This window comes from Lissotriton vulgaris, chromosome 7 (assembly GCF_964263255.1).
Source record: "Lissotriton vulgaris chromosome 7, aLisVul1.2, whole genome shotgun sequence".
In the NCBI taxonomy this organism is placed as follows: Eukaryota; Metazoa; Chordata; class Amphibia; order Caudata; family Salamandridae; genus Lissotriton; species Lissotriton vulgaris.
In genome coordinates this window covers 1481004566-1481076654 of record NC_141695.1, presented here as the reverse complement: position 1 = coordinate 1481076654, position 72089 = coordinate 1481004566, and positions in this window count along the sequence as shown.

Below are 72089 nucleotides of genomic sequence, written 5' to 3'. Positions count from 1 at the left end.
CGTGTGTGGCTACGCCCAGTATGTCGGTTAATGGGAACCAGATCCGCGCAGGTGGCAAGTAGAATCTTGAAACCTGACACCTCAAAACCTGTGGTCATTGGTGTAGCCAAATTTGTCAGTTGGGCCTGAATACTTCGGATCCGGAAAATCAGTTCCTAATCTCATGGTGTATATGACACTGCTGGGGTTATAGTAATAGTGTGTAATACCTAAGGGTATAGGAGCTGAAATGATGGTTTTATTGATTATATTCAGTCGCTGAGTCTTTTGGAATTTGTATATTTTATCCTTTTTTAACACTGTTTTTAGCATCTTTTATATATATTTATATGTTTTATTCACGGGTAATTATTTTACCATGTACGTATTGTATATTGTATAGTATGTCTTTTATGATGAAAAATCGAAATAATAACTTTTTGATTGACTAACTGGCTGATATTGTACTCATATATGTGGCACATTCAACTAATGCATGTATTAATAACCAAAAATGACAACTGGTCACAATTTATAAATAAAGCATTAAACACATATATTATTTATACTCACTAATCCCTGGCAAATGCACTGCTTTAAGTGCATTTTAGTCCGCTACCTTACAATCTGAAGGTATAGAAGAATAATATCAGCAATCCTGATATCTCTGAAAAAGGAAAAAACATTAATATGCACACAAAAATATATGCAAAACCCACAATAAAATCACCTTCTATGCCTTTAGTGCACCATATCTCATTGTATTATTGCATCACACAAGTACATAAGCCAAAGGCAAATATATGCATGGCTTAGCCAAACGTAAAAGGATGGAGCCAAAATGTTGCTACTCTATTATCAACAGAAAAAAGGATACAGGAGGTATCAAAGCTTTAAAAAAAAGTCACAAAATGTTAATTATGGAAAAATCAAAGAGAAAGCCCCTCAATCCTCTAAACCAAAGACACATAACTGCGGTGAATAGGTTCTGATTCCATGTTACAGATTCTGGCTTTTCATGTAGAATGATTGATTGCTTGATTGATTGATTTCACATATAGTAAATTCAAATGCGTTTCTAGTCAGGAGTTGCTGATAAAATCTAATATGCTTCTGGCCCAGTGCTAAACAAATACTTGAGGCCAGATCTAGTACCCCCTTGAAGTTGCCACAAACAAGGGGAAATGGATTTGCTACAGTGAGAGCAATTATTGCAAATAAACATGCACTAGTGCCCAAATTTGGTGACTGTCTCTTTAAGAAAATTCTAATCCATATTTTACAGTGACAACATATTTTCTTAAGCATGTAGAAATCATCTTTACACTTTTTGCACAAGTAATTCACAAAACAGGGAGGCGAGAGGATGAAGATTAAAAAGCAAGCCAACGAAACCCACAGTGATATGAATGAACAATGTAATAACCCTTCATGAGAGCACACACCAACTCAATGTATGCAACGCATGAGAAAACTCATCTTACTTACAAGTCCTTCAATTTTCTGTGCATCACTGTAATGAGAGCATCTCATGTTGTGATGATTGCAATGTTGGACAGCTTTTCAGTTGAACTGAATTAAAAAGTCCTTATGCTTTAAATCTATGATACAGGTCTGGTCTAATAATGAGAATTAAACTTAACCTAATGTGATGTGTCAAGAAACACAACAAACTGCCACCAAAAGTAGCTAACAATCTGGACTCCGTTACCAAGTCTAATCTTAAAAAAGTGAATTTGTTTCATTTATGTATCCCAATACAAGTCTTCTTCATTATAGGCTTATTAATTTGAGGCTGATTCGACCCAAGAGGCTGGGAATACCTTTTATTTTACAGCAAAACCTCCTAGAATTCATAGCTAGGACCTAGTCACTTTTGTACTTTTTCCGCTAATGTAGGTCATGCCCCTCTTAACCTTCTTAACCATAAATCTCCATACTAATGAAAACAGGATGTGAACTTCATCAAGCTCCTGATGGCAGCAAACAGGGAATTTAAGTACAAACCTTAAGAATAAACATAGAAATGTGGCAAAACTCTGTTGGAACAACTACTGAAATAGTTGCCTTCACGTCTTAGCCAGTAGTATTTTACAAAAGTGTAGCACTTTTCCCAAATAGCTGACCCTGTTTACCAGTGCTAAGGAAATCATTTTGCTTTTTCCCAAGAAGTAGCCTTAGCTCTTGCAGAATTACTTAGTATCCTCATGAGCCTCTTGACCCAAACAACTATAAGCACTTGAAATGTTCTGGTCTCCTTACCCATTGCCTAACAGTAGAAGTGAATGATTTCCCATCTTTCCCACTAGCCAAAAACATGACTAGCAAGTAAAAACAAGAATAAAAGAAATCTAATAAATCAAGATGAATGATTGTTTGTCTCTTAACATCCAAATGGTCCATTCATTTCTTTTCTGGTGTAGCAGGGATATGAATAAACAAGCAAATCAATGTTTTGAAACGGATAACATTTGGAACCGGTCTTAGGGTTAAATCCTGGAGCAGGTCTAAAAAAGACACAGGCTAGTTAAATATCGATGTGGTGGATCAATCATCAAAGCCCCGAGTTCACCAATAGATCTGGGTGAGGGGCTAGCCAAAAGGAAACAGAGCTTAAATCTTAAAAATGTAATGCAAATTCAATCTAATGATTCATAGAGAACCACTGAAGACCGATTAGAACTCTAAATAAATCCTAAGATTGATCAGGGAATGACTCAGTACTCGTGCTCACATCTCCTTAAATGTCTGCATGTGGAGTGAATGGGATATCCGGTTCCCTAAACACATGTCAATCAGCCCACTGAAACCTGAGAATTGCTTCAATAAATCCTTAAGGAACCCCTTCATAACAAAATCAATCATCAAGAGTTAATCATCAACAGCTTGTTACCAGCCAAAAAGGCACCATTGTGAAAAATTTCACAAATGACGAACAAATGTTGCTCTACTAGATGCTCTACAGCTGAGTCCAATATAGGAAGCCTTCCCCCTCACAGATCCCAGACTTTGAAGCGCTAACATTCAACATCGGATAGTTCAGACATGGGAGTATTGCAGTAGGCAGAGGACAGTCCAGCCACACAAGGGCAGATTTAAGCCACAGAAGGTAGTTTGAAGGTCTGAGAGATACTATAACCCATTAAAAGGTGTACTCATAAGAAACAAACCATCAATCCATTCTGCCCAGGAGTTCTTATCAATCCTACCCTTTATGTACTTCCTCAAATAGAAATCAGGAAATCCTTCTGGGTAGAATAAAATGCAAATGCAGCCCAAGTAGTAGTATGAAAGCAAACATTTGAAGTCGAATATCCCTCTGTAGTCCTTCATCTACTTTCTTGTCCACAAGATCTGTAGGAAGTCCATCCTCAGTAGCCAAAGATGAAGACATACTATTCCAATGGGTAATGGCGATTCAGAAATATTTGCAACCCATTCCTCTCAATGTCCTTCCACTACTTGACTAGGGTATCTTTCACTATATAATAAAGTGGCAAGGCTTCGGGAGGGCAATGGCAACAAGAATTAAAGAAGCCATATGGACCTGCACAAGAACCAGGGATGAGTAATCCATAAAATACTGACTATGCATTGCTGCTTCAGATAACTGAGCCCTTTGTACACGTTTGCTTTTTTTTCCTTTAACATTTGCTGTGGATGCAAATATTAAGATGTCTTGTGTACCAGGGTCTTAATCCATCCATCGACTCACTCTTGCGCTCACCCTCTGAAACAACTGCAATAAAACATACACAAACTGAACACAGTGCAAGATCATTTGAAAGAATACATGTAGCAAAAAGAAAACATGCTGCCATCTAAACAAGACAATTAATACTAACAGGTGGCCCTGTGTTCTGCAGAACCTGTGGAATTTACTAGTATATAACAATAATTGGTTCTGAAGGGAGGCGCACAATGTCTTTCAAGTTAGAACATGTATATTCTGATTAACTAGGAAATACCAATGAATGGAGTGACGCATATATATTGACTAACAATATATGAATTTTCATATATCGTGGAGAGACACAAATGTTACATATCAAAAACACAGGACTGTTATGTAACATAAATTGGTGCCATACAAAGTGTGCTTCACATATAACATAATACAAAACACATGACAGTATATAGAAAACTCAAAAATATTCAGTTGGTTGTCCGTTTACAACTCTTCAGTATACTCAAACATATTTCCTCACTTTTGATGGTAGATATGTGAGACAATAGTAAGGAGCACCTATTCATATAATAGACGTTTCGACCCCTTTAACAAGGTGTGTTTATAAAAGCTTCACAATGGAACTTCTTCAGGATTTGAGAGAGTAAATACAGCCTATGTGTTGAAGGATAATGTGTGTCAGAAAAGCTACTGAATACATTTTAATAGTTGAGAAAGGGGGGCATATTTACAGTGAAAACTCACCTGGTCAAGGTAGTAGCATCAATGTGCTTGATGCTCTGCTGGTACTTTGTCAATAGGAAATCGTTCCACATGGGATTTCTGAAGGAATTAACACCCACATGCATCATTCTAAGATTTTGCGATTCTTTATTTGCGAAAAATACCGAATCACAAATAAAGAATCGCAAAATGCTATGCATCATTTTTTTTGAAATTTTATTGGGATTTGGTAAAAATTGCAATTTTTAACAAAATCGCAAGAAAAAAGCGATTTTTTAAGTGCGAATTCGCAATTTGCTATTTCGCAATTGGCGAATTCGCAATTTGATGCATATCAATGAGGACACACCCAGGAAGCCAGGAGACTGATTACAAACACCTGAAGCCTAGTTCAAACTACAGGAGTGGCTTTTGGCAGTTGGAGCTCTGCTTGCAGCAAGAGGAGGAGTGCTTTTGGTGTGCTCTTGAAGGGGAAATGGCTACTGAAAGTGCTGTGGAAGACCTGCATGCCAGAAAAAGGAAAATAAAGTTTAGTGACCAGGAGCTGGAGATTTTAATAGAAGAGGTCACTTTGAGGCATGATCAGCTTTTTGGCAAAGATTCCCTTAAGGTCCCTGAAGGAGTGAAGAGAAGACTGGGGCTGGCTATACAATCAAAAGTTAATGCTGTGGGGGTTGCCCGCCGAGACATCACCAATCTTCAAAAACGCTGGTATTATATACGCAGCCGTGCCAAGGAAAAAATTGCTAGCAGGATTAAAAGTTCCAAAAAAACTGGTGGTGGTCCCCCAAAGGATAAACCAAATACCCCACTGGAGGACATGGTTGAGGGGACCCTGGTCACCGAAGCAGTCATTGGAGTGATTGACATAGACACCTCTGAGCATGTTGGCACATCGCAAGGTAAGTGTGTAATTGTCATCATTTCTCTTTTAAATATGTGTCAGAGTGTAGCTGCCTTTTTAATCTTCATTGAAGGATTTACGTAATCCCCAGCATGTAACCTTAAGAGCATACAAAGAGGGTGGACAAATAGTCATTATAAAGCAATGAAGCAATGCATTATGGGAGATGTCGTTTTTTCTCCATATGAAAAGTTACATTCTGATGAATATGATTTCCCAATGCAAAGTTAATCATCACATCTGTCAGTATACGTTTGCAAGCAAAATGGATGTTTATTTTAAAACACAAATGCATACTTTCACAATAGACTCAAATTTACAGAAAATTTGAAAGTAAAGATTACATACATTTTTTATTCATAGATAAAGAAAATGAGGTTGAAACAATTGATCTGGGCAACACTATCAATACTGAATTTGAGAACACACCAGCACAAAATGAAATGACTTCATCACCCACTGTTTCAAAGAAAAAAACAAGGAAAAGAGTGCAGCAACTGCAAGACTCAGACACTGAAGAAGAGCCCAATGCACATGCACATACGCAGCAAACTGTTGAAATGAATGCAATTCAAAAGACACAGATAAGTTGTCGTAGTAGACTGCAACAATTTTATAGAAAAAGGGCAGGTTCAGAAAACCAGAGATCATCCTCACAAGATGAGTGCCAGGCCAGTGTAGTAGAAAAAAAGCTCCTCAAAGTCCAAAGGCTGCAAGGGAAAGTTATAAGGGTAATGAAGGGCAAACTCAATCATATCAGTCAAGACATCAGTACCATGAGTGACAGTGTAATTAAATTGACAAATGTGATTGAAAGTGCACATATGGCGTCAAATAATAAACTGGACCGCATGACAACAGCCATGGAAACCATGTGTGAAGCAATACAGGCACAGAACATTGCCAATTGCAATAGGCACTTGAGATTAATGTCTAGCATGCACACTTACACCAGAGCAATAAATCGCTTGTGCAATAGCAATGCTAAAATAATGAAACATACAGTGTGCATGCAAAAGGAATTAAGTAAATGTTGTACTAAGGTTTCTGAAGGGATGATGTCCCACAAAAATACCAAGGATGTCATGCAAGCAGACATACGTCTGCTTCAGTCAGTACAAGGGGGCAATAATGATGAGAGTGCTAAACCCAGTTGTACTTCAAAACCTACTCCAGTTGTTGAACGCCGCAGCTCAAGACATCTTGAACAAAAAAGTAACACATCTACAGATCAGAGCAATGCAAAAAGCAAAGCTTTTGGTGTGAGAGGAAGAAAATAAAGCTTTTGGAAATGAATGGACTGCCTTCTGAAGGATTGACAAAATGAAAATACTGCCCAGAGACTGCTGAAAGTCAAAGCAACATGTTTCTATCATTTAAACTTGTCATGCATTAATGTGACCTTTGTTTCTCATTACTTCATTTTATGTTTCAAAATAAATTTGACTCAGATTTACTGAAAATTTACATGCTTCTTACCTCTTTTAAAAATAATGTTCAGTGATTTCTGCCCTCCTTCTCCTTCCTTCTGCTGCATCTGGTCCATGAAGTCTTGCATGTGGTTGTTGTGACTGGTTGTCAATGTCTGCTAGCATATCCTCTAAATCCAGTTCCAAGCCTCTCCTTGTGGCTATGTTGTGCAGCATGGCACATGTTGCGACTATTTTACAGCACACCTCAGGACGATATTGCAGTGCTCCACCAGTTTTGTGCAGTATCCAAAACCTAGACTTCATGACACCAAAGGTCCTCTCTATAACATTGCGGGTGGATATATGGGCATGGTTGTAGTGCTGTTCTTTGCGGGTTGCTGGAGTAAGGTATGGTGTGAGTATATATGATCTCACAGCATATGCACTATCACCTATGGGGTGGGAAAATGGTAGACATGCAGTTAACATATCATGCCACTACATGGTACAAAATGAAGTTTTGGAAAAAGAACAGTATTTACCAAGCAAATATCCATCTCCAAATTCTCCTGACAGCAGTCGAGCATGGATGGCACTATGTTTCAAAATGTTGGAGTCATGGGCCCTCCCAGGGTAACTTGCAACTAAGTCTGTGATGAGTGATTTTGAATTACAAATGACTTGGATGTTTAAAGAATCATAACTCTTTCTGTTGCGAAAAATGTACTCATTTACAGATGGGGGACAAATGGGAACATGTGTGCCATCTATGTAGCCGATGACATGGGGAAAATTAGCCATGTTATAGAAGTCTAACTTTGTTTCCATCAATTCCTGCTGTGTTCTTGGGAAATAAATGTGATGATGTATCCTTTGCAGCATTGCATTTAGGAAATCATTGAAAAATCTAGATAGTGCACTCTGTGAGACCCCCCCAGCAACAGCTATAACTCCCTGGATGGACCCCGAGGCTAGAAGGTGTAGAGAACATAACACCTGCACATGGGTGGGTATGGCTAGGGTCCTACGAGTTTCTCTACGCAAAATAGGGTCTAATTCAGCAATGAGATCTAAAATGGAGTCAGCATTAAGCCTCTACTTATCATATATTTCAGCCTGTGTCTGGCCAAACAAAGTGATGCGCAATCTAAATATTCTTTCACTAAGCATCCTCCTTCTCCTTCCTGCTGCTCTCAACCTCCACCTACGTGCCAGGACAAAACACCGGCCTCAGGGAAAGCCCTTAACTCTGTCCCAGGGGATGGTGTGAAGCGGCCGACGACCAGTGAACTCACCCATGTAGCCCAGGTACATGGTACTCCGTCCCCAGCAGTAACGGCACTTGTGCCGAATCCTGCCCAAAAGATCTCACAGAAGAAAGGGACTGACCCAAGTGCCCACTCGGTAATGGCTGCGTCCGTTAAAACCAACGGAGCGGCACCTACCGCTAGGGCTACTAAACCAACCTCTCCTCCCAAAAATCGGCCTCAGTCTAAAACCCCCTCCTTGCCAAAAAATCTTCCCCCAGTGGCCCCCGAGCATATCCCGCCACGCAAGTGCCCTCCGGTAAATCTCCCACCAGAATATCACCCTTATGTTGTTGTTCTCACCAAAGTCCCCCTCCTAAAAGAAACACAACAGGAAACACACCAGGCGCTGAAAAACAAAGTCATCCACTGGATGAAAACTAACAGACCTCTTCCAGTGGGTGTAGACGGCCTGATCCTTGGGGTGCGTAGGGTGAGTTGGATTGGCCACGGGAAAAAACTTTTTGAGGGCGATTGCGTGGTGGTTAATTTTCAAGATATAAGAGCTGCCCACGCGATATGCTCCCAAGGTCGCACGGTTGGAATGGGGGTCGATGTTGTTGACCTATCCTTCTTTTACCCAAGAACGATCCCGACCACTCCACTATGCCCTGTCGGGCACCCTCCTTTAAACATCGCCCACGGCCTCCCTTCCCCGGGAGTCTTCGCACAGCAGCTCTACCCAGCGCCAGCGATGCAGAACTGGGGCTTTTGGGGCTGCTGACTCCTTGACGTCCCCGGGGCTGTTCTTGAGGTCCCAAGTCCTGCTGTTGAGCCTATCCCCTCCCCTAATACCTGTTGCCTCTCGATTGGATTCCAAAGCCAGGTTACCGCCAAGTATGTTTCTGAGCAAGGGGAAATCAGGGATCCTCCCGGGTCACCGGCCGGTCTCCCTGTTGTGGGGGCTGTGGCGACGTTGCCCTCCGTCGAGAACCGTAGCATTGCAGCTGTGACGGACCCCTTGTTTAGGGTTTTCAGCTGGAATGTGGCGGGCCTCGAGAGGAAGTTAGCACTCCCAGACTGGAACTCGCTGGTGGAGCAATACTCCATATGCCTGTTCCAGGAAACCTGGAGCGTGGTGCCCTTGCATAAGGCAGGTTACTCCACCCACCTTCTGCCAGCAGCCCCTAGTGCAACCGGCAGGGGGCGCCCTTCGGGTGGCCTCCTAATCTGGGTGGCCTCAGAACTCAACTGCACGGTGGTGGAGCGGGACACCAAATGCCCGGATCTCCTGAACATAGTGTTAAAAAACTCCCAAGGCCGAGTTATTTTAAACATTTTTAACATTTACGCCCGAGGCACAAAGGGGGGCAGAGAATCCCCAGTACTATCTTGTTTAGAAGCCCAGCTGCGCTTATCACCCCATAGGTCCTGCACCCTGGTGGGGGGCGATCTTAACTGCACTTTCGAGCCCTTGGACCTTGAAATTTTATCTGATCAAGAGGTACTCGATGCCAGGTGGGGGATCCCGTCCCTCGAACTGAATCCCATTAAGAAGTGGACTGAAGTGGTCCTCCAGATTAACTCGATAGCCATGGAGTTTGGCCTGAGGGCTGCCAACGGCAGAACCAGGTCGGACAAAGCTGGGGTCCACACTTATAATAGGCCAGGGCACACGTCACGGATTGACTATTTCCTCCTCGACATACACCTGTGGAGCATGGTGGAGGACATGGTGATTATACCATCTGTCGAGAGTGATCACAATCTTCTCTCTCTCACCTTGTCCCACAGGTGGATATTAAGTCCTGTGACTAGAATTTCCTGTAACCCCCCCTCGGACCTGTCAGTAGTCGCCAACTGTGGCCGGCGGCTCAAGTGGGCAAAGCTAGCACTTTCTGAGGAGAAAACCGCTGCCATTAGGCAGCTTCTTGATACAGCCCTAACCAACCTTGACCACCAGGTGGAAGGGCTGGCGGAGGTGGCCTCGAGGTTCTGTATATTAACCCAGGCTATTAGCGATCTCTTCGTAGTCCCAGCCAACACGAATAGAAGGAAACCCAGCCCACGAGGCAGACTGGGCTGGTTCAATCAGAAGTGTAGGGAGGCGAAGTCACTTCTCATTGAAGCAGTAAAGTCCAAAGTACCATTTAGGACTAGGGTAGCCAGGAGGCACTACGCACTCTGCCAAAAAAACGCCAAGATGGAGTGGGAGGATAACTTCTGGCAGGACCTTCTGACTGCTAGTCGAGGGAAAAACGCAAAACGTTTTTGGGATTTGGTGGGTATCAGGAACCGTCCTGACGATACCTCGAGGCCCTGTTCCATCAACGCCCAAACTTGGTTCTCCCACTTCCAAAAACTCTATTCTGCCATCGAAGGTTCACTTAATGACCCCTTTGACCCCCCGCCCTTTAGTCTGGCCCAAGACCTGGAATCCTTTTCTGTTCTGGAAGTTACAAACCAGATCAAAACCCTGGTCCCTCTTAAAGCAGCCGGCCCGGACGGCCTCCCAGGCGATATTCTCCGAGCATACCCGGAAGAGTGGGGCACAATAATTTCTGCACTCCTCAATGCAATTGCCGCGGGTGGCACAGTGCCAGACTCCTGGAGAGGTGCTGAGGTGGTCCCCATTTATAAGAAGGGCAGTAGGGACCTACCTGGGAACTACAGGCCTATAAGCCTAATAGATTCGTCCCAGAAATTGGCGGGGAAAGTGATATTGGGGAGGATCTCGCAATGGGTGGACGAAAACCACATCCTGTCCGACATGCAAGCCGGGTTCCGTTCAGGCACCGGTACCATTGAACAGGTATTTAGGCTCCTGCTAATACATTGGAAGGTGGTGGAGCTAGGCAAAGGCAGTCTTTACTTGGCCTTTATTGACCTAAAGACTGCCTTTGACCTGGTTCCAAGGGAGGAACTCTGGAGGGTGCTACATGATCTAGGGATGCCCCCGTATCTATTAAACCTCCTCATCAAACTGCACAAAAACACCTATGCACAGGTTAGATGGGGGTTGAACGGGGAAAAGACCGATAAGATCAGGGTCGAGAGGGGAGTAAGGCAGGGATGTGTTCTGGCCCCCACCTTATTTTCCCTCTATATCAATGGGGTGGTAGACCATCTACTCGGCGAAGCAGCAGACGCTCCCACCCTGGGAGGCGTAAAAATTCCAACCTTGCTGTTCGCCGACGACACCCTCCTCATCTCTAAAACCCCCCAAGGTCTCCAGACATTATTAAATCGCTTCCAGGACTTCTGCACCTCCAGGGGCCTTGTCATCAATGTGGAAAAGACCAAGTACCTAGTTCTGCACCCGCCCCGCAAACTTGGTCGCCCCCCTATTTTGAATTCTATACCCCTAGAAAGAGTGGCAGAATTCGATTACTTGGGAATCCGACTCAACGACGCGATGAACTGGACCACCCATATCAACAAAATGGTACTGACCCACAAAAGGGTGGGGGGGGCTATCCTCAAAGAGTTTAACAACTCAACAAAACACTGTGTTGCCCCCCTACTTGATATTTATAAAGCTCGTGCGGTCCCTGGGTCACTATATGGAGCAGAATTGTGGGGTTTGGACAAAGTGGACCTACTGTGCAAGGCGGAAAACAAATTCATCAAAGATCTCCTTGCCATACCATTGAGTAGTCCGACTATCCCAGTGCTCATGGATGCTGGCTGCAAAGCAATAGGGGAACAGGCTCGCCTGCGACCCCTCTTGCTTTGGGCCCGTCTGTGGAGGGTACCGGAGCTAAAACCCTATGCTGACGGCCTTGCTGAGGTGATGCACGCCGACGGTTGGCACAGAATCAAATGGCTGAAGAACATCAAACACCTTTTAGGGGACCTAGGCCTGGACTCTTGTTGGCATAGTCACTCCGCCCCCCCCGAAGGAGACCCTAAAAAAACTGTTCTGGGAGAGGGTCCGCGTGAAGCGCATCAGTAATCAGCAGCACTGCAAAACCACCGCAACTTTTCTGCTGCTAAAAGATGTCGCTGCCTACGAGCCATACATGGATCTAATAACAATTGCCATGGACCGGTCCCTGTACATCAAATTCCGGCTGGGGCTGTTACCCTTGGCCGACCTTTGTTCCAGGTGGAATAAATCCCAGCCCTCTTCACGATACTGTGCTCTCTGTCCCGATAAACCAGAGACTGTGCCACATTTTCTCTTTGAATGCCCAGATTACGGCCGTCCGAGATCACGTTGGCTTGGACCTATCTGCAGAGAATTGGGTACTCGTCAGCACTCTGTCGCCCTTAGGATTTTATTAACTAATACAGCCCCCCCGATTGTTTGTGCCGTTGCCAAGTCTTTAAAATGGGCTTGGTTGATTAGACTCAGAAGACTGTCCATATCAATTTAATCTCTTTTTAACTAATTTATGATGTTTTAATGTGTTTTAATGTTTTCTACTACTGTACAGTCACACTTTTTTCGACATGCTGTTTTAATCCTGTGTATCGCTTTTATGATATATTGCATATCGAAATAAAGCAATCAACCAACCATATATTTCAGCCTGTGTCTGGCCAAACAAAGTGATGCGCAATCTAAATATTCTTTCACTAAGCATCCTCCTTCTCCTTCCTGCTGCTCTCAACCTCCACCTACGTGCCAGGACAATGACTGCTGCCATCCTCAAAGAGGTCTTGCTCAACTGTGGAACTCCTTAAGTACCCTCCAAATTGGTTTCACATGTTTTCCCCCCCAAAAAAATTTACCACCTGCTCTCAGTACTTCTAAATTTTAGAATTCTTAAATGCGATTCCTTAGAAAATCGCAATTTGCGAATTTTGATGCATACACTTTTTTGGTAAAATTTTGCGATTCCTTAAAATAGCGATTTTTTAAGGAATCGCAAATCCAATTGCGATATCTAAAATTGCGAAAATTGCATTTTCACATGATGCATCTCAAAAAAGGAAATTGCATTCGCAAACGGCCGAATTTTGCGATTCGCACCGTTTGCAAATGCAATTCTGCTTGATGCATGTGGGTGAAAATCCATACAATAAGGTGCTACAAATGTTAGGCCTTGAGCAGAGGTTTCACCAATACCTCGGAGATCCACAAAGGATTCTCTGTAACAATGCGAAAATCTGTATCTTTAAAACACTGCAGTCAATACAACAAGAACTAAAAAGAGGGGAAGGGTGGAAAGGGTAAGATGACTTGGCACCCGCCGAGCAGCTCACCATATCAATTTGGGCCAAGAGATGGAAAGAATCCGACCTCTGGCAGTCCACACTACTGAATGGCAAAGCTGTGCCAAAATAAGTAGAGCTGCCGCTATGTAAGCGTGCATGCTGAGAATGCAGCCATGTCATTCTGTGAATTTCCTCTACTTTCACCAGCTTTACAATTGACAGCTGGTGAAGAGAGAGTGACGCATGAGTCTGTGTCACTGTTACAGGCAAAGTTTCAGATGCCTTGTAACCCTGGCATCCCCTCTTTTTTGCAACCTTATAGAACGGTGAAATTTGTGAAATGCAATAGAAGTACATTGAAAAGTGTATTCATTAGTAAAACCCTGGCAATCCATCCGACTTGGTTTCACATAAAAAGTAAAGAAATAAAAATACAAATCGGCAGTCATAATGGAATTGGAGAGTGTTACTGTCAAGGCTATGGAGTGATTCAACTGTTAAATGTATTAGCTGAATACTACCAAATTTGAAGATTATTTACAGCCTTGGAGATTGGTGAAATGTGTTAATTGCAATAGAAGTACAAGTGAAAAGAGTACACATTAGTAAAAAAGAAATGAAAAATTTCAATAGAAGTACAATCACTTGAGTAGATGTATAAAACTGGCAGCATTTTCACGATAATCCATATAACAAACTTAACAGACATGTTATGACTGTTTTTCTCAAATCTAGGTTAATATCAATAGCGGAATGTCATATTGGTTACAAAAACACAGTAATGAAACATGACTGCGAAGCAGCTCATAGTGACAGTTTACCCACATCCCTGCGATATACTTAATGAAACAACATGTTACACTGTAGACACTGGAATTACCCCATTAAACATAATGTACACCTTAGAGAAATACAGAGGTCCAAGGTAATCCTAATTCATGTTGAGAAGGACCACTTGTCTGGATATTTCCTCTGATTCATTTAGACCCTGGTCGACCGTATTGTGCACATGTATCGACTCATACTCTCATGTTGAGGATCTCCTCCCCTAGGGTTATGAATAACTCAATTAGGGGACGCCTAATCATTTGTTGCTGTAATTACCTGTGAACACTGCCATCGCCACATATTGCTGCCGCTGCCCGGGGGGTTTAGAATTGGGATAACACGCCAGCCTTGACTGCCACGACTCACAGACTGACGGCTGCCTGGACTGCATCATCCAGAGGGCAGCGCGGTCTCGCGAGTGGTGAGGCAGGAAGCCTACTAAAGACGCCGGGAGCTCATGCGGCGCAAAACGCCTAATCCTTTGTTGCTGTAATTACCTGTGAACGCTGGCATCGCCACATATTGTAGCCGCTGCCCGGGGGGGCTTGGAATTGGGACCACACGCCAGCCATAACTGCCTCGACTTGCGGACCGACGCCTGCCTGGACTGCATCATCCAGAGGGCTGCGCGTTCTTGCGAGAGGTGAGGCAGGAAGCCTACTAATGACGCCGGCAGGTCACGCGGCGCCGGACGCGCGCGGGCTCGCCCGAGCCAAGCGGGGGCCCGTTTGTACCCGTCAGGGCCAGGAAGAGGCAGGGCAGGGCCACCTCCCTTGGTTGCATTTTTCCTGGGCCCCATGTAATTTCGAACTGTGAGTAAGAACTTCATCGACTTCTCAAACTCTATTGACTCATATAAGAACGTCCGGCTTTCTTATCTATATGCAAAGTGTGTTTTTTTAAGTTCCCATATTCCTGATATTTAAGGGAGTATTTTGAGCTGTACAAAGTTGTCATATCTTTCTTTGCAGTCGATCACAGGGAATTTAAGTATAATCAAATTGTTAACACATTTTGACTACCCCCTATTGGATTTGGTCTGACTCACCCAAATAGGAGACATTTAAGGGAATATTACATTAAGCATTGTGCATGTTTTCAGATCTCTGGTTCCAATAATCATACTCTGATCGAAAGTTTATTTGTTCCATATCAACTTAAGTATTTCAGATCATTTATTGAGTGTTCGTTACTTGGTGGGAACTATTTCAAATCAACAATATGGAGAAACGTAAGAGCACAGCAGGCACTTTAGATGCCTTTCTGATCAGAGCTGAGTCGCTCTTAACCCAAAAGGTCCAGCTAACAGAACGACGGCTCTCACTTGAACCGACCCTGTTCCCACTGACTATTTAAAGAAGGATCTAATATTCCCCTAACACCCCAAATCATCATTCATTCTAAAGAGACTAACCCTTCGATGGGTAAACAACCTTCACACTCAATAAATCAACCGAGGGATACAGGTAGCAGCTCACCACCAGGGACAAAACCACAAACCCGGAAAAAAAAACAGTTAAAGGGGAACACAGCTAAAACCAGCAAGAAAGGTGCAAAGGGGGGTAAAGACACTTGTCCTAGCAGAAACACAAACTGACGCAACTGTAAAAAATATGGGTACCCAGGTAGAAGTTACTATTCCTAACCTAATAGACTCTCCCTTAGGTACCCAGGAAGCCCTTGAAGCCCTTGAAGACATGGTCAGAGGACTCTTAGATTCCAAGATTAGTTCAATGATGCTACAGCTAAGCACTCTTATGGAAGAAAGATTCGGGCGCTTGGAGGAAAAAAATCGAGCAGCTGACAGGAGTTGTAGGTTTAATTGGAAATAGTCTAGGAAAGGTTGTTCCTCGCTCTGGCCCAAAGGGATCCAATCTCCATCATAAGGAGGGACCAAGGACCCCCACTCAGGAAAAAATCAGTGGTAGACCAAGAGAACCACAAATAGCCACCTCACCATTAAGTATGGCTGAGAACACCGAATCTAAGAACCCCAACAGGGAGGGAGGTGGGACCACAATGGGTCAGGACAGACGAAATATCCCTCAAAAAACTTCAGAGTACTCGAGTCTAAGAATATTAGCTCTACCACCCGCTTCTTGTCCGCATGTAATAATACTAACCGGGGTCCCGGAACTAAAACAGGGGCAGAAGGAATCTTGGACGACTCTACGCAATAAAGCAGTGGACTGGTTGATTAAATTTAAGAACTTTAGTCCCCACCACATCAATTAAATCTTGATGGTCCGAAGAGTGTGATGGGTTGGTGCCTCTGCAAAAAAAATTCTGGTGATTGTATTGTCATAAATTTTCGACGTCCCAGAATGGTTCGATCTTTATTGACACATAAGGAGGAATTCTCCCATCAAAGCTCAAACAAACATTATGGTCCTCCCTTTGGGTTTCTTTTATAAATCTACCCTTCGGCCCAGAGGAGTAGGGGCTGTTTCCATTCTTACGCCAAATATGTTTGAGGCTTTATCCCCTTTAAATGCAGTGAACTGACAATCAACTGACCCCACTAGAAAGGTGTATTGCCTGGAGAAAAGATCTAGCGATCCCCCTTAGAATATCCTATTAGCCCGCCACAAATGGGGGAGGAGTGGGTTTGCATTGTACCAATAACTACCCCGAACTCCGAAACGGTCCTGGTTGAGATGGAGCTTGTATCTTCTCCATTTATTTCAGACACTAGATCTGTGGCAATGATTGTAGGGTCTACACATAATATTTCTTTAAATCCGGTTTCTAGTGCAGATTTTATTCCTGTAGCCCACACAGGAGATCCTGCCATATCTATCCCCCAAGAAGAAAACACCTGGAGAGGGCCACCATTTAGGTTTCTTTTTTAGAATATATCTGGCCTACGATCCAAGGTCAACTACGATGAGTGGTTGACCTTTTTGCGGACCTATTCTATTCTTTCCTTTGAAGAAACGTGGGCGGTATCACTCATTCATCTAAATGGTTATAAAACTTACCATTCACCCGCTACTCTATCCTCATCTTGACAAGCAAAAGGAGGTCTGTCGACTTAATTACAGCACGGGAAATCATTGCTTTAAAACTTGAGGTTAACTTTCAAATAATTATTCTTGATATTAATAAATTTGACATCTTTATTATAGATAACTTTTATAATAATCTATCACAATCCCAGCTAATTAATACTCTTAAAGAGATACGCAACACCCTCCTGGAACTTAAAAATAAATACCAAAATAAAATACATATCATTATTTGGGGGTGTGACTTTAATCTTTCCCTGTGTGCCCACAATGATAATATAATTTGCAGTTTACAAAAAGAGGAAAATGATCATTTGACTCATTTTATACAGAACCAGAGTGGGGCATGTTTAAATGAGACCTTAATTATTCTTCAATTGACCTTGGCAAATGAACTAACGACACCTATAGTCCCTCTTATTCCTACTTTTAATGGCAGAGGTCTCTCTAGTTGTATAGACTTTATCTCATTGTCCAGTACAGCAGCACCTCTTATTCTGAATTTTAAAACACATGATTGTGTTTTTAGCGACCAATTTCCGAATTCTGTTACTTTTTCTCGACCGATGGGGAGGGATAAGATATGCCAACTGAGATCACATGGTGAGGAAAATCTGGTTCTGCATAGATTAAACGGTTACTCACTTAAGTGGGAACATGCTGACCCAGTTAAGATTACGGAGAAGGTTGTTGTGAATTCTCAGCATGTCATTAATACTTGTTTAGATGAGGGTGCTACTCCTCAGGAGATTTTAAACAACTTTATGGTTGTGACCAAATTTGTAAGGGAAGCCCTATTTGTCAAACCTGCAGGCAACAAGACAAACAAGGTAGGCTGGTTTAATAATGCATGCACCAAAGCATACTTGAACCTGAAAATTGCTCTCTATAACCCAGTTAGAAATAAGCAGGAAATAATTAATCTTCGAAAAACGTATTATTCTGCAATTCGATTCAGGAAAAATGAATTGAAACAGGAATTATGGGCTGAACTACATAAGAGTTGTTCAATGAAAGACAGCACTGCCTTCTGGAAAGTAATTAACACCCCATTTCTTTCAGGAGCCGCAGACTCTACTGAAATTGAAATGGCAATTGATGAGACATCTTGGGTGGAATACTTTTAACAGATTTTTGGACAAAATGTTAGTGCGTCGACAGCCAAGAACCAAGTAGGAACAAATGTGTGTGAACATTAAATCTCCTTTTGTTCCTTTGGTTTTAGATTTCACCCAGGCAGAAGTTGAATTAGCCCTAATGGCTAGTAGCGGGGGAAAGGCGCCAGGTCCAGATGGTGTCCCAGTCGACCTCTATAAATTTATTAAGGACCTTTGGGCACCGATCCTGCTTAAAGTTCTGGAGGCAACGTGTAAAGTTGGACTGTTAGACTCATGGTCACTCTCCATCCTTGTACCTATTTTCAAAAAGGGAGATCGACAGAGCCCATCTTGTTACCGCCCTATTTCGTTATTAGACTCTCTGGGAAAGGTTGTTGGGCGCATTTTATTAGAACGCCTCCAACACTGGGCGGATGACAATAACATTTTATCGGATCTCCAATACGGATTCAGGGATGGCATGGGCACCATTGAGCAAGTCCTGAACTTAACTTTAATCATGGGTAAATATGTAAACGCAAAAGGTGGGAAGCTCCATATGGCTTACGTAGATTTAACATCTGCCTTTGACTGCGTAAGCCATTCAAAACTGTGGGGCACTTTAACAGAAATGGGGGTTGACTTTCCTTTAATTAACTTTCTTCGTGAAATGTATTCCAACGCAACTGCTAGAGTGAGATTTGGAACAGGAGGAGAGCTCACAGCGCCGTTTAGGGTCGAGCGGGGTTTCAGGCAGGGTTGCGTCCTGGCCCTCTTTCTTTTCATGTTGAATATGACAGAGAGAGACCCCCTGCACCAGGGGAATAGGGTACTTTTCAACAGTAAAATTAAAACATTTCCCTTGGCAAGATTGCTAGTAAATCAAGCCCAAATGTTAACATTGGACATTACTATTAGACAAGTTTGACAAAACATATATGTAAGAAAATTATATAAAATGTATTTGTATATTAAAACCATTCACAATAAAAACAAATTAACATTTCATTAGCATATTGCACTAAAATTGTCACATATCTAAATCAGCTAAAAATTGTGAGAAAAGGAACAGAATTTGTGTCAACCTAAATCAAACAGTACCATACAATTGTCAATTACAGAAACATGTAAAAGGGGGAGAGACGAACACAAGACAATATAGTTTGTCATCAAAACTTGCACATCAAGTATCAAAAATTCAAAAACCCAATCCTGGACACATTTAATTCTTGCAATACACAGGATAGGCTTATTTACTTGATTGTGCAATTAGTTCGGCGTCGACGCGTTTCAATGGCTTATCTTTGAATATTATACCATCTTTCTCAAGACTGAATATAGGATCTCTCCTAATGAAGGACAACCACCCAGTGCCGTTCATTAGGAGAGTTCCTATATTCAGTCTTGAGAAAGATGGTATAATATTCAAAGATAAGCTTTTCTGTGAATTCTATGTTGAACCTAGAACACGCTGGTTAGTTCCAATTTTAAAAACTCTAGGTTTACGCCAATGTCGGCCCACCTTAATAGTTCTCCGCTCATGGAATCTTATTGTATGGCACTGAATATTGTAAAATGTTTAAAATTTTGTATTCATCACAATCTTTAACTGATGTACTTTTAATTCTGACCTGTCGATTATTTGCCTTAGGCTTTTTTAGAACAAAATTAGTATTTTATGTCATTTAAAAATCCTAGTATGAAATAATTTTTATATTATGTATTAACTGTCACAAATGTAATGAATTCATATGCATGTACTTTTATGTTTTTCTCCTAACTGAAACCGAATAAAGTAATTTTTGATTTTATTTGATTTGAATAACTCTCTCTGGGACCCACCACCTCAAGTTCTCTGTTGTGTGCTGCATTTAATCAAATTGAACAACTAGTGGGGTCCCTTGCGTCTTACAACAAATCCTAGAGCAATGTTGCAAAATTCTAACTTTGACCTTCTGTTGCGTCTGACCCACATTAAGCATATAAAATTGGCATATGATTACATAGATCACTTCCACTGAGCTACAGTTTGTGTGATATTTGAGTGTGTATTGATGCTGTAGATGTGTAAAGTTTTTCCTTTCCATGGCATGGTCACAAGACTTACAGTGTCCGCATTTAAATTGGCCCAGTAGTGGCGGTAACATCAACTGACTATTTCAGTCTGGAGAGTCTGCAACGTCTTTATAAATGAACTGACCACAAAATCACTTATATTTCAGCCCCTTTTGAACGAATATAAAGGCTTACCTTCTGTATCAAGTTCATCTGAAATCAAGGCCCAATGTTGGGTGATGATCTTCTGGATCTCATTACTTCTGATGCTGAATTTGGTAACGCACACTAATCTGTTATCAGCGACATTTTCTTTACTATGCACCTGCAAAAGGGTATCTCATGGACAATACCATGATCTTTTTCTAGCTCTCTTAAGTAAAACAGGATATAAATGTTCTAACTTGAACAAAATTGTGCACCTCCCTACAGAACCAATTGTTTTTATATACATTTAAACAAGACAGGCACATGCCTGTAATAACACAAAACAAAGCATTGGGTGTCTGTCTTGCAATGGTATTTTTTATAGTCTATGTTGTTTTAAAGTGCAAGCATTGGCGCCACATTAAGAACCAATATGTTGGCCATCTTTGAATTTTAACGCAATGATACTCTATGGACAACAGCATTCCATAATTGTCTCCTGATTTTGAGGAAGTTGCCTTATGGGATGTGGTCCACTGCAGATGAAATAAATGGCAACCATGTGACATCTTGAGCACTACCTAGGGAGCTGCAGTTCCCCTTTAGAAATATTAATATAAAAAAGAGGAGACACAAAAAAGTGAAAATGGGAACTATACAAGGAGAACATTTACAACTAAAGGACTTTACAACCAGTCCTATAAACTCATTTTCAGGTGGATCTGCAGATGTAATAAGAAAATACCAGAATTCACAGTAAAAGTAAGCCAGTGACTGATGTGAACTGCACTGTTACCCCATTCAGTTCACTGTCATGGATAGAAGCAGAGTGTAATTGACAGTCTTACAGACCAACGGTATAACAGAGCTGACCTAAAGGCTCCCTATGTATATGGATATATATTTTTATATGGATGGATGTATTATTCATTTATTTTTTATGTGAAGGTCATGGAAGATAGCTATGAAGAGATTCTAGCAAGAATTATGACAGTGCAAATCTTCTACCAATATATCATGCCTAGTGCTTTTATCATTCCTTTTCATAATAAACAGATCATCCCTGAAATTTCCCTTTAGCCAGCACCTTTAATTTGGACTGTTGAGCAATGAATGCCTGGGCCCCCTGTGCTTTGAATAGCAATAAGAATTTCACAAAATCTTTACGCCTCTGCTCCAACCCTCCTGAGCAGCTGCTGAGGGGGTTACTGAGGAGGGTAGTTTAGTTGACGAAGAACCCTGTGTCACAGAGGGCTGAATGCCCTTTTTGTGCTCCCAATCGCTCCATTAATCGGCCCCTCAGTAAGAGTGCTGGATGTAGGGGCAGAAGATCCTTGTTTTTGTGGGGGTAATAGCTCTTGTCGAGGAAGATTTACCAGGTGTCCATCCTCTTCTCTGGAGCTCTCTGAGTTGTAACTTGATTTGTAGAGACGGGAGTTTTTGTGACTGAAGATGCCCCTTTCGTTTGCCTAAGGCGCTTTTTTGCTTTCATTCCTGTCACCGCCTCTACCCTGGCTACAGCATTAGCCTGCTTTAGATGTCTCACCATTTTAAAGTTAATTGCTCAGTTTGCCAGCCTTGTTACTGCACTGAACTTCCAACGTGACAAAGCAATCCCAATTCTTTTTATCTTGATGTGACCCTTAGGTACCCTTAGAATCCTTAAGCACCCTTAGATCCCACCAGTTCCAGGGACTCTTTAAACCAAAATCAGCTGTTTCTTAATGTTCTTTTGTATTTAACTGTAGCTTTAACTGCGGCTTAAACTGTCATTGTCGGGCTACAGGGCCTACTCAAGGAGTAGAAGAAGCTCAGGAATTTTTTAAAAAGATTACTGTTACAAAATGAATCTGTTTTAAACTGCTGTGCCTTGTGGAGTTCTCTATATAGGTGTGTATTGTTTTAAGAGGATAATGTTTTCAACTATTGTCCATTGTTGAGAAGTCTATAGCGATCTGGGTGGGGCCGGTCACTGAGGGTGCAGGGTCAAGGCACACCGTTAGAGATAAGGGGGAAATGAGAGATTTGAGAAGACCACATTAGGGAGGAGGGGAGGGTGGGTGGGGGGTAAAAGCATTTGTAAAAAGAGCAGTAGCAGGATTTGGAATGAAAATAGGGCCAGGAGAATGCACAATATCAACGTAATTAGTAAGGCTGTTGATATAGGACTATAGATGTCAAGTAAGTGTAGTATTTTTTCACTCAATGTGAATGGGATCTTGAATAAGCAAAAATACGGAGCTCTGATTAGATGCTTAGCTTCCTTTTCTCCCCAAGTACTATTTCTGCAGTAGACACATTTAAAAACGAATTCTCCTCGAATATTCATCCCAAGATGGTACTCGCATGCCTTTTTGCTTCTGCAGGATTGGCTAAAAGAGGAGTTGCGATATATTTCTGCAGGGGTCTCCCATGAGAGTTTGGCCAAGTGAAGAGAAATCCCCAGGATAGATGGATTTGGGTTGAGGCTAAATTAAATGGCACGATATTGCATTTTGTCAACTACTAAGGCCCCATTGTTGATGATACCACAGCCCTATGTAGAACCAGTGAACCGTTAAGGGGGTCCCCTTTAAAATAAATATGGGAGGGGATTTTTATTTTATTCACGATTTAAAGAAAGACACATCGAATAAAAATAAAAAAGAGCTTAAACCCAAAACTAAACAGGTGATTGAGGTATTAAAACAGGAGTATATTTTTCATGGATCCCTGTCTTGTTGCTAACCCATCGAAACTTGAATTTTCTTGTTTTTCAAATCAATTCCACACGGCTTTCTGAATAGTTTTTTTTTTAATATCACAAACCCTGGGTCGTACTACCTCCAAAATCGACATTAATCCTTTCTCCGACCACTCTCTTATCAAACTCAATGTAGAAATAGGTGTAAGCAGCGGGCCACGATCCAGGTGGCAGATGGATCGACTCCTTCTGCAGGACCAGCAATGGGTGGTTGACACTAAAGAGTGGATTGTGGATTTTTTTCAGATAAATGACAATACGGCAGAAATGTTCTCAGTCTGAGGAGGGTTTAAGGCCGCCCTTCACGGGCGTATGATTGCACTATACACATCTCAAGTTATACTGAGGAAAGAGAAAATTCTGTAACTCCAGCAGGCTGTAGTAGACGCATCAAAATTCAGATATGTACAGTTTGCTGGGATGGGAGATGCCAAAGCAAAGTTTGATAGGGCCAAATATGAGTTAAAGGAGTTTTTTATTTTGGAAGAAATTGCTAGCTCCAGAACTTATCTACAGCGAGTTTATGAGGAAAGTCAGATGGTTGGCAAGATGCTTGCCGGGAGCACCAAAACCAAACAGGAGGCAGCCACCATTACGGAATTATTGACCCTAAAATAAGATTGACTTTACCAGGAAAAGAGGAGATAGCTCAAGTTTTTCTTGACCATTATTCTCAGCCATATATACCACCAGATATGAAGTTGGAGCAACTCGAATCAACAAATATTTTGATGGGGTCGAGCTCCCCACTCTTTAAGGGCCCATGGCCAAACAGCTTCTGCTAGACATATCTGAGGAGGAAATAGTGAAAGTAATAAAATCTATTTTAGGAGCAAAAGTGTGCGGAGCAGACAGTTTTCCAATCAAATTTCATAAGATCTTTTGCAAAGAGCTGACCCCTTTTTTGCAAAAACTTTTTAATAATATTACTCAGGGAGGCTGCATCCCCCCTAGTTTTAAGGAATCAATTTTGGTAAGTTTTGTCAAAAAGGGGAAAAATGGTAAAGATATTAATGCATACAGGCCTCTCAGTCTTCTTAATGCGGATTTTAAAATATTATTGAAAATTTGGGCACATCGTTTTTCTCCCATCGCCCAGGAGCTAATTCACTGCAATCAAACTGGGTTCGTAGCGGGAAGGTCCATGTCCTCTAACACCAGGTTTTTAATTCAAGCCCTTGATTGTGTGACAAACAATAAAATACCTACTTTTATTACCATGGTCGATGCTGAGAAAGCATTCAACCTGGTAAACTGGGATGCACAGTTTTGCAGTTTAGGCAAATTCGGCATCCCTGCGCAAGTCTTAAACATGCTAAAAAATATTTATCAAGGTGCTCGAGTGATAGTTAATGGAGATTCAATAGGGACTGTGGATATAAACTGTGGTACTAGACAAGGGTGTCCGATGTCTCCCCTACTCTTTACTTTTTTTCCTCTAAACCTTAGCTGTGAGAATCAGTGGAAATCCCCTGATTAAAGCTCCATGCGAAGGATGTCCAAGTTAAACTATTCGCGAAAGACATAATTCTGTATCTTGACCCGGTTAAACAGATCGTAGAAGAGGCTCTTTTAAAATTTGGTGAATTTAAACAAATAGGGAGTTATAAAATTAACCAAAACAAAACGGAGATTTTAGTGCCTAATACAGACTGCAATTTTTTACCCACGATTTTAAGAACTCAGGCCCTGAAAGGAAAGCCCATTAGATATTTGGGTATTTGTCAAATAGATCAAATATTTGACTTAAATTACCTAGCGGTGCGACATAAAATTAAAACGCTATTGGACAAGTGGTCCCTTTTACCACTGACTCTGATTGGCTAGATAGCACTCTTAAAAATATCAATTCTCCCACTTTTATTATTCTTGTTTGTTAACGTACCCTTAAAAATCAATGCTAAATATTTTAAGGAAATTGATTTTATGTTTAGGGAATTTGTTTGGAACAAAAAGGCGTCAAGGGTGAAATTGTCCACACTACACCTAGAGACTAATAAAGGGGATCTAGCCTCACCAAACATCCGTACCTACTATGAGGCAGCGTTATTAGATCTCACATCACGCTCACTGGAACCCAATGACCAGATGGACACATATTTTTTTGAAAGAATGATCAACGAGTCCAGCACACAAATTCCAGTGTTTTTAAAGACATCCAAACTATCTAAAAAGTCCCGTTATAAGACTGCTTGTGACTCCCGTCCTTTTTTAAACAAGCAAACTCATCTGGGTTTGCTTTTTTAAAAAATTGGAGGAATGTAGGGGGTTTGGCCTGCAAATTCACTCCAGTCGTCTTAGGAGATGGAAGGATAGTGGCTTTCAAAATGTGGGCCATTTTTAAAGGGCAAATACAGTGATTTCCTGGGAAGGAGTACTAGCTAGAGCAGGAAATCGAATTAAGCCAGGGTTTTTGGAATATATGCAGATTGTTAACTTTATTAATAAACATAATCTCCTGGTAAGCGGGGTTCCAATTGCCCTGTTGAATGCTTTATATAAAGTAAAATTAAAGGGAGTAGGAAACTTAATTATGAAACAAAAGGTCCTCCCCCGGTTGGCGAATTTTGGGGGAAAATAACTCTGGAGACGACTTGTTCCTTCACTCTTCAGGAATAGCAGGCTATAGCCCGTGTAGGAAATAAGGCCCTGAGAGCAGCTAACTTCAAAAGGATGGCCTTCTTATCATGGTGGCTGCCCTATTATACTCCGAAAAAGTTAAACAAATGTCATGCGGAAGTGGAGAATAAATGCTTCCAATGTTGTGTACATGGTGGGGGAGACTGGCTGCATATGTTTTTTACTTGCCCGAAGCTTGAAGTCTTCTGGAGAAATATTTCTTTGGCAATGAGCCAGTCTATTAAAAAAAATATTGACCCCGAGATTGAAGTGGCTCTCTTCGGGCTCTCCAAAGTTGGGCCAGATTTGACAAAAGCTGAAGAGATGTTCATTTCAATTTGTTCTATAGTAGCACGCTCATTAATGCTCCAAAATTGGAGGACGGAAGAGATTTCATCTTACCTGAAATGGATAAATAAAATGGCAAGAATAAGGAGATTTGAGGAAGTTTATGCTAAATGGGTTGGTGCAATAAAAAAGTTTTTGGTGGTTTGGAAGGTCTTTGGAATCTTAGCACTATAGCACATTGCACTTAAGTTTCAAGTTTCAAGTTTAAGTTTATTATGATATCGGAACTCATTACGAGGTCCACATAAAAGACATAAAATACATACAAAGAAAGCTTAAACATAAAATGTCAGGAGGGTACAAAGAATAAAAATACACGACAATCTAAAATTACCAAATTAATACAGATCTAGAAAACATTTGAAAAATGTGTATAGTTTGAAACAAAACATTTCATTAGGAGGGTTAATCATAGCCGCACTAAAAGAAGGGGCAGACAAAATGTTCAGTTGAAGGCAGATTGGTCTTAACCATCTTCGCCTGAAAGACATCAGGGCTGGACAAACAAAAATGACATGAGACAAATCTTGATCATTCATCTGGCAGAAATCACAGACCGCTGAGTGGCCATGCCATCTGGATAAGAGAGATTTCAAAGGGAGCAAATCCTGTCTTACCAAAAACAGTAGGCGTCTAACGCCATGAGGAATGTTCCATTGAATATATGGTTGAGCTTTCCTCAATAGGCTGGAATCGATAACTGGGGTGATGCCCTTTTTCAAAATCCGGAGATCTCTATCCAGTCTAAACCCTAGTTCCCACGAGGAGGACTTCAAAAGGGTTTTTAACTGATAAGATGACAGAGAGAATAAAACATCTTTATCCAGTTGTAATTGACCCACAGCATATCTAAACATTTTTACGATCAATGAATAGTCATTAAAGTTTCCCAACAACTAATTTTTTATAAGATGTCTTAGGGTACTAGGCTCGCTCCTTGCAAGGCTAACAACCCAGCGTACGATTCCCGCTAGACCTTGGACCCAGCTACTACGTAAGCCGAGTTCCTGTCTTAAGACAGCAGTTGAACTAGCTGTGTTGACAGATATTAGGCTGCGTAAAATGTTTCCTTCCGAGGAATTTAAGAAGCTCCACTTTTTTATATCGATTAACTCTATTCCGTAGAGTAGGGAGGCAGGAACTTTTGCTCGAAATACATCCAATAGTATCGAAAAATGCCTTCTACCTGTAACCTTATACAAGGATACCAAACTCTTTCCCTGAGTAATGGCTTTCCGGGAATTGTTGGCTATATGAGCTTTCTCACTTAAATTACTCATAACAATTTTACCAAGGAAGGAGTAAGCTTTCACTGTTTCCAATTTTTGACCCCCTACTACCCAAGGAAAGTTCGAATATTTAGGTTTCTTCCTACCGGACATACACATCACTTTGCTTTTTGCAGTATTTATCAACAAAAAATGGTTTCCAGCATATTCATATAGAGCCTGCAGGCGATTATTCAGGCCCTTAGGAGTCAGATCGAGAATCAAAATATCATCAGCATACATGAGGCATACAATTGGAGAGCCCCCCAGAATCGGGGCAATACCTGAACATGCTGAGAGAGCCAGAGGTAAATCAACTGTATAAAGAGAAAATAGTAGGGGAGCCAATAGGCAGCCCTGTTTTAACCCATTGGATGTGGGAATTATTCTAGATAAACCTCTTTCACCGCCAAGCAGCACTCTGCACCAGGTGTCTGAGTATAGGGCACAAACTAATTTAATAAGAAAGGGAGGCATCCCTAAATCGAATAGCTTTCTCCACAGCAATGCTCTGTCCACTTTATCGAATGCTGTGGAGAAGTCGATGAACGCGCCATAAACATGCCCTCCACGGACTTTCACATATTTTTCCGTTATAACCTGAAGTGCAGTCAAGTTATCTAACGTTCCATGCTTTTGCCTAAAACCTGTTTGTTCAAAAGGCAAAATTTTGGACTCAGTTACCCAATTGTTGATTAAGGTGAGAATACATTTTGCAAAAACCTTGCCGATGGCGTCAAGCAAAGCAATTTGACGATAATTTTGTGGAAGGTCTCTTGCCCCTTTTTTATATAAAGGGACAAGGATACTCCCTTTCCAGGATGGGGGGACTATTCCGCTAGCAAAGCAAGATTTAAACACAGGATAAAGAATTTTGCTCCATAATTCGCTCTGTTGTTTTAGCACAGAGATGGGAACCTCGTCAGGACCCATCGCACTGGAAGAGCGCATACTCTTAATAGCAAATTCAATTTCCTTTTCGGTCGGGGAATCGTACACGCAAGAGTCAACATAAGTTACATCGTTTTTTAGTTGCAGATTATTATTACTGTACAGATTCTCAATATAATGAACCCAGATCTGCTCATCAATGGCAATTGGCGTGGGACTAACTCTAGTGCCGCAGCCTTTGCCAATTAATGACCAAAATGTCTTAGCTTGGCCGTTATATGAGGCTTCCCGGAGTTGAATCCATACGGAATCCTCCTTATTTCTTTTTGCACTTAAGGAAACTTAGCACTTTAGGACATTGCACTTTAAGCCCCCAATCGGGTGGAAAGACAAGGAAAGAGAGGAAGGAAGGAAAAAAAAAGTACTGTATTAATGCCAGATTTTGCACATGAAAATGTGATAGATGGTACTGTATTAATGCCAGATTTTGCACATTAAAATGTGGTAGATAATTCTACCGATTTTTTTTTTGTCATTCTCGTAATGATTATTTGGCACAAGAAAATGTATGGTTCTTTAGTATGGGGAGTGTGCAATTGCGCGTTTTATGACCATGTTAATTTGATATGGTGGACTCTTTTGTTAAGTTTTAATTGAGGATGTGTCCATTTCTGCTATAAGGGTTTTAGATGTCATTTTTATATATTGTGCATTGCGCCAAGTTGGATCGTTGTTGGTTGTTGTTTTTTTTTATTCTCCTGACGATTAATGATTTGCTATTTGTTCTTTCTGCTCTGCTCAGCAAAAATAAAAAAATAAAAAAATAAAGATCCCTAACAGAAATATTGTTTTCCGAGTGAGCCAGTCAGGCCAGTAGCTGTTATCATTGGCATATCACCATAGCCAACAAAGGCCCCTGTACTGAGCAGAAGCTTTCCCACAAAGCAACCACGAGTTATACATTAATAGAATGACATAGTATACAAAACTACAATTCGCTTAGCAAAATATTATCTCTCCTAGGAGGGCCTAACAAGGATTCTGATAGTACAAATCTTCAATCCCCATGGTTTGTTAGAGGGCCTACCAGCACCCTTACATACTATGGCAATTTGTGAGATTCTATGTAACAAATCTTTAGACTTTAATGCAGAGTAATACTAATCTACCCTTAAATGTCAATTGGCTTTAACATATGCTTTTCTCAATGAATGTCAGGCCAACTGCCTTTATCAGAACTTTTCATTATACACAATCAGGCCTATGAACTTTATCAATGGTGCCATAATCAACTCAAACCCATTATACTGAGCGTAAACTTTCCACAAGGCAACCATGCAGCATACAGTCATCAAATTAGAAATGCATACAAAATTACAGTTGACAGAGCAAAGGAAAACCTAACAAGGATTATTGTAGTGGATATGACTGTAGAAATTAACTTTGAATTAGCAAATCTAGGGCCAGATGTAGGAGCCAAAATACCGGTCGGTAACGGCCGATTTCGGCCGTTACCGACCGGTATTCAGTATTTGGCATGTAGGGGCCCTATTTTACCGATTCGGTAAATTTACCGAATCGGTAAAATACTGATTCGGTAATTTTCAGATGTAGGTGGGACTCTTCTGAGTCCCACAGGCCTTACCGAATCGGTATTTTACCACCCAATCCAATTGGGTGGTAAAATACCGATTCCAGGTGTGCATGCACATGTGTGCATGCACACCTATGCCATGTGACAGACAGACATGCCCTTAGGGCATGTCTGTGTGCCACATGTCACACCTGCCTGAATCCAGAGTGCCAGAGGGTGTCAAAGTGACACCCCCTGCACCCTTGCAACATTCAGTATTTACCAAATCGGTAAATACCAATTTGGTAAGGCCCATTGATTCCTATGGGCTTCAATGCCCATAGGAATCAATGGGCATTACCGAATCGGTATTTACCGATTCGGCAAATATTCAATTACCGATTCTACCTAAATCTCCCTCGTTCTATTTTACCGATTCATAAATACCGAATCGGTAAAATTCGGTATTTATGAATCGGTAAAATATACTTACCTACATCTGGCCCTAAGTGTTTAATTAAATTCACTGAGTCACAAATAGTGTATAATGTATTGTATTTGACATAAAGAAGCTTTTAAAGTTGATAGAATTAAGCCTCAAAACTGTTTGCATGTGGTGTACCATGCACAATTAAAATGTGGTTTAGTTTCTCTGTCATGCAGCTAGAGTCAAATATGTCATTCAGAGTTTTGTAATACATATTCCTAATTCAGACAGAGTACGGCCCGGTTCAGTAGTAATGGAACACAAGTTAAATTGTACTCTTTACTGTTCTTGCAGGAAGGAACTCTGCTCAACTGTATCTTTACAAGGTAATTTACTTGGCTAGTGGAGGTTATGAATGTAGCCTTAATAGCGCCTTTCTTTTCTCTTCTAGGACATAACGCAGGATTATTCATTAGTAATAGAGGAAAAGTCATTTTTCACGTGATGTGTTTCATGTTTTACTATTGGGTGTTTTAATGTATCATCGGGGAAGTGAGCCAAGTCTTTTTTGGAATCCCTTAGAGAGCAGACTCCGCATTAGTTTGTTTATTTACTCTGTACTGAGGGTCTTCCCTTGCTCTATTTGAAAGCGTACTCCATGTTGGTCATCTTATTAAATTTATATTTTCAGATTTATGCCTTTCCTGAGAATCCTATATTATGCACGTTCTTTATGACGAACTCCTCCTTAATTTTATACTTAGATATTGTTCATGATACATACTTGCCTTTAAAATGGAGCAGTCACCATGAAAATGTGCTTGTCGAATGCCTATTTGCTGTGTACTAGACTGTATTTAGTTCTGACTCCTAACTAGGATAGGGCTCAGGGTGTGTTGCCCATGCAAACGCTCATTTATTTGCATTATGAGCACTTTGAATTGAATTGACTCACCATTTGCCTTTTTGCTTTCTATAATAATTTCAAAATTTTAAATAAACCTTCAATGTTTGTATTAGAAGCTCGTCCTGTGAGGATTTTCCTGGGTGGAATTTCCTATATGGGTTTTCTGGGCTTCCAGTAATTTAATGCATCGAGCCTTCATTCTTTGTGACCCCAATCACCCCTTTAGTTGTAAAAATTGCCAACATCATCTATCCACATAGTTTGGTTAGGGATCACCAAAACCTTTGCCTACTAAGGTAATCTGTGAAATTCCATATGAAAAAATATCTGCATGCAGTCTTTAACACACTGTAATAACAACACATCCTTAAAAATCTATTCTGTTTGTCATATGCTTTTCAAAGTAAGTAAGTCATGCCTACTGCCTATGTATGTTTCCCAATAAACAGACCAAACCTATAAACTTTGGCATGATTTTTCCCAAGTAACCTGTTACCCTTAAACATTGGCTTTACACTTGACCCAACACCAGCCTATTCAAGTGCACATAAACCTGCAACCATCATGCATACAGCTAAAACATTAAAAATATGTAAAAAAAATAGCTTGCAAAACACCATACAACTCTTATCACTAGATCCTAACAAGAATCATCACAGTGAAAAGCCCCAGGGTTTGTTAGAGTGGGTAACCAACACCAAAACTCTTACCTACTATGGTAATCTGTAAGATTACATGTAACAAAATGCCTGTCTCTAGCGTGAAACATAATGTGATAACAACCAACTGTTAAAGGCTTACTATTTTTAACATATGCTTTTCACAATAAATAAAATAGACCAACTGCCTTTGTTATAATGTTTCATAATAAGCAGGGCAGATCTATGGCATCGGACATAATGTTTTGAGTGGACTAAACAGGCATATGACTTGTCACCATAACCAACTCAGGACTGCAGTTTTGAGCCCAAGCTTTTGAACAAGTCAATCATCAGTCACAAGGTCATAAAATTAGAAATTAATGCAAAATTACAGTTGACTAAACAAAATACTATCCCTCCTAAGATGGTCTAACAAGGACTCTCATACAGCAAATATTGTATATTCATAGCATTTCACACTGGGTGACCAACACCAAAACTACTGCCAACCAAGCTAATTGGCCAAACCCCAAGACACTGGAATGATGTTGCAACTGCATCTTTTTTCTTTTAATTATGGATGTTCCTTATTTGCTACATTTTCCATCATCTGCTGTGTATTAGAATATATGACGTTACACCGCGGTCTTCACACCGCGATATGTTTTCAACGCAGGCATTACAACGCAAGTCGTTACGACTTGCACTGGAGGGCGCTGGACTTAGGAATAGTATGATTTACTATTCCAACTCCAGCCTGTGTAACAGTAGGGAAGGTGTTGGAATAGTAAATCATACTATTCTCAGCATATAGCGCCATCCAGCACAAGTTGTTGTAACGACTTGCGTTGTAATGCCCGCGATGTAAACGTATCGCGGTGCAAAGAACGCGTTGTACCGGATGTCTCCCAATGTAATCTACGGATTAAAAAAAGTTCTAGCTCAAACGAAGTAAAGGTTAATAACACAGCAGCAGGTGTTGCTGGGGAGTGGAAGGGCCTTCACAAAAGTTGACTGGTCAGCTTTCTATTATTTATTGCTATATTTAGTTGTCAGACTGGTACTAATGAGATGAAAATTAGGCTTGGATAGTGCATACTTTGAACTAACTCCAGACTCCTACAATAGGTCATGATTTACAGCTTTGTAGCTGAGGTTGAATGCACTGTGAGTTTCTCACAGTTCCGGTCAGTAAATTAAATAGGTGTTCATATACATGGTCATTGATATAAATGGGGGTCTCTAGTTGGCAGTAGTATGCACCCTGTTCAAGTAGGGGACCTTCCTTCTAGTCATGGTAACGGAGTTACAGACCCTGGTAAACCCAATTCACCCCCTTGGTAGCTTGGCATAAGCAGTCAGGCTTATCTCAGAGGCAATATGGAAAGTATTTGTACATAGCACACACAGCAACACAGTCTAAGAACTATAATTAGACACCACACCAGTTTAAAAAAAATAAAGAATCTTTATCAAAACCAAACACAACCAAAACAACAACATACACAACTCAAAATATGACTTTTAAAAGTTTTCAGGCACATTTGTCAATAGAACTCTATGGATGCGGTGATATTACACAAAGTACCTTAGATGCGTCAAAATCCACAAGGCAAAACAGCTGCAGAGGAGAAAAGTGTAGAAAACACAAGAATGCAACAGTTCCTGAGCCTATTGGAGAGATGATGCATCAGCTCAGCTGCACGCAGAAGAAGTATTGTGTTGAATCCAGACAGTGGGGGAAAGCGATGCACCAAAATCCAAGACAGTTCTGGTCTGCATGTGATTCGGTGGAAAACTTGGTGCACAGGTGTGATTCATGGAAATCTGGATGCCTTGGCAGTCTTCAGCCACGGTCCAAAGATGCATCACTTCTTTCAGCCGGACAGCAGGGCCCGCGTACAAGTTGGTGTGTTGGTCTCGGACTTCAGAGACACAGTGCACTGAACTCGGCCTGCAGTGGTTTGTTCAGCCGTAGGCATGCACTGCGTCAATTTCTCAAGCTGCACAGCAGGAAATTATTCCTGCACAGCAGTACTGCATTGGAAAAACAGGTGCTGGAAGGGTGATGCATCAGTTTTGATGGTTTCAAGCAACAAAACAACCTCCATGGGCCCAGAACTGGAATTGGCCCCACAAGGCAGGGCCGAACTGCCAGCAGTGGAGTTTAGGGATACTGCAGATGAAGTCTTTGAGGGCCCTGAGACCTCTTAACGGGAGGCATACACACACAAGCCCTCGGAGGAACTTCTTAACCAGTATACACAGCAAACTCCAGTCATTTTTCTCTCCAAAGCAGGAACAGCAACTCCAGGCCAAACCTTCCAAGTAACAGACAGTAAAGGGCAGTACTCCTCCTCACAGCTCTTCAGCTCTTCTCCTTGGCAGAGTTTTCCTTTGATCCAGAAGTGTTTTTAAAGTATGGGGTTTTAGGTCCACTACTTATAACCATTTTGGCCCTTGAAGTAGGCCTGCTTCAAAGAAACGTTTTTGTAGTTCACAAGATCCTGCTTTGCTCTGCCTAGGCTACAGACACACTCCAAGGGGTGGAGACAGCATTGTGAGTGGCCAGGCACAACCCTCTTCAGGTGTCAGTGACAACTCCTCCCACCACTCTAGCTCAGACCTATCAGCCTGGTAATGGGCCATCAGAAAGTGCAGGGCACACCTCAGCTCCCTTTGTGTGACTGTCTAGAGTAAATGAACAAACAGGCCTCTGTCAGTTTAACAGAGACATTGATTCCACAGGCAGACAGAGGCACAGGATAGTTAAACAATAAAATGCCAGATTTTTAAAAGTGCCATTTTCAAACACACAAGTTAAAAACCAATTTCACAAAATTATGTATTTTTAATTTCTGAGCTCATGGAGCTCAAACTCAAAATCTCTATCTCTTCCCAATTGAAATCTACATTTGTAAATTGTTACAAGGCAGCTCCACGACAACCTATGAGCAGACAGGTGTTGCAATAGTGAAAATCGAAATTGGCAGTATTTGACTATCAGAACATATAAAACACATCAGCACATGTCCTACCTTTCACATACAATGGACCCTGCCAATAAGGGTATCTTAAGCCTATCTTAGGGATGCTTACATGTTCAAAAAAAGAAGGTTTGTGTCTGGCAAGTGGGTGCTCTTGCCAGATCGGCGTGGCAACCCAAAACCATATTCACAGACACTTCAATGGCAGGCCTGAGACAAGTTTACAAGACTACCCCTGTGGTTTGCACAAACAGTGCTGGAGGCCCACTAGTAGCATTTGAGTTACAGGCCTTGGCACACACAGTACAGTTTACTGGGGACTTACCTGTGAATCAAATATGCTACTCATGGATGAGCCAATTACCAATACAATGTACACAGTGAGAAAATGACCTTTAGCACTGATCATCAGTGGTAAAGTGACCAGAGTCTTAAAGCCAACAAAAATAAAGTCTTAAATATTGGAGGCAAATGAAAAAATATTGGGGATAAACCTGCACAATAGGCCAGGTCCAACAGTCATCCAATCCTTAACCTGTCTGAAGAGCGCACAGAGCAAAGGCCACATATTCCAGTTGCAACTGTGATTCTATGCAAAAATGTGTGAAGGAGGTACAGAGTTATCACAATATTGACAAAGCAAAAGTGAAAGAAAATGCAGTGCTTACCAGTAAGTGGTTGCATTGTGGGTTTAGAGTTGGTGAAGTGAAGGAGATTTGAGGAAGGGCTTTCAGGAAAGAGTGAAAAGAAAATACTGAAGAGGAACTAGATGAGATGTAGGACATGCCAGTGGGTCAGGTGTGGAGAGATAAATGGTGTGCATGTCTAACATAGAATGAACATAACAGGAGTGACTGAGACACTCAAGAAAGAGAGAAGAGCGAAGGGAGAATGTCTTACTGACCCTTCCACAGGCCTCAGTAATATTTTATCCACAGTCTCACAATTTCAGAATTGAAACTTTGTAACTAATAATTATGTACAACACAATCAATGTTGTTACTCGTTTGTCTTAAACAGCGAACAGCAATTGACAAAGCCAATAGTCCTGCCTGGTTTTATGTGCATTTAATTGGTTATGATATATTTTGGACGCAACAATTGAAGCTTAGCGAGGAACCAAAATACTGGTTAGGTGGCGAATCACAGAAAAGTAGTTTATGTGTTTAAGCCACACCCTTATTTATATAGGCCATCATACTTTCAGAGACGCCCCACTTTTTGTTATCCCACTTCAAGCCCTGACTGTTTTTAAGGTTAATCGCATAATGTATGCTGGATCTAAAAATCTAGTGAGGAAAAGAACAGCTGCTTGTTTCTCAAGATGTTGGCGTCAGTAAAATATATTATAATTACCTGTTGTAAAAGCGAGCAACGACACTTGTTCAAGGCATAAACATGGAATTTTTTTTTTAAACAGGGCAGTAATTAGGATTTTGTTTAAAAGGCAGTGTTTTTATAAAGGCATTTCAATGTTTGCTTAAGAAAGTCATACAAATAAATGATCATATTGTATTCATAGCTGACTAAATACTGATTTCCCAGTTTCAACTTATAAGAGAGGAGAATGCCATGTTTGCATCCAGAGATAGTAAAGAAAAAAGGAGTGACAGGTAGGAAACAACTGCGAGTTAAGAGTGGAACCCAAGTGAAAGAGTATTAAGCAGAGTAAAGAAGAGAAGGCAGCAATTAATGTATTTTATGTTTCTATCTATACAGGAGGAGCCCCCCTAAGAATCGTTGTAGGCCGAATACTCCAATCAGCAGTAACAGTTTCCTAGTCGACATCGCTCTGTGATGACACCCATCTATCTGGCATCTCTTCTCCTTCATTCGTCACACCTGTTACCCTGCCCTGCAAGTCAGCACTCTAGTGTGGTCCTCAAATTGCTGCTAGTGGATAAAAGGATTTTTTGTTAGATTAGTGTAGTGACGACTGACGATATGTGTCGTTCCTACAGTGATAAAGCAAAACAAAAGGGGATGATGGACGAAGTGTTGAACATTGTAAGCACTCACCCCCAGTCAACTGATCTGGGTTTAGTCCCTTGTTCCCACAGGGAAAGTTAGTTTTCTGGATTTTGACAAGAAGACTCTTATTCACTACTGTTGAGCTCATTGCTGCAGAACTCATCATGCTGAAAATGATACCTGATGGTTAAAGTTACTTTGGCACCTCTGCATCCATTGCGTCCTGGAGGATTCTAATATGGGCATGGGTGACATGGAGTACAGGCAGTGGTGATGGGTCTCCAGAAGTCTGAATTGTGTGTGGAATGTCAAACTTGGGCTTCTTCTTCGTGGAGTCACAGAAAAAGGCATAGTTTGAACATGTAAAGTACCCAATCCAAGATGCTAGTCTCTCCAGTTACAGGTACTTCCCAATCGAAGATGCAGTGGAGTCCCTCCTATGAAGCTGTTCTTGCTTAGGCATATAAAATGTGGCGTTTAGAAAAGCAAGATGTGTTGCAACTTATTCATTCTCTGGTTTTCCACACCGCTTTTCACCTTCTTGCTGTACATTTGTGCCCCTAATTTTCTCACCAGTATTTTTTTATCTCTAGTCTTCTTTAGTTCAGCATCTTTTGCTGTTGTCATTTTCTCTAAAGCAGTTTTGATTTACTTCCCTGTGGATCTTTTGCATTTAATCTGTATTTTGCTCAGCTCCTTTCTCTTTCAGCTGTCAAGTGGAGTTTAGTACCTTGTTTATTTCACCAAAACAGTCTACATCTTCAATCAAGAACTACATTAACTGCCATTGAAGATTTGTCCCTTTTGTGTGGTTCATCTCCTAACAATGACCCTCCTAAGTAGACAAATGCCATCTTTCACACATAATATTCTGTGCAAGGTGGAACCCTGGCTATTAAGAGGATACGCCCTTAGGCCTGACTAACTCAAAGGGTACTCAGCAGATTTACACGACGTTCAGTGCTTGACATTTTGCGGCTTACAAACAAGTGTGCAATCACAAAGGGAGAGATAGAGGATGAAAAACCCAAGCATGCCTTCCATATTAAACAAAGAAATCACACACAGTCCATTTGGTAGTCAGGCATTTTGTGTGGTTTTATTAAAATCAAGTGTATCCGTCTACATTAAGCTTTTCATAGGAAAAAGATCATATATTTAATAATGAAACATACAGTCGCAGCTCGCATGACTCGCGGGTGGGGGTTCGCGCGGGGGTTTGTGCAGGGGGGGCGGTTAAAAAAAAAAGTACCTTATCGGGTCCTGCACCACCTCCGCTCCTGGCCGGGTCTGCGTTTGGCGTTTTCCTGCTGCTTTCCAGGAACAGGTATCCTCCCTCCCAGTAGCGGTCGCTGGTGGGAGTAGCTGCCGAGCGGTGACGAGGGAAGGGGGAGGCGCAGGGTGGGGGGTAGTAATCTGTGGATTACAGAGGATTACAGGTAAGTAAACATGTAAATAAATAAAATGAATTTCGTTGCGTGCACTGCAGCGCATTTAGGGATGCAGTGCACGCAACATAATTTGTTTTATTTATTTATATGTTTACTTACCTGTAATTCTCCGTAATCCATAAATTACTACCCTGAACCCTGCCTCTCCCCCTCCCCACGTCACCGCCCAGCAGCTACTCCACCACAGACCGCTACTGCTCCCTCCCCTTAGCCAATCACAACGCTGCAATGGCAGCACTGTGATTGACGCATTCAACGCCCAGCTGGGCGCCTGTAGGGAAGCCCTTTTCTCTATGTAGGCTTCATGCAGCCTACATTGAGAAAATTTAGAGTGTGCACGACTGGTTTGGTCGGCCCCAGAGGGCCGACCAAACAGTCAGGGTCCACAACAGTGGGCAAGCCACTTCTCCCAGACCCACCCACCCCCAACCAGGCATACCCTGCCTTCTTCTTTCTCGCAGTGCAAGAAGCAGAAATATAAAATGGTATTCAAAATACCATTTTATGTTTCTGCATTCTTGTACTGCGAGAAAGCAGTGGGGCGACGCTCCTCTGCCCTAATGGAGGAGAAGCCCCTGGAAACATACCCTGCTGTCTTTTTATTTCTGTTTTAAGGAAAAAAGTTTAATGTTAACATGGACATTTAGCAGCAACCTACAGTACTGAAACCTTGTGCTGCCTAAACCACAGGAACATCTAGCGGCCTCTTGTACAAGCGCACTCTTGGGCTGCTGGCTCAACAGGGATATCCAGTACCAACATGCAGGATTGCACCAGTGTACTACTCTTTGGACCGCAACATGCAGCAAGGGCATGTGCTTCTGATTAGCACAATGAGAACAGATCTACAGGGGGCGTGGCTTGCGCTCCGACGCCGACCTCCGCTGCTTCAGATCTTTTAGCGGTTTCAAGGAAGGTCCAGCTTTTTCACGCACAACATCGGACATGGGAATATGAGGTGAGCCCAGCGCCCTCATTTCCTTCAAATTCCGAGCAACTTGGAAGGCTTTGCTCGCCGCGGTTCGGGCGACTCGGTCCCGGCCGCCATCTTAGGTGCGCTGCGCACTTCGAGCTATGTAGCCGAGGGGTATGTTGAGTGCCTCATTGATTGGTTATCATCATAGTACTGTCTACCTGTCTGCAGCGACTCCAGCATTTTTTCTTCAAGTTGTTCAAGTCTGCACACAAGCTTCCTGATCATGTGGGCATCCTTCTTTTAAAAAGCGGTGAGTCCTCCATGCAGCGTGCTTCCTTGTGGAGGTTTCTTTAAGCCCATTTCTGCCGCAATTCGGAGCTAATTACTTGAGCCGCCATTTTAGGTGATAATCTCTCTGCCTCCAAATATGACTTTTACTTCTGACTGCCTGCTTGCCTTTAGCTCTCGCATTGAGCCCCCAGTGATGTTTTCTTGTGACAACTGAGCCCAACGCTCTCTTCATATTCCTTTTTCAAGCACTCCTTGCCTATTTTCTTGATGAATATTCACCTGTTGGCCCCAGCCGCCATTTTGTTTCGTCAGAGCACCTCATTCAATGGCTAATTTTTTGTCACACTTCATTGCCTACATGTGTTGCTGTTCCCATCGAGCATGTTGTTTTTTATTGGCTTCTGAATGATTAATGACGCCAGCGTTTGTTTCCCCTTCACACATTGGGATTATCAGAGTCTTTTCTTGCAACAAATTGGATTACAGTGACTCTTATCGCACAAATTATTTGGTATGTAGCCGAGGGGTATGTTGAGTGCCTCATTGATTGGTTATCATCATAGTACTGTCTACCTGTCTGCAGCGACTCCAGCATTTTTTCTTCAAGTTGTTCTCCATGTTTGTTCATCATTATTCTTTCGCATCTTCTTTAATGTCCTTCTATTGTGGACGTATTGCTTAACAGGATTGACCAAGCTCTCTATGTTCACCAATTCCTGACTGGATCCTTTCATGGGGAAACTTCGTAACTTAAAACTCTCCACAGCTTCAAAGGTGTCCGCTTGTTCGGATTCGGACTCACCCATTCAAGATATGGAGGACGACGCTGTTTCTAAGTCTACTACAATGCATGGTGCCATTCCTAAATCCAATACTGGTGGCAAAGCTCCGTCAACCTTGGCTTCCTCCAAGCACCTCAAGAAGGACCCTCCGTCCCCTGGGGGTTTTTCCTCTGCTTCTTCCATGGATCTTATTCTAGAGGAGTTGCGCGCTCTCAAGCCTTTTATGGAAGTAACCACCAAGACTTTACAGACTATGCAAGACAAGTGGTCCTCCTTAGACTCACAAATTCTCATCCTGGAACAATCTACTGACTCTCTTCAGTCTTCTTGTTCTCACATACCTTCCATGGAGGCAGAGATTCTTCTACTCAAGAAACAAACGGAGGATTTGGAAACAGGAATCGTAGAAACAACCTCCAATTATACGGACTTCCTGAACTTGTAGAAGGGTCTAACCCTACCACTTTCTGCCAATCTTTTTTCCCAAAAATTCTAGACACTCCTGCACTATCCTCTGTCAACATCCAGAGAGCTCATCACCTTGGTCCAAAAATTTCTACTGAACCTAGAGGGGTCATCATGGTATTTCTTCAATACACTGACCTTTTGCAGGTTCTTTCAGTCGCCAAACTCAAGAAACAAATCATATGTGAAGGCCATCGCCTTTATCTATCACAGGATGTTTCCAAAGCCACGGCAGATCGAGGAAAGACATTTCTGGACTTGCGCCCTCAACTGAGGGCCCTCAATGCTAGATATGGCCTTCTTCACCCATGTCTCTTTAAGGTGACCTACAAGGATAAAGCCACCACCTATGATGATCCTGCAGTCCTGCAGGCTTTTCTTCGGCAACATGGTGCCGAGGACATGGAAGTGACTAGACCTGTTTAATGGGTTTTGCTGGCTTTCTGGTTATGTTGATGCTGTTCTCTATTTGTTGCTCTGATTGCTGATGTCTCATTCGGTTGATTGCATCCTTTGTCTGAATTTTTGTATCATCATCTTCTTGTTCACTGTTATTCCTGGTTATTCTCATCTTTTTCTCTCCTTCATACAGATGTCTTCACCTCCCTTATCATCCTGAATATCGTTTTGTGTCTGTTTATTGCCTTCTTTGGAGTTGCAGAAATGGAGGTCGTTGTCCGCTCTTGATCTCGTCGTCGTCTCTCGACCCCACCACCCTCGTCTTGTTTTCGACGTATTGTTTTTCGTAAGTATGTTCCTAAGTCGTCTGTTTCAGACTTGTACTGTCTTCTTGTTCTTATCTGTATCTCTCTTTACTCCTTCTCCCTTTTTTCCTGTCTTTCTTTCTTTACTCCCTCTTCTCTTTTTTCCTCCTCTTTATTTGTATCACTCATTTTGCATTACTCTTTACTTTTTTCTTTCTTTGATTTCAGCAAGCATGATGTTGGTAGTTGTTTCTCCTTGTCAGTATATTCCGTATTACAACTTGGAATGTTAAAGGATTAAATTATCCAATTAAGAGGCAACGGGTGTTATCACACCTCGCCAGACTTAAAACTGATGTGGCCCTGCTTCAGGAGTCCCATCTCTCGGAAGAGGAATCACTAAAGTTTAAACGTTGTTGGGTGGGTAATGTTTTCTGTTCACCTACTGTTGAAAAGAAAAATGGGGTACTGGTTTTGTTTCATAAAAAGTTAAATGTTTCCTCAATTTCTCATGAATGTGATCTTAAAGGCCGTTGGGTCATTGTTAAACTACTTATTGATAATATTCCTATTGTGATCTTTAATGTTTATGCTCCTACTGGAATTGATAAATCCTTTTGGCTCTCAATCTCTGATAAGTTAGCGTCTCTCTCTGAGGATTACATTATATTTGGCGGTGATTGTAATCAAATTATGGATCCATTCCCTGATCGTCACTCGAAAGTTAAATTTATCCCTTCCAAGATGCATTCCCAATTTACTAAAACAATTCAGAATAATGCACTAGTTGACATCTGGAGATTATGTAATCCCGATGTCAGAGAATACAGTTTCTTTTCTCGTTGCCATCATTCCCAATCCCGCATTGACCACATTTTTTTCAGTAAATCTTTGACCCAACATGCCATTCGCTCTGACATAGGATCCATTTTAATTTCTGACCATGCCCCTGTCCTCGTCGACATTGATCTTCTCCCTTTTTCTCCCCACTCTGGCAGATGGAGATTCAATAACACCTTACTTCTTGATCCCATTTTTTGCTCTGAATTCACAACTTTTGCCACAGAATTTTTCTTACTTAATCATACCCCTGACTCATCTTTTGTCATGGTTTGGGATTCTTTCAAAGCAGCCTCTAGGGGTTTTATCATAAGTTATGTCTCGCGGAAGAAAAGACTTAGAGAGGCGAAATCTGCTGAAATACTCGCCGATATCAAACGCTTAGAACTTGCCTATCATTCTTCAAATTCACAATCCTCCCTTTAAGAACTGATTGATGCCAAAATTTCTTTTAATAAATTCACAACTGAAGCTGCCTCTAATATCCTATTAAAATGTAATTCCCGTTACTATCGGGGTAGGAACAAAATGGGGAAACTTCTTGCTAATTATTTGAAGATTAGGAAAGAACGCACTAAAATTGACTTAATTAAAACTTCCTCGGGTCAATCTTGTTTTAAAGATGCGGATATTCTTAACGAGTTTGTAACTTTCTACAAGACACTTTACACCCCAGAACAAGTTCCCACTTCGGAGGACCTTCTTTCTTATTTTCATTCTCTTCCTCTCCTCCTTCCTCCCATGTGAACTTCCATACTCTTGATTTAGACATCTCACTCTCTGAAATCTCCCAGGCGGTTTCTAAATTGCGTTAGGGCAAGGTCCCTGGTCCAGATGGATTTACTATCGAATTTTATAAACACTTTGCTTCTCTCCTTTTACCACAACTCTTACTTTTATTCCAATCCTTTCTTCAAGATGGTTCATCAAACGGCTCTTTTCAACAGGCCTTGATATGCTTGATTCCCAAGGAAGACAAAGATCACTCCCTCTGTAAGAATTACCGACCTATCTCTTTAGTTAACACAGATTATAAAATTTTAGCCAAGATTTTAGCTCTACGTATGGATCCCCTCTTACCAGATTTAATTGGACCCGAACAATCCGGTTTTATTAAAGGACGCCTTTCCTCCGATAATTCTCGCGTCTTTTTCAATATCCTTCACAAGGCAGCTTCTTTGTAACATCCGTTAGCTGCTATTTCCCTAGACGCTGAAAAGGCTTTTGACAGGATTGGCTGGGACTTTATGTTTCAAGCTCTTCGTTGGGTTGGTCTCCCCCTCAAGTTCATTTCTATTATTTCCTTACTTTATTCCAGCCCTCAAGCCTCCATTTTTGTCAATGGTAAGACTTCGGAATATTTCTCCCTCCAAAGAGGAGTTCAGCAAGGTTGCCCACTGTCCCCTTTATTATTTGTTCTAGCCCTAGAACCCTTTCTAACTAGAATCCGCCAGGATGATAACATTTCTGGCTTTCATTTTGGCTCTCGTCAAGTTAAACTCTCGGTTTACGCGGACGATATTCTCTTCTATTGTTCTGATCCTCTCTCCTCTCTTCCTCCTTTCCTTCAACAGGTTTCCTCCTTTTCCGCGGTATCTGGTTATCGTTTAAATGTTGACAAATGCGAAATCCTTCCTTTGAATCCTTTGTGTCAAAAACATCTTTTCTCCCAATCTGGTTTTTCTTGGCAACCTACCAAAATCAAATATCTGGTTTTCACCTCTTCTATCCGACACTCTTAAAATTAACTTTGACTACATTTCTAAGAAATTGGAGACGTCTATCACTCGCTGGAATCCACTCTTTTTATCCTGGTGGGGTCGACTAAGTTCTATAAAAATTATGCTCTCTCCCATTCTTCTTTACACTCTATCTATGATCCCAATGCGTATTCCGGACTTTTATTTCCAACACATTGATTCCTTATTATTAAAATTTTTATGGAACAATAAGCGTTCCCGTATAGCCCTCACTTCTCTTCGGAAGGATAAGTCTCAAGCCGGTGTTCGTTTTCCTGATTTTCGAGTTTATCATCGCGCCTTCTCTCTAAAACAATCGGCTCGCTGGCTTTCACCCGACCTTCCTTTTTACCCTCCCATCTGGCTACTTCTGGAATCCTCTTTTGTTTCTCCCTTCAATTTCTGCGAGCTTTTGTCTTTCACATCTAAATTGCTTCTTCTTCGTAATCCTATCATGGATCATGGATCCTTGAATGGATCACCTCGTTCCTCACCGGAAGAACCCAGAGAGTCCGCCTTCCTCCATTCAAGTCCGAGGCCTCTGAAGTCATCTGCGGCGTACCTCAAGGATCCTCACTCAGTCCCACCCTCTTCAACGTATACATGAGCCCCCTCGCGGCCATCGCACGCCAACACAACCTCAACATCATCTCCTACGCGGACGACACTCAACTAATCTCTCACCAATGACCCCAGCACCGCCAAAACTAACCTACACGAAGGAATGAAAGAAGTTGCCGAATGGATGAAACAAAGCCGTCTGAAACTGAACTCAGACAAAACAGAAGTCCTCATCTTAGGTACTTCCCCCTCTGCATGGGACGACTCCTGGTGGCGGGAAGCCCTCGGAAAAGCACCCATCCCGACAGACCACGCACGGAACCTGGGCGTCATCCTGGACTCCTCACTTTCTATGAACAGACAAGTCAGCGCCGTATCCTCTTCATGCTTCAACATTCTTCGCATGCTCAGAAAAACATTTCGCTGGATCCCCTCCGAAACAAGGAAAACAGTCACCCACGCTCTGGTCACGAGCCGACTGGACTACGGAAACACCCTCTACGCGGGTACTACCGCAAAACTCCAGAAAAAACTCCAACGAATCCAAAACGCATCAGCCAGGCTCATATTAGACATCCCACGCAACGAACACATCTCTGGTCACCTTAAAGACCTCCACTGGCTACCCGTCAATAAGAGGATCACTTTCCGACTGCTTACCCACGCACACAAATCACTCTACGACATCGGACCAGATTGCCTCAACTCTCGACTGTCCTTCTACACCCCCCCCCGCCAACTACGGTCTTCCAGCCAAGCCCTCGCCACTGTACCTCGCATCAACAAGACCACCATGGGAGGCAGATCCTTTTCATACCTGGCTGCTAAAACATGGAACTCACTCCCCGCTTACCTGCGCCTCACCCAGAACCACCTAACGTTCAGAAAGCAGCTTAAAACGTGGATATTTGACAAATAATCCTCCTCCCCTTCCTAAGCGCCTTGAAACCCTCTGGGTATGTAGTGCGCTATACAAATTTTATGACTTGACTTGACTTGACTCATTCTTATAAACTTCTTCTTCCTTTCCTTCCTTCGTCTTACCCTTCCCGTCTTTCATTATGTGAACAACCTATCTGGTATAACACTAAGCTTAAAATTCGTAATCGCACTGTTTTCTGGAAAAGTTGGCATTCTCGTGGTCTATGTTGGATCTCTCAACCTCTCTCTCATAACTCTCCCCTCTCCTTTTCAGTCCTCCAATCTCAATTCTCTTTACCTTCCAGCGCTCTGTCGCAATATAATTCCTTGTATCCTGTTCTTACTCTTTATCTTCAGTCGCTACCTCTCTCTAATGACACCCCCATTGCACTCAAACCTACTTCCTCAATAATAGACTCTTCTCCTTCTGCATCTTCTCTTTATAATTCTCTCCGCATTAATGCCGATAGATCAAAAACTAAAGTTGAACTTGCCTGGGAATCCGATTTTTCTCAAGTTTGGCCTATTCCTCTCTGGGATAGAATTTGGACTAAACTTCATAAGGCTGCTAGAGCTGCTCATACTACCCAAACTCTTTATTTCATATATAATAGAATTTTATTTGCTCCGCTTATATTGTCATCTTTCTCACCCGATACCCTCCCTACTTGCTGGTCCTGCCCTTCCCCTTTTGCTGATTTAAAACACATGCTATTTGAATGTCCTCCTGTCTTCCTGTTTTGGAACTCAGTTTGGACTCAAATCCAAAGCATTCTCCATTTCCAAGCACCCTATTCTCCTTCACGCATTTTCTTGGGTTCTCTCTCCCCTGATCTCCCCCTCCCTTCACATCATTATCTCCTCATGGACCTCATGATAGCTGTTGCTTTCCATACCATTACCTCTAACTGGAAACAGGTGGCCAATGTTTCATACTGCTCTTGGTGGAATGCAGTCTGTTTTCATCATCGCTTAGATACTAACTACGTTTCCCCCATCTCCCTGGCAATCAAACGAGACTTACTTTGGCTTCCCCTGGTAAATTATCTTTCCTCATCTGTTCCCGCCAATACCTCCCCAGACCCTGCTTCAGCTGAAGTATGCAAACTGCCTTGATTTCCCCATTGCCTTTTTCCTTTCATAAGTACTCTTTCTTGTTATGTTATTGTATTATTAGCTTATTTACTTATCCTGCTTTGAATTTATTATGCTTGCTGTATAGTTTTTTCATTCTTTTCTCTGCTACAGTGATTTTATTCCTATTGATAATTCTTTTTTGTATATTCTCCCTTTGCAATTGCAATTGCTCTTCCTGTATGATATATGCTGTTCTCATATCCCTTTTCCTGTTTCTTCACTTACCCCCCTCCCCCTCTGACTGTTTATTTCTCAATAAAATCAAACTTAAAAAAGAACAGATCTACACACTTTGACAGTATATAGCTGCCTCCTGCCCTATATTTTTTGAGTCTTCTGGATGACTGCACCTTATCCTCACACCCTGGAGTTCTGCTTTGAGGAGAATCAACAAGACGTAACTGATTCAAGACCACTAGGTTTCTCACCAGGGGGTAAGTGTACCTCTGTGGGCAGTTAAAGCAGGAGGTACTGTTGCTGCCCAGCTGAAGGTCGCTGGGTGGGCAATGCTATAAACTTCAGATGATGGTGAACTGAGAGTTCTGGAGAACTATTTTGGAAGATAGCTTTAAAGTCTCTGTCTAAATGAAGTTTGATAGTTGAAGATGAGGCCTCTGTAAAGCATGAGAAGTAATTCAAAAGCACCTGGCACCTCCGCTGTTTTAGATACTACAGTTCTGGTATGGAGGGTGTAAATCATACTGCTTCTCTGAGTAAAGATCGTGTAACTGACACTAATATTGAAAGCCAGGAAAGCAGTTCGAACAGGCCAGAGCTTCCTCATTTACTGTAAGCAGATTCAGAAGAGCCAAATATTATTCATTCACTGGAAGTGAATAGCCCAGTAGCTGAAACGGCTATACCCAAGCAGCTATCAGGGGGACGTTTGGTGGCATCCTCTCTTGAGACTGAAGCAAGCAGTCTAAAATCAAGGAATACCCTTTATTCTCTAAAATCAAATCAGTTAGGTGCTGGGGCTGATCCAGCTGAGGGATTTCAGTTTATAGCTCCACACTCTCCCCTTCTAATTTCACCTAGGCCAGACAGTTGTGAAGTGGACACATCTCAAAATCTCCTGCCTGCTTCACAGGAGTAATCATCACTCTCTTTACCAGACGTTATAGCAAGAGGACAATTTGGCCAATGAGAAGTAGCAAAGCAAATCAGGACCAGACGAGCTGCACAAAGACCCACAGCAGGGGAGCAGGACACTCATTATGCAATGGGATGCTACAAGCATGCTTAATCTTATCCTGGAGGAGATTAGAGATTCCAAAGACTCTCAGATGATAGAAATTGCTGCTTTGCATGTCAGGCTTTCCAAGATTGAGGATACCATGGCTAGAATTCCTGAGAGGTTTAAAAGAGCAACATTTAGGATTTCAGAACTTGAGAATCTGGTCACCTTGTTGTAGAAGGAGGCAGACATCCTTCATAACTAAAAGTTTATGCTGTAAAATAAGGTAGAGGGCTTGGAAAATCATTCTGGGTGCTCTAATCTCCGTATCCATGGAGTCCACAAGGAATATGAGGGTCAGCAAGTTCTTCAAGGGGTGGACTCATTTATAAAGACCCATGTCCTTCCGCAACAATCCAGCAACTTGATACTTACTAGAGCTCATTGTGTGCTGGCACAGCTGCCTTCCTACTCAAAATTTCTTCGTACAATTTGGGTGAATTTCTGGGACTTTCAAATTAAAGAGCAAGTGCTAGCAGAGACAATCAGACAGAGATAGTTCACCATGCCAAAAGTTACTCTTTGTCTCATTTTCCCTGATATGTCAGCCTCTGCAGCAAGGAGCTGTAAAGAATTTGTGAAAAAATGCTCTATTTGTTCAAAGCTCAGGGGCCCAGGCAATGATTGCACAGCAATCTAAATTGAAGGTGCTGGTAAAAGGGCAGTTCCACCTGTTTTGTAATGTGTCAGAGGCACCATAGCTTTTACAGCAGATCTCCAATAAGTCTTAATTATCCGATACAGCAAGTAAACACATTATAGTTTAGATCATTTATATAAGGCACTTGCTGTTTAACTGTCTTTTTTTTCTATGATTGTGGAAATGCCAATGTTTTTTGCTTTATGCAAGGTGGCACTTAGGATTTTTTCTTCACAGGGTTGAGGGACTGGAGGAGAAGGGCCGATGGGTTCTGGCACAGTGTCACAGTGCCATTATCTTATGGGGGGAGCATGTCAGGTGTGGGTTGCAAGGCGAGCTACTCACCACTGCTTGGGGAGGGTGGCTTGGGGAGTTCAGTGGTGGGTTTGCTTGTAATGACGGTGTAATAGTTTGGTTGAAAAGAGATCCAAACTTGTGATTCGTAGCAACATGCACCAGTCTTAGAAGCTAAGAATGTTGAATTTAGGAGTAGGTGGGCGTCAGTGCTGGATTGATTCTATCTTGATATTAGAGTGGTTCTATACTTCGAAGGGGTGGTCTTCTTAGGAAAAGATTGGACACACTGGCAAAGGAAACTAAATAAGCAGCGCAAGGTGGTGAGGTATCAAATTAAGTGTGTTTTATAAGCTATAGCTGGGTAGGCTGGATATGTATTCTCTTTATTCAGGGTTGGTCGCGGAATCTAATATTATTTATTAATATGGATAACATTTTACTATTTTCCTTGCACAAGGAGCACTTTAGGTGGCCCTTTCTCTGAGCCTAATGGATCAGCTAAGCATAGAAAGCCGAGATGATGTTTAATAATATTCTGAATGTGGCTTCTTTTAATGTTAATGGTCTCAATAATAAAAAGAAATCACATGCAATAAAAGCCTGGATTAAAGCTGAGAACCTGTCAGTGATCTTAGTTCAAAAACACATACCCTTGTTGGGAAATTGTCTGAATTCTCATTGTTTAAAAACTGGGTGGGTTATAGGGGCATATCTTCTGCTTAGGCAGCACACCCTAAACAGGTGGTTTTTACCAGATCTCACATGACCAATTGGGTGCTATACTTACCTAAACTCTTTGAAATTGCATATCTCCGCTTCTGTTGATTGGATTGTTGTCATTTTGCTTTCAAATAAATTATTAAACTTTACTCTATTTTTCTAAATTGGTGTGGGGTATTTATTTCGTGGTGTTTCCATTTTATTACAGTTTGAAGTGCTGCATAAATACTTTACTCATTGCCTCGGAGGTAAACCTGACTGCTTTTGTTCCGAGCTATCAGAGGATTAGGCACAGGTAAATTTGTGGTTTGCTTGTGTTTAACCATGACAGGAATTGTGGTTGCTGCTTAAGTAAAGTGTTATCTCCCTCACCTAGCAAACCAATTACCTACATGGTTGGTAATCACTGTAGTGCAAAGAGCAGGCTGGTTGTTGCGGACGGTCGTCGCTGTAGTGCAAAGATCCTGTTGGGCATCACGATGGTCATTGATGCCGCTCCATGTTGATTATCAACACTGGCAGTTGATGCTGTAGCGTTAAGTGCAGATCTCACGTTGCTGGCTATTGCTGGTGCTCCTGAAGCACGAAGAGTCAGTTTTACCGGAGATTCAATAGGCGTGGGTGGTAAGATCTTTGCTTGAATTAGCCCATTTGCAGTCGGTTGTGAGGAGCCCAAAACTTCAGGATTTTTCCTTTCTTTAAGGAGAAGCCTAACTGATTCAACACCAAGCATCCAGAACCTGAGAGACACCTCTTGAGGATCAGGAACTTATGACAGTCCAGTTACAGGTCAGCTGTGCAGATGTAGGGAGGCCTCTGGAACTTGTTATGTCAGTCAGCTGGCGCTTGGACTCACTTCAGCCTTGGATGAAGGATGCAGGTCAGTTTTCCTTCTTGGCACGCAGAGCAGGCCTCACGTAGCAGTGAGGCATAGCATCCTTCTTCTGTAGTATCCACAGGCCAGAAGTGCACTAAAGAGCTGGGTCTGAGGGTACAATATTTATACCTGGTACCAGATTTAAATTGGGAGAAGCTCCTGGGATTCCCCCCTACAGAGGTGTCTGGGATTTCCTGCATTCCTGTCTCCTCCCTGTCTGCCGGTGACGCAATAGGCTACTATGACATCCTTATTGTGAGAGCTGTGCCAGTCAATTTGAAGTACAAGTATGGTAGGTAACAGCCCTGCTCCCCATCAAGCCAGAGATGCTCCATCCTGCCAACATTAAGGCCCTCATTTGTGATACTGTCTGCATGGAATGCACAAAGGCCAACTGCCAACTACATCTAGCCAGGGATCTATGACAGAATATCGACAGACAAAATATCGACCTACAGAAACATCGAGGCTGGAATATCGAAGGCAAGTATATCGACATCCTATCTACAACATAGTAAGCACAAAAATATCAAAACAAAAATATTGATGTTAAAAATATCGTAATTAAAAATATCGTTTTATATCTGTTAAAATATAATGTGTAAAAAAAATTAAATAATACTTATGAATAAAATAAATATTGTTAAAAATATTTAGTAATGTTTAAAATTAATAAATAATAGATATATAATAATATAACATCAATTAAACACATATGTAAAATATATATAATATATTTATTTAAAAATACATTTTAATAATTACTATAATTACTTATAAATTATTTAAAATACTATAAATTACAAATAGATCTCCACAAATAAAATAATTACATAAAAAAGTAAATAATTATTTTTGATAAGTTAAAAAAATTATATATACTTTCAATATTTTTAAAATTAATAACATAATACATTATCTAAATTCATTCTAAATAATGAATAAAACTACTGTTTAAAGTCCCAAAAAATCTACAGTATTAAAAACATTGGATAGCGTAAAATGTAAAATTACTATTCCCACTCCAGAAAATGCAAAATTAGGGAAAACACTGTATAGCATAGAGATAAAAATTACTATTACCACTCCAGAGAGTGAAACAGTAAAGAAAACATTGGCTAGCGTAGGGGTAAAAATTACTATTCCAACTCCAGAGAGTGAAACAGTAGGGAACGCGCTGGATCGCGTAGGAGTAAAAATTACTATTCCCACTCCAGAGAGTGCAACAGTAGGGAAAGCGTTGGATAGCGTAGGGGTAAAAATTACTATTCCAACTCCAGTGAGTGAAACAGTAGGGAAAGCGTTGGATAGCGCTGGGGTAAAAATTACTATTCCCACTCCAGAGAGTGAAACAGTAGGGAAAGCGCTGGATAGCGTAGGGTTAAAAATTACTATTCCAACTCCAGAGAGTGAAACAGTAGGGAAAGCGCTGGATAGCGTAGGGGTAAAAAGTACAGTTCCCACACCAGAGAGTGCAACAGTATGGAAAGCGTTAGATAGCGTAGGAGTAAAAATTACTATTCCCACTCCAGGGAGTGCAAAAAAAGGGAAAGCGTTGGATACCGTAGGGGTAAAAATTACTATTCCAACTCCAGTGAGTGCAACAGTAGGGAAAATGTTGGATAGCGTAGGGGTAAAAATTACTATTCAAACTCCAGAGAGTGAAACAGTAGCGAAAGCGCTGGATAGCGTAGGGTTAAAAATTACTATTCCAACTCCAGAGAGTGCAACTGTAGAGAAAGCATTGGATAGCGGGTGGGTAAAAATTACTATTCCCACTCCAGAGAGTGCAAAAGTAGGGAAAGCGTTGGATAGCGTATGGGTAAAAATTACAACTCCAACTCCAGAGAGTGCAACAGTAGGGAAAGCGTTGGATAGCATAGGGGTAAAAATTACTATTCCCACTCCAGAGAGTGCAACAGTAGGGAAAGCGCTGGATAGGGTAGGGGTAAAAATTACTATTCCAACTCCAGAGAGTGAAACAGTAGGGAAAGCGTTGGATAGCATAGGGGTAAAAATTACTATTCCCACTCCAGAGAGTGCAACAGTAGGGAAAGCGTTGGCTAGCATAGGGGTAAAAATTACTATTCCCACTCCAGAGAGTGCAACAGTAGGGAAAGCGTTGGATAGCGTAGGCTTAAAAATTACTATTCCAACTCCAGAGAGTGCAACAGTAGGGAAAGCGTTGGATAGCGTAAGGGTAAAAATTACTATTCCAACTCCAGAGAGTGAAACAGTAGGGAAAGCGTTGGATAGCGCTGGGGTAAAAGATTACTATTCCCACTCCAGAGAGTGCAACAGTAGGGAAAGCGTTGGATAGCGTAGGGGTAAAAATTACTATTCCAACTCCAGAGAGTGAAACAGTAGGGAAAGCACTGGATAGCGTAGGGGTAAAAATTACAATTCCCACACCAGAGAGTGAAACAGTATGGAAAGCGTTAGATAGCGTAGGAGTAAAAATTACTATTCCAACTCCAGAGAGTGAAACAGTAGGGAAAGTGTTGGATAGCGTAGGGGTAAAAATTACTATTCCAACTCCAGAGAGTGCAACAGTAGGGAAAGCATTGGATACCATACAAATTAATAAAACATACTTAGAAATAATTTTTATATTTAAATTTATTAATGTTTTAATATTTTAAATAACTAAACATCATTTAAAAATGCCCATTAATATTAAAGAAAAAAATAAATTTGAATAAATAATTAACAATAAATTAACAATAAATTTCAATTAATAAATAATAGTTACCAAATAATAAATATTAAGCAATAAAATAATGTAGAAATAAAACAAATATTATTAATAATTAATTACCAATTAAAAACCATTAAACAATAATATTATGTGTATGCCAAAAAATACTTTTTATAACACATTAATTACAAATTATTTACAAATCATTTTCAATAAAAAATAATGTAATTACCAATTAAATAAATTAATTACCAATTACAAAAATTAATTACACATCAAATACATTAATTACCAATTACAAACTTTAACTACCAATTACAAACATTAACTACCAATTACAAACATTAATTACCAATTAAATAAATTAATTACCAATTACTAATATTAATTACCAATTAAAATTATTAATTCCCAATTAATAATTAATTAAAAATACATAAATTATCAATACCAATAAATAAAAATAATTCATTACTTAATTACAATTAAAATACTTCCCACCCAATTACCCTATAAACCCACTACCTGCTACAGAAGTTAAACACAAAAATTAACTAAAATTAATTTATAATTCCTAAAAAGTAAAAATTAATTTAATATAATTAAATTACTTCCCACCCTATTACCCTATAAACCCACAGCCCGCTCTGGTACTTAAACATAAAATGTACTTAAAAATAAAATTATAAATATATGAGAACAGTTCACATATAACTTAAAACAAGTAAAATACTTAACAAAAAACATATAACACATACATATTAAATACATACTAAAATACATAACAATAGTACAAATATCGATATTAGTAATATCGAAATTAATAACATTGATATATTTGATATCGATATTACTGACTTCGATATTACTTACATTGATATAAAAAAAATCGATATTACTTACCTTAGGGTCGATATTCTGTCCCACGATATTCTTGACATCGATATTCTTTACCTTCGATATTTCTAACTCGATATTTGTGTAGGTCGATATTTACAACTCAATATTTTGACTGTGTACCCTAGCCAGCTGATCCAGGAACAGGTGTCACATGGAGCATGGGGACATTGTTGTCTTCCTTAAGTTAGCATGAGCACATTGCATACTGTCTGCTGCTTTGCAGACATTACTACACAAGTTTTTTTGGGGCATATTTTCACATGAGAACCTACTGCTGTGTTCACGCTTTGTAGGTTCCTGGGAATTAGTCTGAACATTGTGAACAAGTTCAAATAACAATGCCCCATGCTATTCTGTTCTGGTCAGGCCCTAGCTGATCGATAAAACATAAAGACGCATCTGTTTTGAGAATACGTACTTTGGTCTTATTGGAATACACAGATAGGCAGGGAATACTTGGAGAGGGACCTTTCCAGGGAGAAGAGTATGACAGCACCTATGATGTAGAACTACCATATATAGACTGATATATGGGGGCTGCACATAAAACCCAAAGATCTTTTAATATATTATCAGCCTGCGTCTGTGCAAGGGGAGGGAGGTTAGGCTACGCTGTCTCTCACTATGACAGATCCTTTAAGGGTTTACAGACTACTTGCTATACTGACTGTATTTGTCTTATGTATTTTTCTGCTTATTGTGGCACATATACTGCATATTAGAGAATGATAGTTAAAAAAAAAATATTTTAAACTTTTTTGTGTCTCTGTCAGATCTTATGGTGGACAATTACAAGAGTGTGAGCGAAAGGATGTGTCTTGTAACTGCAATTCCTCAGAGAGTCGGGATTGTTGTGTTCTGGGGTGTCTAATCACTTGTACTTCTGTGAGTGAGTAGGAGGGCCAGTGAGACACTATAGCAAGTTGGTCCTGGGCTCATGGGTACTAAGGTGGTAGGATGACTCAGTCGCTGTATAGTAAGGTTCCATAATCCTACGCATACTTCTGTGTTTGCGCATAATCCCTGTAACACAGGTTACGACAAGAAAATACCAACTTTCTAAAAAGTAAAAGACACACAAGTGCTGTGTAGTTCCTACAAATCTATATAGGATCTGCATGTTTAGACTATACTACTAAACTAAGGAATTGGTGTCCAGACTGATTCCAGACACCCCCAAAGAATATTTTGGTCTGTAGACCAGCTAGCCCACAGTGTCACTGCAAGCCCCACAACCTTACCAAGGAGCAACGAATTTCTGACAACTATCAAACATGACACCCCTGACCCCTTAGGGATTGTGGAAACAGTACAGTACTTTTCGCTCAGTCACTCATGCTCACTTCTTTTCAGAGAGATATACTGAATAAACAATGGGGACGTTTTCAATAAGCATTTTCTTGAACCAGCGTCAATTGCGTATAGAATTTGTGTGCTACTGCAACCATTAGACAAAAACAGATATCTACCATTATGAGCACCAACAGAGTAAATGAAAGGTAGAATTCTACCATGGTGCTAAAGCAGTGTATATGTGCAGCCATATAGATATACGGCAATAATCAAGCATACTGCTAAGATGCAAATCCTAACTATGTGTACCTAAGTGTATCTAGCATGTATGCGGGTGTAAAGCCAAGAGGTTCCACTAGGAAAGAGACAATCCCATTACCTGATAGGAGAGAATGAAGGACCCCATCTTGGTCTTGAGTTGGACATCCCGCGAGGGATGTCAGATCACTGTGTGCTGGAGTATCTGCATGCAGGGACCTCAGCTTCATGTGTCAGCATGGAAGCTTCTCCTCTGGTTTGCCCAGTAAAGATGTGTTGCTTATGTACCTAAGAGGTGCCCTCAGGGTATCTACCTAGAATGGTACTGTGAGGCTGTTGTTCAAGGATGATGATAGCGGTGACTTTTGTACAGAGTTAACATACAGAAGATGGTAATCCTACTGTGATACTAAGAATCATCCTGCATAATACATTTGGTTAGTTTTTTAAGAAAACCACACAACATTTATTCAGCACATAACTAGGTAAAAGGTCAGCGCCAGAACCGTTATGCAGATCAAGGTAGGACCAATATAGGTAAAAGGTTGTGTATCTACCAAGGCCTGTATTGGGGTACATTGGGGCTCCTAACACCCACACCTCATCCGAAGGACGATTAGGTAAACTAATGATAAAATATGCCTGTCTAAGATGCATAAAAACAATTGTTAAAAAGTGAATGTAAAAAACATTTCAAAACATGGTAGATGTAAAAATGTTAAAAAAGCTCTATAAATCCTCTAGAAAGTCAATATATTGTTCAGACCAACTGAGCAAACTGAAAGCCATGGTGTTCAGTGAGAGATAGGTTGGGGAAAAAAATGACGTTGTTGAATTCCTATTTGGGTTGTTTTGGAAAATGGCTGAATTGCTCCCATCACACGGAGAGCCAAATGTTTATGTGTCCTGTGTGGGAGATGCAACATCACTGTTGCTTGCCTTCACAGATGACGGTCCCTGTAACACCTCTTGAATCAGGTCAATGGAGAAAAGGTGATCTCCAGTTCCCACAGCCATTGCTGAGGAAGTACTTGAAGCCTGTGAATCTTTTGCAGAGCTGGTGTCCTTTCCGAAAGGAGCTAAAGCATTCCGTGGTGGCTCTAAGACTGCCGACATCAACATTGGAATATGCTGGGGACACTGCAATATGTGAGCCTTTAATTAGTCCAGTAGTACATCTACGTCTGGAGGCGCCACCGATGGAAGTTTAGACATATATCCAACATGCATTTGTATCCGCAGAATAGACAGCGAAGCACAGGCAAGAAGCAGTCAATCCAGACTGATCTAAACATTAGGAACCAATGCTTGCTTAGCTCCTGAAGCTGAGGTGTGCTCAGATGGAGTACCACACGTTCACAGCATCAGAAGTGCTTTTTCCGTCTCCTTGGAAACTAGGACATCCATTGCATAGCAGAAAAATTATAACCAGGATACCCACTACAAGTAGTAAGATCAGCGGAAGCCCTCCAACAATGCTTCCCAACACGGAGTGTGTAAATGATGGGATTTCTCCCAAAATCATCTGAAAGTTACTCAACAGTCCAGAACCTATGCTCTTAAATAGGTGCATTATTTCACTCATATCAGACATGTTAGAGATACGATGTACCATTTCTCCAAAATGGAGCTGGAAGTTTGTTTGGACAAATGCCTGTATCTCACCTGAACACCTTGCAACCTGGAGATCAAAAGTCTCTCAGGCTGAGGTTGCTGAATCCTTCTGGAAAAGCATGGCTTTCAGTCTGCTCAAGAATCAAACAATATAAGGGAAACATTCAAAGAAGGCCACAGCAGCACGCCCCTGACTGTGTGGGTCGGTGGAAACAGTACTTGCATACAACAAGTAACCCTGGAACTTACTGTGATCCGATATGCTATCCCTGACAGCATCCCACAACAAACGTCAATGTCATGGATACACAAGGTTGTAAGCCCCGGGGTAGGGAAAAACAGACAGGGAAACAAACCAAACAACTAGTGACAGCCCCTCTGCTTTACAGGAGTCAGAGAAGTAAATTGCTTCTAATTAAAATGGAGCTAATATGTCCTGATTCTTCAATTCCATTCCTTTAATGGTGTCATGAATATGTAAATCTTCAATATTCAGTTGCGATGCTGCTCAAAATATGGTCTAGAGCCCATTACAATTCAGGAACTTGGTAAAAAATAATACCGCACTTCATCATGGACGCAATACATTTCAGGTAAAAACCGTTTGTTGGGGGGAACTGTAGTACAAGGTTTGGAAACACTATTAGAATGAGTCAGTCAGTCAAAATCAGTTTATTGGATTATTCAAAATCATAAAAGCATGGTAAAATACCCAACACACAAAACATAGAAAATCCGTCATTAATAAAAATACAGCTCTAAAAATTCAGCAATAAAATACAAAATACAGCATATAAAAAGGGAGAATCCATTTTTACAGAGAAATGAGCAATTAAGATTTAGTTTCTGTTTCTCCTAGCTCTAACTGCTGCAACTTTTAAACTAGATATATTAAACATTTCCCAGGGGCTATTCAGCATATGTAGATATGTCAAGGCTGGTCTAACCTGCACAAAGCCCTTATCTTTTAAAATTGGAACGATAAAAAGCTTCCGAATCTGCAGTTAGTGATCACAAAACATTACAAAATGCAGAGTATCTTGCCTCGAAAAACTATCATAAGAACAGGGTCCCAGATCATCTGACTTGTTCCAGCCCAGGGGTTCAGCCAATAAAATGTGTGAAAGGTTAAACCTAAACCTCGTCAGGAGAAAGTGATGTTGAGGCTTAGTGACTATGTCCAAATAAGGCTACATCAGAAAAGAAATATTTAAGACCTGATGGGCACGGACTGTTGGTTTTGATAGCTCTATTGCCTCTCTTTCTGCAGATGCTAAACGCAAAAACTAAGTCTTTGCCCACCTCAGATTTTTTTTAATTATTATTTCAGGGTTGCCAAACACCTCTGGGCTACTCAACACCCTTACTATGCTGCTCACATGACTTAACCATATAATACTGCTAGCTCTGTCCAGTGTTATGCAATGACAAATGATCTCTTGGTTCAGCACTAATTCTGGGTTACAACAGATCAAATTCCATTTAAGAAAAGGGGCCATTTTAATTAAGTCAGACACATATCCAACCCCCAGTTCTTCATGGACTGTATACAAAGGCGTGGACTGGGTGACAGAGAGCAGACTTCTTAAAAATGTGTTTTCCACGATTTGAAGTTCAATGCAATTTCTATACCCCCAAATATCGGATCCATAACTTGCAATGGAAATACACTTGGATTTGTATATCTGTATCATTGCCTTCATTGGTTTGGCACCAAGCCTTTGGGCAAAATCAAGTATGGCACCTGAGGAGTGTGCCATGGGAATTTTCCTCTGCCATCTTCTGTGGGGCCCAGGAACACCTCTTGTCGAATAAAACGCCTAGGTACGGAAATGAAGAGACCCTGGTTGTTTCAATTCCCTCACAACTAAACATCTTAATTTTGCTAGGCCTTTCTTCCACGCTCATGACATGTGACTTGGAAAAGTTTACATTCAGGTCCAAGGAACCCATAAAATCGGCAAAGAAGGATAGCAAACGCTGGAGCCCCACCGCAGTACGTGCCAATAGGGCCGCATCGCTGCATAAAGTAATGCAGGGATCAAACGGTTCCCCACACAAGGGGTATCCCTGGCAGCTCTACACAAAACCAAATCTAAATTTTTGATGTAGAGGATGAATAACAGAGGAGCCAGGATACAGCCCTGTCTGACTCCTCTAGTGCTATCACTCCTTTACGTTAAATTACCAATTTGGTCAAACCTTACTGCTGCCGATACATCCCAATGCAGAGCAGACAAAAAGTACACAATATTTATATCCATACCCATTGCTAACAACAGATCCCAAAGCTTTGATCTATTTACTTGGTCAAATGGCGAGGATAGGTCTCTAAACGCAAGGTGGAGGGTCCCTTTTTTTGCTACTGTGTATTTCCCTATTAATAAGTATAGATTAAGGCACTGATCCAGGGTTCTTCTGCCCTTTCTAAATCCATAATGGAGATTAGACAAAATGCCACGTTCATTGATCCAGCGGATAACCAGTTGGGGACCACTCTACCCATCACCTTAACAGTAGAATCAATCAGTGATATGGGCCTGCAACACCCTGGATCCTCTCTATCACCCTTTTTAAAAACTGTGTCAATGGTTGATGTCGACCAAGGCTTAGGCATTCCAGTTTCACATACTGTATTTAAAACATTAGCCAATAACTTAGCCCATAAGGAAATATCTGATTTTAAAAGGTTGACAGGAACCCCATCAGGGCCTGGGGTTTTATTGCCCGTCATTTGGGCTATGGCTACAGCCACTTCATGTTCAGAGAAGTTCAAACTGTATGCACCAGTTAAACATGTGGACCCTGTGTTTGCCTGATCCTGCTGACCTGCTATAGATGTGTTTGAAATTATGAAACCATGATTCTTCTGGGATGTTACATTCAACAACATTACTCTCCTGACCAGAAAAAAAGGTCTATTTACGATCACCCAAAATTTGACGCTATTCTTGATCACATCGACAGACGACAGATCCGGCCAGGGATCTTGTTTAACTTCCAGTTTACATATGTGCTGGACCTGTTAATACTCTGCCATTGCCCTAGCTATTACATTTCTGTCCCACGGTTTTTGTTTCAGGGCACGTAATAATTTCTGATGGGCGATAGTACAATTATGATCACCTCTCTTCCATGTGAGTGCCCTCTTTATTGGGTAGGGATAGGGCACTGGCTATCTGCTTACAGATCCTATCAAAGGCTACGAAAATCACTGCTCCTCCCTGAGAATTATCTTGACAGATAGCAATCTCATTCCCTACAGTGTTTAACAGGTCACTTTAAAAATGGTCTAGTACCACCTTAGCCCATTTCAATCTGCGGCCTTGGTCCCTAGTTTTTATCTTAGGAGCCAGGGTCCCTGGTTCTAACACTGCTGACGTCATCAAACACCCTCTCAAACTAATATAAATTGGGTTGTGGTCGCTATAGTGAGACCACTTAGCAGTATAGTCCAAAACAAGGAGAAATAGGGTTGTATTAACAAATGTAAAATCAATAGTGGAAAACAACCCTCTACCCTTAAAAGAAGGGATGCCCTCACCAACTTTCAGAATATTTTGGAGGGCCAACCCAAAGGCTAAAAAAAACTCTAAATATCCCCCTTGAGGAGAATGTTCAAAATGAGTTTGTGCGCTACTTCCTGGCCCAAGTTCATCGAAAACCTGCCACCTTTTATTGAACAATTGAATGTTAATAGAATAATCGAAAACTGACTAACTTGATTCTCCCTGTATAGATCTAAAACGTCGTTAAGTCTACAAAAATGTTCATTTGTAAATACCTTATCAAATGAATTATAAAAGTTGAGAACGAGTATTTTATAAGCACCCGGAGGGTTACTCTCACCTGCTAAACAGTTTACAGACCCTGTATACAATTTTCGGTGACTGCCCCTCAATTTTAGGGAAATCAATGTTAATAGGCCACCCCTTGCGCGGCCCGCAACCGAGGGCCGAGCAGCCTCCATATAGGAAGTATAACCATCCAGCCAGAGAACACTTTCAGACTCCCATGTTTTCTGAAATCCCAGAATGTCATATTCCCTCACCAATTCAATCAACTCTGGGTCATCACTCTTAGGGTAATATTATCAAGAACGGCGATAACACTATCGCTGTTTTAGCTGCAGGAGGCTGCCACTAAAGGGGCTTGATAATATGCCCTAGAGAATTCCAATAGAAGCCCAGGTTTGTGGTCCTTCACACCAGAACTTGGGCTTCTATTGGAATTCTCTAGGACATATTATCAAGCCCCTTATCGCCGCTTTAGCTGCAGTTTCCTGCCACTAAAGTGGCGAAAATGTTATAGCCGTTCTTGATAATATGGACCTTAGACTTGAGGCCTAGTAAATTCCAACTAAAAATATTCAGGATATCTGCCCTCTTTCAATAACCCTCTTCGAGGTGCTCAAACTAGGGGAATCCTGACTCAGGGGCTTCCAAACCAGTTAAGCCTTATCCTGACTTAGGTGCTTCTGAGCCGTTGTGTCCTTACAACTGGATAGTCAGTCATTGGCATCCAAACCACTCAGTGGGAAAAATCTATAAGCTGAATCCAATGCATACCCCCAGTGCCTCAATCTTGGGTGAATCCCAGGTGCTAACATACTTGTGGGTTGTAGATTTGGGGTCTGATTGAGCTTGTGGTTCTGTCTAGACAGGAGCATACTACCCTGCCCCATATGTGACCTTTCTAAGGGAGAGCTATGCTACAGTGTTGATTCTGGGCTTTGTTTCTCACGGGTGGGCAGAGATGCCAGGCTCTTTAAACAGTAAACTAGCTACATTAGCCCGGTTAAAATTGATAACAACACAATCTCCCTCAACCAACTTCTCACCCTGACCAACCCACCACAACTGTCTAGCCATGATAATATGTGACGAGGCTTCGACCCCACCTTCAGGGGTCTTTGAACACCAATGCTTAACCTTGTTAATCAGTTCAACTGGGGATTCATTTATGTTATAATTCAAACATGGGACCCCTACCAGCACTGCTACCAAAGGAGTGGCCTCCGGGGTAGGTGAAGTCTACATTTATTTTCCTGCACACGTGGGGAATGATTAAGCCATGCTCTACTGGCAGAGTTTGCTGACAATTCGGACTGCAGTTGGGGCCCTATAAGACTCTGCTGAATACCGGGAAGTGACTTATCATTATTAATGGGTAAGTTATTGGGATCAGATGTAAAAATCCCAAGCAAGGATTTGGGTCTCGGTGGGCGGTCCTGCTTGTGAATGACCTGTAATTACTTAGTCCCTCAAATTCACCTTACATTGAGCAGAGTTGTCATTTCTACCCTCATTATAAGACCTCATTATATTTAGGTGATCGTCTATTGAGGACAATTTAGTCAACATAGCCTCAAATACATTTTTAAAACAATCTGTTAGGCCCTCTTTAATTGCCCCCACAAAAGTCTCAAGGTGCGAATAAATGGCATTTTCCACAACAATAGCAAGATGGGTTTTGAACCAGTCTTCATTCCCCAAAGGTCCACTAGTCCCTTTCTACGTATCTTCTTCGGTGTAGCCCCCGTTAGGGCACTGGGTACTGCTCCTCCCTGCCTTCCCACAGTAGAAGTACCTCTATCGCGGATAGCAGGCTGAGTGTCATAAAAGCACCTACGTATATGGTCAGGGACCCCGACCACCCCCTCCCTGTTTGGCACCATCACCTCACCACATAATCAATTAGTCTTACTAGGAATTCTTTGGATGGCAGGGGGCCTCACGACCCCTCGGCCGTATTTATTAAAACATGAAAACAAATTAAAAGTTGAAATCAACATATTTACATAATTATTAATATACAAAATTCAGACATTAGATTACAAGTGATGTAGACAGGTATCAAAGGGCTAACCTAACAAGTGTCTAATACAGCGTGTTTACTAACCGAATCTAACATCCTACGTATGAATTTTGCAAATCCTAACTTTTGGGCCTACGACAAAGTCGCTAACCGGTGTCAGATCCTTCTTACCAGCTACGTATGAGTGCGCAAGCGCAGAGGGCACGTTTACCTGGAGAGTATTTCCCCCTCTCCCGGTTACCCCCGTACGCTTCTCGAACTCCATTGATCAAAAAGAGGGCCCTTTCACTCTGCGCCGTTTAATGACGTCATAGTGTCGGTGCGGGGTGACTAACCAGGCAAAAGAAGAAAGCCTGACTTCCCCCTCCCCCGCACCCATCCAACCAAGCGGATATCCCGCCCCTGGAGTTCTAGGAGAGACCATTGGCCCCTCCCCCTGGGTGACCCCATTCAAGAATGGTGCCGCCCCCTAAGGACCTTCAGTTGACTGCTCACCGATCATGACCTTACCGCTTGACCATGAACTACAATAAATACGACAATTTTTGCACCTGTAAAACGGGGAAAAAGGCCTAAGGAAAAAGTACACCATACCCAACACAGCAAAGCATATCAATAATATTACGTCCTGTACCTGGGAGAAAGGCCTAAGAAAAGAAAAGTCACACTGCCATACACAAAAGCAAATACAATATCATGCCTGTAACGGGAAAAAGGCCTAAGTAAAATTTCACACAAATCACCTTCTATTAAAAGCGACTGATTAGTCAAGACCACATATTCTGCTGCAGGGGCTGGTGGGTGGGAAAGATTATTCAGCCCCTTAGGGGGGGGCACGGACGAAGCCTAGGAGAGCGCGGGAACAAGAGGGCGACTCCCGCACTCCAGAGGCTTTTAAACCCTCGGAGGGCAGACCAGATCCCATTGGTCCGCCCCGCCTAACTCCACCCCCTTAGCCCGGAAGCAATTAGATTGCCTTCCGGGTCACTTTGGAGCCAGCACCGATCGGTGGTGGGGCGCGCCCGCCACGTCATCCAGATGCGGCTGAAGGTGGCACGCCCCTACCACGAGAGTGCCGGGGAAGGGCAGGCCGGCACCCCGCCATACGTGCGAGGGGGCCAAGCGCCCCCCCTTTCCTGTTATTGCCTCCGTGTCCCAGGACACTAGACATAGTTAACACTGTTTGACGTTGATGTCACATTTTCACTTTGCAACACCCTGGGGGGCTCCGTAGGACCTTGTCAGGTCTGCTTCCTCCCCCTATGCCCACCTGGTCCTCAACAACATGAATTTCCTCATTTAACTCCCCGACAGCTGTCATCAAATAAGAAATAATGGAGGCACAGTTTCTGGGTATTTTAGCTTTCACTTTCGCCCCTTCAGAGTTAGGAGGTAATTTACGCTTACCCATAGTAGGTTACGGACGACAGAGACCTGGCCCAAGATGCATGGCCAAGAGGGTTGGCCCAGCCCAGCCACGACCTGTCGCAGGAGCACGCAGCAATATTTCGAGCGCCTCCGGGCGCAGTATGATGTCGGCGGTGACGGTGGCCTCAGAGGAGGTTGGGACTGGTAGTCCTTGTCCCCCTCCTCTTCCCTTTACTTGGCAGCGACAAAACAGGTTTCCAAACGGGCTTCCCGTAGAATGAGTCATGGAACAATCGAATAACACATAACTGTGTGACCAATGTCTGTGCTAATAAATGCTGACCGTTTAACTAAACATGCAACTGTATAGTGTGCGATTGATGTCCTTCCTAGAGAAAAATCAAGTGAACAGTGACAGAGAGAAAATCTTTTGCCTCATGGTTGAGGGTGTGTTGATTGCCACAGGGAATGCTTTTTCCTGTTCTAGGACTTTTTATTGTATTTCTTCCTCAAACTTTTATAAAATCATGCATACCTAGATATTTAAACCGACCAACAAATGGTTAAATATTACGTTAGTCCTTTAAAACACCTCAGTATCATTTTCTTGTTTCTTATTCAGTGATTGTAGTTTAGTGCCTTTTATTATTTATTTATGCCAAGCAACAGCAATGAGTGAGTCATGTACCTCTTAGCAAAGTACTATATCACCCTCAGCCTGAAACAGGACTTTTCTCTCTTTGAAATACGAATGTGCCTTTAATGTTTCAAGATGAATTACTTACATTAGATGAAGTCTCTGTAATTAGAAATAAAAGTAAGGATGAAAGGGGGCTAGTGGGCGGATTTGTTCCTTTCTGAATGCAGAGTGGATTATAAACTTCGAGCCAGGTTCTTTTCAGGCAAGGTTTGAGAAAGCATTTGTCATATAGTGCTGTGCGATATTGAAAGTTGGAATCCTAAAGTATAACATAGATAAAAAAGGCCCTTCCAAATTTGTAACGGAATATACACCCTGTTCCTGTTAGGAAAGCTTTTTATAAAAATTAATTAAAAATTTTTTTAGCAATACCAATTACCCCTAAAACTTTTCGTTTATATGCACGGCCCAACCCTGACAGCAAGACAGCTGAGTAGTGTGTACATAATATTAACTGATGGCTCAAATGTGATGTTTTATTACAATATGTTTACATCTCTAAGTGAAATTCACCCACTGAAATGGTGATGAAGTGTGATGATTTTTATGGTCTGTCGTGACAGACGTATCACATGGAGAGGCAACTAAGCTGTGCCCACAACATGGGAGCCATATTTACATGATTTGTAGGGCAGACCTTGTGTGGTTCCAGTAAAGGGTGAGCTTATAGCACACTCCTGTTGGCTGTTGGTGTGTTTCCCCTTACCCAATAGAGTTGCCACGCTCAAACGTTATGAGGTAGTGCCATCAAAGGGAACACTTTCAATACGGAAGTGAATTAGTCTTTGTGTATTCATTATGTGCGACATGCTGACTTTTGCTGGAAGTGGAAGAAGAGGTCAGAGACCAATAGCGGCATCGGCGTCAATGTGCAGGACAAGGCGTGCTCGTTCATAGGGCAGGAAGATGGCCTCACTAAGACCCTTTTCTGCTCCCCCTGCCTCTACAGGTACTTCAGCAGCATGGCTTTAGTGACCGCGGCCAGCAGGTCCGGCCTGGAATTCTTGGACTGTCATAAAGGAACATTTCAGGCCTGGGGAGCTTCTTGGCCTGCCCACGTAGGGGAGCGAGATTCAGGACAGTGACCTGCACCCCAACAGTGCCCCATCCTATACAGAGCAGGGTCGACACTGGCAACTAATGGCATGGTGAAAATCATAGTGAGAGTGCAAGCCTTGAAAGACAGGGCACCGGGAGAGGGCAGTTCTCAACAGACTCCATACTGTATGGACGGCAGCTCCCAGAAGACTGGTTGCTCCCATCAGAGATCACTCCCTGAAGTTAAGACACAGAGGAATTATATCTTAACATCTACTGAAGGCACAGGCGCAGTGCTTAATTTGAGCTGCTGTTGCCAGTGTGACCTACCAGCACTCATGTTTGGGGACCCTCACTTATTTTTTCTCATCAAACATTTACCTCGAGCAAGAGAGGGAAACATATACAAAGAGGAAAGAAGTAGTAATAGAAAGACAGAAAAAAACGTTGCAAAGAAAGAAAGCAGAAAGCTGCACGAATAAGATAAAGGAGCAGGAGGGTCTGAATAGTGAAATTAAGTGCCATGAGGTCGGTTCAAGGCTACTCACCCTTAATATTCGGTGCACTGACTTTTAAAAGTAACCATTGTGGCTTTCTGAGCAGAGCTTTGGGCACCAATATTCGTTCTATCACAAATTAAGCACTGCAAGGGATCAGAAACTAATGGAAATACCGAGGGTAGTACACAGAACCAACCAGTGAGATATAGAATGAGGGCTAATGGATCAAGGGAGTGACAGGGGCTGTGGCGGCCCGCACAGATAAGCGCAGTGAGCCTGAGAAGGGCTCAGCAGGGGGGAAGTCGACAGACGACAGAATAGGTGTCATTTATTTATTTAATTAACCTATTCCATCGTCTGAGGATTCCCCCCCCTCCTGCCTCGCCCTACCTCACCGTGTTTACCTGTACCGGGGCCGGTGGACAGGGGGAACAGTGCTGAGGCCAAACACTTCAACAGCTTCCGGGTCAATGGTGACACCTTGGTGGGCACGGGTTGGACAATGGCCTCAACACTGTAGACAGTCAGAAGTACAGTCCAGTGTACATCAACTGTAACCTGCATCAGATTGTCCACAAACCCACACACATCACTGGACATATTCTAGAAGTCATTTTTGCTAATACCGAACTAGTTACCTTTCAAACTATAACTCCTGTCACATGGTCAGACCGCTACTTACTTGCTTTCCAACATAAAACAACACTAAGGGACTCACCTAAAACTACCTTACATCCATCCACATATCGGCCGTGGAACAAACTCAATTTGGAACACTTAGAAACACAACTAACATCCAGTACAAATCTGAAAACAATAAATTCTGTTAAAAAACTATATGAGTGGCTACAGGAAGCTTTTGACATCCTGATACAACTCAAAACCTCACAACAGAACAAAAGAAAAAAGCGCCTTGGAGAAACATAGAGATAAAAGACATAAAACAACAAAGTAGAAAGCTGCAACGTACCTGGCTCAAAACAAACACCAAACAAGACAAACGTCACCTACAGAAAATTGACAGATTATGCAAGTCAGCTATCAAAAAAGCTAAGAAAAGGTACTATTCTGACAGAATTAAAAATGCTAAATATGCAACTAAAGAATTCTATAAAATACTCAATGAATTTCACAAATCAAATTGCCTAGAAGGAACTCATCCTGTTACTCAAGATTTCACAGACAAACTGGCAAATCATTACACAGACAAAGAAGACACATTAGACTCATACTTAAAACAGAAACAAAGTGCCAGAACTAACCCTTGTACAAAACAACAATCCAAGAATACTCCAACCCAGCCTCTCCATTCCTTCCAACACATCTCACACAATTAATTTATAGACCTGGTCAAAGCAAGCAGGCCTGCCGGCAGCCCTTCTAACCCGTGTCCACCATAAACCTTCAAGACAATTCTTTTAACAACCTCTGCTGCCACTCCAGTAAGATGAATCATCAACGATTCCTTAACTACCGGAATATTTCCAGAAGAACTCAAAAAGTCACATATACGCCCGATATTGAAGAAAACAAACTTGGACCCGCTGAACCCTGACAACTACAGACCCATTACAAATGGACCTTTCCTGGGCAAACTGATAGAAAGAGCAGCGTTCACCCAGATGTCACAATTCATTGAAGAGAACGACATACTTTCGGACTTCCAAACAGGATTCTGTCTGGGAAGAGGCTCTGAATCTGCCCTCCTTGCCATCTGGGATAACCTGAAGAATACAGTAGACCGCAACACGTTTTCTGCGCTACTCCTCTTGGATCTCTGGGCTGCCTTTAAACGGTTGACCATGACACTCTGAAACAAAGACTCTATGAAGCCGGCATACAGGGAACTGCCCTAGACCTCATTGGTCCTACCTTCGAAACAAAACTAATGTCATCCATAACCCACCTTTCTTGTCCAAACCATGCTCCACAAAAGCAGGGCTCCCTCAAGGCTCTATCATCTCCCCCATGCTTTTCAACATCTACATGAAGTCATTACTGGTACTGATCAATCAATCAATTTCATCTCACGTGCTATAACTATGCAGAGGACACGCAAATGCTCCTTCAACTGGAATGCCCCAAAGACATTGGAAGATCCCCAATTTTCAGTTGTCTCAGAGCTCTGGATCAGTGGAGCCATCTCAAATTGAATGCTTCCAAAATGTAAATGCTTACGTGTGGCAATTGTAAACATTATGATGCATGTTCAATCTGCTTTGTATCACCCAAATCGCCAAAAAAGCGCTTCAAAACTCCATCAGAGGTAGCAAGCGCTAAATAAATACAAACCTCTTTCCATCTTCTATCCTGTCGACTACCCTTTTCTATCCAAATAACTGAATAACATATCCATCACTCAAGTTACTTCATATTTCACTATACTAATTTTCAACACTAATCCTTTATGGGTTTCTGGAGTAACGTGCTACTCGCCAAAAAAAGCGCTTCAACACCCCATCAAGGGTAACAAGCGCTATATAAAAGCAAACCTTTTTTCCTCCTGTATCCTTCCAAATCCAAATAACTGACTAATATCCTCAACTCAAATTACTTTCATATTTCACTATACTAATTCAACACTAATTCACACCCTTCAGGGGTAACAGGTGCTATATGAATGCAAACCGTTCTTCCCCTTCAATCCTTCTCACTCCAAATAACTGACTAATATCCACCACTCAAATTACTTTCATATTTCACCATACTAATTCACCACTAATCCTTTATGGGTTTCTGGAGTAGCGTGCTACTTGCCAAAAAAAGCGCTTTGACGCCCCATCAGGGGTAACAAGCGCTATATAAAAACAAACCTTTTTTCCTCTTCTATCCTTCCAAATCCAAATACCTGACTAACCTATCCACCACTTAAAATTACTTTCATATTTCACTCTACTAATTCAACACTATTCCTCTATGGATCCCGGAGTAGCGTGCTACTCGCCGAAAAAGCGCTTTGATGCTTCAGCAAGGGTAGTGAGCACTATATAATTGCAATTACAATACAATACAATTAGCCGCATAATCTGTATGCAATAAGTAGTTCAGAACACTCAAGTGGGACTGGACAGTCACAGAGGTTGAGGTAGAGAGGGCATGAGCGAAGGGTTAAACAGAAGAGAGCACGGTCCGCCCCAAGACTAAGGACAGTGATGAGGGAGTGCCCAGATCTAGGTAAAGGTTATCGCTAATCCGGGCCTCTACTCTTTGGCTGCTATTGGTAGAAGATGCTATTAGACTGGTAAAGGAGTGTTTACAGAGAGGGCAAACCAGCCTATGAGTGTGGGTGCTGAAAGCCAAAACCCGTAGCTTAGTCTGCCTTACAGCACCTTAGACTTGCAGAAGGGGCTCATATAGAGAGCGAGAACATGCCGACCATACTTACTTTTTTTGCAAATTGAAGCCCTGTGATACCAAACAATCTTTCAAAAATGGGGTTCAGGATAAACTGTTGGAATATTTCATTCCAGGGCTTCCAGAAATCTTTATAAGCCACTTGGTAGAGGTAGAGGTAGACAGAGAAGAGAAAGACTGACATATGGAAATTGACAGAGGTGAGCTATATAAAGACAGATTTTACATTCTATGGGGGGCTCTTGGAAGGTGGAGGCCCTGAGCAATTGCCAACTTTGCACATGCTTTAAAAAATCTCGGGTGGTAGCAGCTCCTTTTCACAGATCAGCCCCTGGCTTTCTATATCAAGGCAGAGACTTGCCTCTGAACACCCATCTCTGCACCTCCACTGCTCACCTGAATCACTCACAACTTAGCTCCATCAGACTAGTTCCAAGCAGTTTCTTGCGGAAGGGAGGGGATGTTAATCTGTAGTGGCAGGAGGTGAAAGGCAAATGGAAGGCCAAGGTTGGAGGCTGATAAGGTGCAAATACCAGAAACTGCAGCACTTTAAAAATGATTGGAAGCACTTTAAACGGAATCACTGGAGCCAAGGAAGAGGGGCATTGCTGTTTGCAAGACTAAGGGGACCACCCATGCGTAATCTTCATGAACTGTCTGTAAATTAGCCCTAATCTCCATTGTTCATGACTGATGTCTTAATGGATGGCATTTGTCCATAATTTTCGGCTTTAAGCTAAAAGACAAAATGTACACAATTTAGGGGCATATTTACAAGAAAAGTAACAGAGCGCAGCATTAGCCTTCTTGGTCTAACACTGCGCTCCGCCACTTTTGAAACATAGGGCTACACTATATTGACTGCAATACATTGCAGCCCTGCATTTGCCCCTGCTCTGGCGCTAATTACAGCTGCCTGGTACCAATGCAGGCACCCTTGCACCATTGTGCAATGGTGCCTGAGTGTGGGAATGATTTTTTATCTTACCAGGGCGATTTGTAACTTCTATGTGTGCAGCACACATAGAAGTTGCAACTCATCATTTTTTAAAATGGTTGTTTCTGTGCAGGAAAGGACACCTTTCTCCACATAAACAATCATGCATGGCGTTTTCTTATTTTATGTGTGCTGCACAATGAAGCATACATAGAAACAGCAAAAATGAGAGGAAATAAAACAATTTCTCCTAGTTGTGCCATGTTAAGACCAGGTCTTTTTTGGTCTTTATTTTGGAGCTGGCCATATTTACGCCAACCTCATAAATATGGGGAAGCGTCAAAATCAATAGGTGTAGCGGCGAAATGCCACCGCAATCCCCATTGCCCAACTCTTTCATGCTAAGTATAGCATGAAAGAGTGCCTTATTTACAAAGCAGTGCTAAGCCACTTTAAGTGGCTTACACTGCCTTGTAAATAAGCCCGTATCACCACAGGAACAACAAAAAAAGGGATGTTCTCATGGCGATAGGGGCTTGTAAATTTGCCCCTTATATTCCTCACCTGAAGTAGAACGACTGGAGGGGAAGTCCAGAGGGAGGGGCAGACAGATAAAAAGAAACAATCTTTCTTACCAGTGTTTCTTCTTCCCCAAAGAAATGCATATGTGTGCAATTTGTTAATCAGCAAATGTAAAAGCTGCTCTGGAGCCAGTCTAGGCATTAATTGAGGGAGTCACTTCAAGCTTCCTGAAGTCAAAGATATTTTATTTTTGAGAGGTATTGTAAGGGTGTTCTATGCTGAGCTGTGGAGCGGGTACTTAAATGGATAGTTATGAAAAAATGTTTGCACTAGGTATAATCAGGGCCACTGGAATTATGCGATTGTGGGCCAGTGGCAATTTTCAAATAATTATAGATTTGCCGCATTTGCCAAATAATCTATCATCTGCCATATAATCTGCAGATTCTGACAAAAACATTTTTGGTACTAGCTCAATGGTTCAAAGGTTACTAAAAATGCAAAGACAAGTGCTGCAGCGCACTGGAAGGCCCTTTGCAACACTGGACTGTCTACCTTTCTGTTGCTTATTGCTGTAGTTGAGTGTTAAACTGGTAATAATGGAGTGCAACCAATGCCCAGACAGTGTTCAAAGTTCAAGAGTGACTAAATAATGAAGTAATACTATTACAAAATTTGCCACATTATGTCACATATTTTGCTTTTTCTTGCTGCATAATTTACTCAAACCTGTCGAATAATTTGACTTACAAAGAGGCTGCAAAGCATGATAGTAGCCAGACATTTAGCAATAGATTCCATTGCCCAATTACACAGAAACAGTGCTGGCATATTGCTAAAGAGTTAATACACAATTTAAATGTATTTCCCTGTAATAAACTGACCC